Here is a 72,089-nt window from a genome sequence, read left to right on the forward strand (position 1 = left end):
TTGTTTTACTGTTTTGACATTTGTACGATGACGTCTGAGGTAAATTGGAGATAAAACTGTTAATGCCACCACTCATTGTATGTCACATGCTAGACAGTTATAACACATAACCTATACATCTTCTGTTTGGTTAATAGCGCTTATATAGTGGAACAGTGAGTAAGGCGTGGGTCGCGAACCAGCAGATCCAGGGTCGTATACAGGTCTTGTTCTAGAACGTTTCTTGGGCGGCCCGCCCGTAGCTAGCCCCAAAATGTTGGGATTGGGGGGGGGGGAGCTTCTGGGGCGCCTATGTAACTACACTTCACGGTCCACGGCGAACGGGTCTAGGGTGCTCTCCCCCTAGAAAGTTTTGGAAAATATGGTTTGCACCAGAGGAGAGGAACTATGAAAATGACGGAAAATTTCAATTTTGGGGTTGAATTTGCGATATTTGCGTTTTATGATAATTTGATATGAACCTTCTAAAAATATGAAGATATACGATTTTAGCGTACCTATGATAATTTATGAGATAAACGAAAAGTTCGGAATCGGGTTAGAGTGCGACTTGTTTGAATTTTGAAGATTATCACGCCTGGCGCGGGCTTGAATCAATCTCATCCCCGCAGAATTTGGCCTGGAAAATCTCCGGGATGAGACATCCCACCAATCGTGGGCGCCCAACCAATATCACTTGGCAGTATGCAATATGTGCGACCAGACAATCATATATCGTCATTATAAGACGCGTCCCATCGATCATGTCATTATGGGCGCCCCTCCTGGATAAGACAGTCAACAGAGCACGCTGTTTTGGGCGCCCCATCAGTCAAGTGTGATGTTAATCGTGTGATTCATCATGAGGAGCCTAACCATTTGGGAGCGGGGGTGGGGGCTGATATATAACATGATTGGCGAGGCACGTTGGTCGTTGGCTTCTTATTGAGTCAAATAGAAAGGGGGCCTTCTGCCCACTTCCGGTTCAAGTCCACCGCCATCTGATTGATTTTTGTCTCACATAACCGAGGTTTATCTTTTTTTTTTAAAGAATGGATTAGACAAGCAGAAATCAAACACTGAGCGAAGCTTTCCATAATTGATTATCACCTTTTTTTGGTGCAGCATGTAGAACTCTACCTAGGATGACCTACTGACATTACAACATGACATCTACACTAACGCAATAGTTTATATTTTTATATAATTGCTACTTATATGCATGTGTTACCTATATCAAGTAATTGTGTATTATTTACAGATTTTACGGCTCAACTTTAGAGCGCTAAAGAGACTTTAATAATGGGGGAAAATATAAACATTCTAAAATCTAAAATCCTATCTATGACCTACATTGGTCAATATGTCAATTATTACACTGCGGCGTTTCACCACGATTTTACAAGTCATGTTTGTTGGGTGTTTAAAATAACTGTGAACTGAATTGATGCACAAGAGTGGCGACATTATCATGACACTCATTTAGACCTAAGAAAATGAAATGGGGGGGGGGGGGGGGGTAATGTCCTACTTTTGTATACCAACCGTGTGATGTGTTAAGAGGGGAAATTTGCTCCGACGGCTGCGCTAAAGCTTATTTTTATTTCGAATTCCTACAGTAAATGTATCTTTTACTACCACGCCAACGTGTACACGGGACTTAGGCTTTTCGTCCCATCCGATGAACCGAAAATGACTAAGAAGGCTGCAGTTTTGGCCATCAATCATTTATTGCAAACAGTCTTTGTATTTCCCTTCTCATCTTGTAGTTTATACACGGTCTGGATATATACAGATTAGAGACTTTTGGCAAGCGTGAGTTCCTGGATCGTATCGCGTATGGAGTTTGCGTGTGACGTCATCAATGTGTGTGTATTTCTCATACGTGATACGGCACACGGATACGGCAGCACGTATCGAACAGCTTTCATACTGAAAAGATCCCTGTTGTAACACTTTTGTCTTTTTTACCATCTTTTTTGCTACTTTTAGACACTGAAATGTTGTATCTTCGCGTTTTTATGAAACTATGTACTATCCTGGAACACGAAGGTGAATATTTGATGTGATTTTAACCATGATAACGACAGGAATTTAATCATTATTTTTGGTTGGTTGTTCTCGGATTTTGATTACTTTTCCTGTCTGACTGTTTGCATGCTGGTTGATCTACGTACTAAATTTAGGGAGGTGGGACCTTGCAAATCTGTAAATGATTTTATTCTATGGTAAAGGGGTATAAACTTTCTCAAGTGATTCATTAGTGAAACCAAAAATTGCTGTCGAGTCGAAGTCGAAGATTTTTTAATTACATTCAACATTTTTTTTTTTTTAATAGCCAAGCGACTGTCGAGCGACTTCACTGCCTCCAGGAAATTGTAGGCTAGGCACTTGACTAGTACTGGTGGTAATGATGTAATAGAACTAGGCTCAGCTCAGCGACGCATACGACGCGACGCGAAAATCTGCCAAAACTTTAAAACTACATTGACGCAACGTATTACATATGCGGATACGTAATACGGATGGGAAAATTCTGCTTGCCAAAAGTCTCTAGTATCTTTAAGGTCAACGTTTGTTTTATGTGTTTATACATTTTGCATACTGCACTCTTGACTAGGTTCGAATCCAGACATGGGCTGAGATGAATATCGGTACTGGTTGGAATCGATAGTAGGCGATCGTGGGAGTGTTGTGTAGTCGTACGGATGGGACAAAGCACCGGGGTCCATCCATGCATTTGCTAACGTGTACGGTTGGAATTCTATTAAGAGGTGACGTATATGCCGCTGTCCAGGCCAAATTCTGTTCCGTAGCAGACATGACTATAGAAAATAACCCGATGTTAGTCTCAAAATCACACTGAGGAGACATTTAACTCTATTCCTCTCCTATCCCTTTGTATTTTTAAATGTAGGTTAATTTGTTTTTGCCATGTGGCAAACTCTATTCCGTATTGAAACACGTGTTACAAATATATATCAATAGACAACTAAGCATATTTGACTTAATCTTACATTAGTTATCACATAATATAACTCTAATTCATTATGTTTTCCAGTTCTGTGTCAAGTGTTTAGAAATGAAATGTAGTTTAACGTCCTACTTTTCTGCACCCAATTCCAATTATTGTTAAGGGTTCATTTACGTGACCAGCCCCCACCCCCGTCTTGTACCACTGATATGGGGAAACCGCGCCGGAAAATCACGAGGACCTTCCTCGGCCAACACTGAGAGTGACCTCTCAACTATCATTAATATGTGTCAAGTCCAAACTAAACGTGTAAAGGGTGGCACTTACATGATTGACGAGGAAAGTCTGGCTTATTCGTTTGGTTGAGACAATTGTATGCACGTCCGGGCAATGCAGACGTATTATAATAGAATTGTAAATCAACACTGCTTTATCGTGGAGTTATTGCCAGTATTTTGCAATATTGAAAAATGATCTTATCAGAATAGGTGTTTAGATTGTTTATGAGGATGTGTTGAGATTGTTTTGATTTAAACAATATTATATCACATAAAAATACATTATGTAATCTACTAAAACTGCGTATTGTAGGTCTTTATATTGGCTTCAAATATTATATAAATTATTATTTATACATCACATGACAAGCTTATAATCAACTCTCTAGACCATTGGGTGGCGATGAATTAAAATTTAATATGGAGAATCGAGGTCGAGCCTTGATTAACAAGTAACTTTGCTACGATAAGTAACATTGTTATATGTTACAACTTCAAAACATTTTTATAACGTCGCTCAGAATAAAGTAATTTGAATGCAATTTTCAAAATATTAATTTTGAATTATTCGAACTATTAAAGCAATAACAGTCAGCTCTTTATCTAAATCTTACATAATGTATCTTTAGTGGGGCAATAATATATATGGATACATACTAATATGGATACAATAAAAAGCATTGCTACTTATGTATAATCGCTTCCATATAGACATTGATAATTGAAAGGTTTGACGACTGGATATATTCAATTAATGTATTGTACAGGGTTCGAAAGGTAAAGATCTCTTGAAAAGAACATACGAATCAATGTTTTATGGGGTACATCAAAACTTCCCTTCACAAAGCAACTTGTATTTAATTTGTTTTGATTTTTCTCCACTGTTTCCTGAAGTTTTTAATATTAAGTATTTCTCACTATAAAAAAAATGATATTAAAGAAAAGATTCATATGTAGGCTACAACTTCTTCAATAGTGTATCAGTATTAAAGGGCGTATGGCTTTATTTTTTAGAGACTTAAAATAGACGACAGTGGATCTTAAAGCAGGATTCATGTACTGATTTAAAATTGTGTGAAATAGCTTTATTTAACGTCCGCTTCCACCGAGGTGATATCGCAGACAAGTGATTTAAAACGTTCATTGTGTCTTAAATAATCCATGTTAGGATCCCATATTTTCACGGTAATAGCCCCGTTGGACCGGGATGGCGTCCTTGTTGCGCTGCTGCGGCCGTACGGCGACCAGGTAATGTCCTAAAAAATTACAAACTTGAAGAGGCTGCGTTCTCGCAGCTTTCCAGGTCAGATCGCAGAATCTTGGCGTTTGTTTTGAACATGCGATCATTGGCGACCATGGAGACCACAGCACGATATTTGTGGTTTCTACCACGCTTAGGACGATCTTGACGCGCTGTGGGAAAATTTTCCGTTGCCTTAGCAGAGCAGTAGGACTAATATGGAATTCTACTTCGTGTTTTTGATTTTGAATATGGACAATATTGAGCTTGACGTATAGCTCCTTTAATATGTATTTACTGTGTAATATCATGGGCTTACTGTACTTAAGATAAGCTAAGATAAAAGATAAAATATATTTTATTAACGTGTCACCATCTAGATGTATACAAAAGTTTTAAAATATTAAACATACATTATGCAAGAGCTAAATCTGTCTATTGCAGGTCTTTCTTTAGGCCTGAAATGTTATCTAAATTATTAATTAGACATTAATTAACCTATCCAGACCATAATAAACTCTAGATGGCATCGCTAGCCTACAACCTTTAGTGGATTATAAGCCGATTTAATGCATAACTTTCCTTCACAATTTAACGATTAAATAGATAATACAGACTATGCTGTCTGCGATATCACCTCGGTGGAAGCGGACGTAAAATACAACTAACACTAACTTATGCTGTTTATTGTACTGACTTTAGTAATGATGATCGCGGCCAGGCGGAAATTTCAATCGCTTAGTTCTCGGTTCATAGTGAATCAATTTGAATGAAATTTTCAGCAAATTGCCTTTACATTATCTAGTGTTTAACTATTATAGTGAAAACTGCCAACTCGTTACCGAATCTCCCATAATGTATCTTTAATAAATATAGTTACATAAAAGTAAACAGTAGATGCCAGCCGATGACCACTTATGAGACACGGTTAAAATTTTCACATTAGTATATATATCAATAAATTACATAAATAGAATAAAACAAGAAAAATATATACCATAGTTATCACATCACTATCAAGCTCTTTATCAATTCATACATCTTAAAAATACAAGAGGCAAAAAAAACCGTAAAATCTGTTCATTTGTCATTAAAAATAAAAGCTTATGTTGGTTTGATGCAAGTGGTTTAGATAGCATGTGTATATTACATTAAATTTTTATTTTAGATTATAAAGAGGCGAGATTATTTTGTATATCTACGATTACACATGCAAATGGTATTCTGGACAGTTCATTATATAAATCAAATAGGATTAGAGCTTTGTTACCGTAATATACTTAGTGTAATATATCATCAATATAATATACATATTACATGCGATCCATCATATTCTATCTTGCAAATTATGTAAGCTTTTAGCTTGTTTTGTATCATATCCTTAAACTGGTTACGTTATATTAGGATATTTTATGGATGAATATTGTTTAAACCATATTTATCTAAATAAACAATATAAATACCCATTTGATCTTATCGGAGATTAGATTTTGTCTTTTCAATTATATTTGCCTGTTAGTGCCTATTCAACAATTCCGTGACTACATAATAATTATATTATCGAAGGTAGGTGGAGTGGGGGTCATTGGGTCGAGTGGTCTAACGCTGCGCTTTAGAACATAAGGTCTCTCATTGAGTCAAGTGGCGTGATTTTGATCCCAATTTTGTACTTGAAAAGGAGTAGGCTCACCTGACCTGCACAGCCTCGTCGATTTTCTCCAGGTCCTCCGGTTTATTACTCCGAGAGCTAAAGACCCATAGTAGCAGGTGCATGATTGAAATAAATTTGCTCTCTCCCACCCCACCTCAAAGTAATATTACAAATTATGATGGCTGTGGGACAGTACAAATAAACAAAGTAGGATATCCTTTCACGTGTTTGATTTATTGCACTTAATATGATATAACAGCGATATGCCTCAGTTAATATAAATAACAATCATATTGCTATGTATACTATACAAATATATACAGATTATAAGTAAACAATAATAGGTAATTGCTTTTCAAACAGGTGATGGATGCTTGTCATAGATCAAACAACACGCAGTGATATAGCGGCCATTGGTGGTCAATCAGGCATCAAGGATAAAACAAAGGTCCCGTTGTTTAACTGTCACGTTTAAATAGGAAGACTGTTTGCCTTCGCGCGAGTCTTTTTCTCGCGTTTGTATGTTTGTTTTACGTCAGCTACACGGTCAACCATAATTCAAAGCTTGGAGAAGATATATATCACCGAAGCGCATGCGTCACGGGCCGCTATACACAAGCAGACGTGTTCAAATGCCGTGTATAATATGTCAGATGTCATTTACCTTGCTAGACATAACTAACTTGTTTCAGTGTTTCCGTGGACACTATTAATGGTCAGATTGTAATTAGACACTGCAAAATGGCCACTCAATGTCTTTTGGATAATATGGAGACCGGGGATCTGCCGGATGATGCTCCTGCAGTAAGTATAGGCTTACACATTTCAAGTTTTCTTTAATAATACGTATATATCATATTACCTCTATGTACAGTACGTCTTTATATTATTTACGATACCGCATGCTATTGCATTGAGCCGAAGATTATGCTTATAATATTATAAAGTGAATATTAAAACGCATACGTATTTAAATAGCGTGACCGGGCGTTGAACTGGCCAGGTTTATTGTGATGATTCTGCTCTAATAAATATATAGGGGCTTATAGAACTTGTGATATTTGACAAAACAAGTTATATAATATATATGTTATATACATCGTAGATAAAGTGGAGCTATCAATTACCTATAATTACACCAGTTGTTGAAACATAAAAATCACTTTAGTCAAAACAAATTCAACAGGCTCCTACCAAATGTGATTTTGATTTCTCATCAATAGCCCAAAACATATATAGCGCCACTGTCTTGGTGTGTCAAAAAGGTAAATGATATAAATGAAATGAACTGGGGTGTAACGCCTTCTTGGACTGCATCGGCTGATCTAATGAAGGTGGGTGTGCTATGGGGGAAATTCTTCCCGGACTACTCTCATTCGAATTCCAAATATCAAAGTTATTTTACGTGCACGCCATTGTGTACACGGGGGCAAGCGTCTTACCCACTGAGCCATCGCCGCACCCGATTCATAATGATTCGTTAGCAAACTGTGTAAAGCCGCTCACCACCCTCTCGCCATCAACTGGTCGCAAACGTGAGGTTGGGGAGGTGTGTGTGGGGGGGGGGGGGGGGCGAAATACGTAGTGGAATGGTTTCAGAAAGTTTAAGAGTATGTAATATTCTACACTTTGAACAACGCCAAAGTAGGGATATTAATTATTTATATTTTGTAATAATTCAATAATTTATTCATAATCTTTATAAATATAAATAATCACGGTGACCTTAAATTTAAGGTGTATTATATGTTTCTGCGCTTGAACGTTTCATAGACATGTCACTATGTAATGGATAAAGCACGAGTCCGAGGTTATGCTGGCAAAAGAACACTGAAAAAACAGTGACCGATAGATCGAGTTTTGTTTATCGAGGGTGTCTTTCTGATCGCCAGTTGTTCCGGGCATAGAAAAACCTGGAAAGATCAAAGAGATTTACCGTTATAGGTTTATTAGTAAATTGAAACACAGTCGATTCGGTTAGACTTTAGCTCAAAGTGTATTTTAGGTAAACCCTGGTTTATGTAGGGCATTATGCAGTTTATAGAAATTTTTTATACAATCTTTTAATATTCTGTTACATTTCAAACATATTCAAACTTTAGAAAATATACACATGTGCAAATTGTGTATTAGTCTATATCTACATATCTCTTATATATATTTCAGTTTAAAGGATATATAGTTGTAAATATATATATATATATATATATATATATATATATATATATATATATATATTTATATATATAGTCATATATAGTAGTAGACGAGTTTATAAACGGCTTAGCAAGGACAGTTTCTAGTCGTTCGATTGATAAAAAAAACGAGGTCTCGGTTACACGTAGACGTGCACGTTAAAGATCCCTTGGCAGTTGGAATTCGATAAAAGAGTTGGCGATAGTGACACTATCCGGGCATAATTTCACACATAACACACTGCATGGCGTAGGCTCGCCTTCATTAGCACACAGCCGGTGCAGAACAACTGGGCGATATAGGCCACATTTCATTTCAGATTTATAAAATTGCACAGTAATAAAATTGCACAGACGAGTTGACACGTGAAGCCGCTAAGCATATACAATTCACAATATTAATTATAACGCTAACGAGGCAGATAATCTATTAATGATATCAAATAACGTGACAGGTTCATTACATCTGCTTATCGGTCGCCATCATAAGGAAAGATGTTGGGGCTCCAATACATTTATTTACCGATAATTGGACATTAGACATCCCTAGGCAAAAGATAGTTCAACTAAGCGGGATATATACCAATTTATTAAATTCCCTAGGCAATAGAAAATTGAAAGACTCGTTTATAATGATACTAGCTGGGAAAAACATGGTCTCCTGGTCAAATGATAGGCATTTATTTTCGGATTCTAGAGTAAAATACAAACAGTTTCATTAGCACACCGGTACATATGACGTACATTCGTTGTATAACGGTATCCTGATATAGTTTGCTATGTATCCATTTGTTTTACCTATATCATTATACAGGTGCTATAAACATCACCCTCAGTTACCCAGTGTACTCATTCCGTTCTGTAGTGGAGTAGAACGAAATGAGTACACTGGGTAACCGAGGATGTATTAACATTAATGGTTTCACAACATTAATGAATATAGATTAGAAATGTTTTATAATCACATATATTGTAAATACATTTTTATCATCTCTATGAAATTAATTTTACGAATTTAAATTCCGATAACGACAGTATAAGTAACATTAAATTAAAGATGGGTTCCCACAAAAGTATTTATCGGGTGGTTATTTCCAATAAAAGTATGACAATTTTGGTATATATGGAAAGTAGAGATATCCAATCTTACTAGAAAAATACTGGATTCCCCGAAAAACACTCATGGAGCGTATACAGGACAAAAATGTAAGGGTTCCCCTAATCAACAGCCCGACGATTAAGAATTTCTGCACGCGTGATGTCAAAGGTCACACGCGAACATTGAGCGCTTGATGTACAAGTTGATAAACGCTATGAAGAGTAAGACGTACAACACTTTCTGAGATAAAAATGACGGAAAAAGACGCGGGTAGTGGATAATCCAAGAATTTAATTAGGATTCGATATTTGTAATAAATAGTAAGCGATTAAAGACAACATCGTCTTATGTATGCAATGAATTCTCCTCTGACTTCCAAGACGTGACGTAAACAAGACCTGGTTTGATCGAATTTTAATAGCAGGGCATTCCTTCGAAATTACAATGTTTGAGAAGGATTTGAAGCATAATTATGACAAATTAATTAGTTTGAATATGTTTTTAGTCCATATATACCATTAAATCACCCAGTTTGTACCCGGGAACCCATCTTTAATAAAGAATGTCGAATGTAAAAACTGGATTTACAAATTCTCAAAAGTTCACTATTTCATCTTTTTTTTAAACGCTTCCCCTTTGTTATTTATAAACCTTTGTATTCATGGTCTTGTTCGTCTTCCAGTCTGTCTTTCCATTTTGTGGAACTGGGTAAGGGGGTTGCATGGCCGAATGGTTTCCACGTGCGCGCTGTATCATAAGGCCTGTCATTGAGTCAACTGGCGTGGTTTCGAATCCCCGGTTGTACCTGACAAGGAGTAGGGTCGCCTGTCCAACCTCGTGGCCTACGCGCAAGCGAATTATTGAAATAAAAAATTAAAACCATATGTTGGCCCCGAAATGACCTAGTTTGTGTCGAGTGGACATTAAACCCCACCTCTCTCTCTCTCTCTCTCTCTCTCTCTCTCTCTCTGTGGTTTCGTGCCATTGGTGCTGGACGGATGACTTGTCTAGCCATCCGAATGGTACAAATATCCGAAGTCACTTGTACACGTCGGTGTGCAAATAAAAGACCCCTTTGGGGTACGAAATACGAGTAGCCGTAGCGCGGCTGTCTGGGCAATTGATTCCTGGTAGCACAATGCATGAATGACGTATGCCCATCTTCGGTAACCTAGTAGGTACAGAAAAGGAATAGTTAAACACCATTCATTTCTGTATTCTTTACCGAGAACCCGATTTGTCATCTTGAAATTTAGCTTACCCAACATGTATATGGATTTCCAATGTGTGTTCACGGACATTTCATCGTCGATGTGTGTTCACGGTCATTTCGTCGTTGATGTGTGTTCACGGAAATTTCATCGTCGACGTGTGGTCATCGACATTTCATCGTCGAATACCTATCAGCTGTACCTTGCCTATAAATAAATATTCTGGTATGGAATGTCGACATTTGCATATTCTGTCGCACGATGGATATTTAAGACTGTCTACAAACTTAGAAAATGCAAATTGACTCTTATATCAATGAGGTGCACTTGTCGTTGTGGTGCACTTGTCATTCATTTGTGTTATCTTAACGCGTTTTTCTTGTTTGAAGAGAGAGAAAACGAGTTGTTTGGGTTTATAAATACGACATACTTATCGTAATGTATTTACTTGCATTTACAAAATATACAGATTCTATCCCAACACGAGTGAGTCACTGCATGTTATACGATGAGAGAGAGAGAATGGGGTTTAACGTCCACTCGACACATTTCGGGACTAACATATGGTTCAATTTTATTTCAATAATTCGGAAGGAAATCGGAGGACCCGGAGAAAAGCCACGAGGTTGAACAGGCGACCCTACTCCTTGTCACGGTGTTACGGTGTGTGTAAAAAAAGAAACATGTTATTGTTTATTTCTCATCATTATCTGACCGAAAAACTTCGTCCTCGAGATTTTCCGGTGTGGTTTCTCCTTGTCAGTGGTGCATGACGGGGATCCTGGCAAGGAACAATTATAGAGTTTTCATGTACACGTTGGCGTGTATGTAATATAACTATTGACAGTTGGAATTCGAGGAAGAGCAAGCGGAAACGCCAGTATCCGGGTAAAATTGCCCCCATACCACACTGCCTGACGTATGCCAGTCTTCATTAGTTCCCCCACTGATAAAGACCCCTACGCGCAAGCTAATTATTGAAATAATATTGAACCATATGTTAGTCCCGAAATGACCTAGTTGTGTCGAGTGTACGATAAACCCCCATTTCCCTCTCTCTCTCTTTCGATTCATTTACGCTGATGGTTCGAAAGTTGCTAACCATCAATCTAGGCTTGTGATAAAGTCAGACATTTTGGATTACAAAGTGCAAAGAAAGTATATGTCTGATTGTTGTACATAATATGTCGGAGTTGTCTGTAAAATGATTTATTAGTAATGTCCAAGTAACCTTAGGCGACAACTAATCCAACTTTTGTCAACCAGATTCTATTTTTATATGACCTATGGCAATGGGCCCGTCTTGTGTCAAGGTGTCATGGTCAAATATCGCTGAAAGGGGTTGTATTTTTATATTTGTTAAGCTTCATTGTACAGGAGACAGAGATGTTATTCTGGTCTGAATAATAAGTAACCGATAGATAGGGCAGTTCTCCAATTTTGTATACTTCTCATTTTAAGGTGTATTATGTAAGAGTTAAATACGCCTGTAACAGGTCTATTTCTGGTTTCAAATCTTATAAATTATTATTTAGATATTTATTAAATGACAATCCTATAATCAACTCGCTAGAGTCTAGTGACTAGAGGGGGTCACGGTGGCGAAGTGGATAAGACACTGGCCCGCTAGCCTGGAAGTCGGGTGTTCGATCCCTGTATTGGCCGAGAAAGTTCATCCAGATTTTCCAGCGTGTTTCCCCCCTTGTCAGTGATGCAGGACAGGGGGCCTGACAAGGACGGCTGCCTAGTAGTTCGGATGGGATGAAAACCCGAGGTCCCGTGTGCAAATTTACGTGCACGTAAAAGATCATTGACAGTTGGAATTCGATATAAGAGTAGGCCGTAGTGCCGCTGTCCCGGCAAAATTTCCCTCATAGCACACTGTATGGCGTTTTCCCGTCCTCATTAGCCCAGTTCGGAGCAGAACAGTAAGACGTTAAACCGCATTTCATTTCTAGCGGCTAGACCATCGGGTGACTGAAATATTCAATGGATTAGACAATGTTTGCCTTATCTTTGTTAAACATTAAAATGGAAAACCTTTCTTCGATTATCCTCGTAGCAATGGTACTTGAGACTATTTGCGTTATTTCATATCAAAACTTCAAACATTCATAACTTCTTTCAGTAATGTTCATTATCGTTAGCAAATACGACCAGCTCTTTATCTAAATCTTACATAATGCATCTTTAATGTTCAATAATTATTTTGAGTACATTTTTGCGTGTATTAAGCCTTGAAACATTAGATAATGGCGATCAATGGCCTTATTGTATGATAACCAATTATTAATTAATTTATAATCAAACCAACTCATATTTATAAAAAGACGCTAAAAATATATTCACAACATCTTGCGATTTCAAATATTTTATAAAAATACGCGTCATTTAGATCTTATTAATTATATGTCCGTTTAACCGTGGAAAAAGAAAATGGGCGTATATAAGAAATTCCAATTCCTTATCTTAACGACAGTTCTCAATAATATGTAACCCATATCTTGCGTACAACGCTCGCTAGGGGAGGGAAATATGAAAAAAAAATGTAGTCGTATTTTAAACAATAGTCCTTAAAGAGAAACCAACTCATATTTATAAAAAGACGCTAAAAATATATTCACAACATCTTGCGATTTCAAATATTTTATAAAAATACGCGTCATTTAGATCTTATTAATTATATGTCCGTTTAACCGTGGAAAAAGAAAATGGGCGTATATAAGAAATTCCAATTCCTTATCTTAACGACAGTTCTCAATAATATGTAACCCATATCTTGCGTACATCGCTCGTATTTTAAACAATAGTCCTTAAAGAGAAACCAACTCATATTTATAAAAAGACGCTAAAAATATATTCACAACATCTTGCGATTTCAAATATTTTATAAAAATACGCGTCATTTAGATCTTATTAATTATATGTCCGTTTAACCGTGGAAAAAGAAAATGGGCGTATATAAGAAATTCCAATTCCTTATCTTAACGACAGTTCTCAATAATATGTAACCCATATCTTGCGTACATCGCTCGCTAGGGGAGGGAAATATGAAAAAAAAATGTAGTCGTATTTTAAACAATAGTCCTTAAAGAGAAAACACACGTACGTTTTAAACTTTGTTTATTTTCTTACTACTGACATTTAGCCTACATGTGTCACAGTCTAAATATTTCAACTAACTAGCTTTGAAACGTGGTGAACGAACATTACATACACTGGCTATAGATGCCAAAAATATTTTTTGAAAAAGAATGTTTGTACCACTTTTATGTTGAAGTCTTTTAAACATGTAGGGAATTCAAATATCAGTTACATTGTAAGATGAGTTAAGATACCTTGGTACGTACAACCATCGCTCCTTCCCCGCGGTTCACATTATTTTGCTAAGTTTGTAAATGAGATTTATATTATCGTATAATAATGCATTATGAATGTATATAAACTGATTTACATTCAGTCGTTTCTGCTTTTACTGTAATTTCTGATCAGTTATGTTCGGCGAAATACGCGAAGAGTCCGAAGTGAATGGCAGTCTTTGTGTCCTGGTTATTCCAGTCTACACCGGTAGTGTTCTCCTGTGGGGCATGGTTAGCCTCGTTCATCGACGTTTCATTACAAATGGCGCTCGAAAGCGTTTTGGCGCGCGATTCACGTGACAATTTTAAAATTTTCATGTTGTCTTAAATATTGGATATCAGAAGCCCATCTTTTCACGGTAAGATAACAATATCAATATTGATTTAAGTGGACCAAGAAGTCGTGTTTGCAATTTATTCACTAATGGAAATGAACCAATTTTTGGGTCATGTCTACACCAAGATTGACGTCTACAAGCTAGCCACCAAAGACGTATAATTATATATAGACGTAACAAATAATTGATTATGACCCTATATATGCAGTTTTCTGGGGCCTGTTTCACGAAATTTTAACTAAGATAAAATCTAAATTTTAGTAATTTCATTGGATAACATTAGACTGACTTTAGATTTAGTTTAAACAATATTTTATTCAATTAACTGAACTGGATTGAACAACAGGCAAAGGCCTATATAAGTTATCTCCAATCAAAATTTAAGTATCTACTAAAATTTGGATTTTATCTTTAGTTAAGGTTTCGAGAAACAGGGCCCTGGTTCATAGGAAATATGCTTTTCGCTACTCTTAAACATACATTATGCAAGAGCTAAATCTGCCTATTGCAGGTCTTTCTTTATGCCTGAAATGTTTTCTAAATTATTAATTAGACATTTATTAACTTATCCAGACCATAATCAACTCTCGATGGCATCGCTAGCTTGCGATGTTTATTGGACTAGGTTCTGATTTGCTGATCAACTTTCATTCATAATTTAATCATGAAATGGATAATCGAGACTATGTTTTTTATCCTACCGACTTTAGTAATGATGATCGAGGCTAGGCCGAAAATTCAATCACTAAAATCTCGGTTCATAGGGGATCAATTTAACTGAAATTTTCAGCAAATTCCCATTACAGTATATAGTTTTTACTATTATAGTGAGAACGACTAGCTCTTTATCTAATCTCCCATAATGTATCTTTAAGTTTTGAGATTGCAACAGATGACCATATTTTAATTGCCCTTTATGACCATACTATGCACTACATACATAAACAAAATACCTCAATGGGTATCTATTATTATCTTTGGTGCCATTAAGAACATCTGGTTTATTTATATTGTCTTATTATAAACAGAATGTACGAACTTACGTGCCTATAAACCCCACAATTGTTTATTATTTTTGGTGTGGTTAATTACTTAAAGAACATTGACTTCGTTTATTGTCTCATGCAATAACAATAAAAACCACCACAGCATTACGTCTGCTCAAATTCACCAGTATCATGCAAGAAATAATAAAATAAAAATATTCTATTTCAAGACTAAACCCGGAAACTGGACTAGATTTATATTTAAAGAAAATAACAAACAGCAACTTGAACTCTTTATAAAAGCTGCTATTTTTGTATTTGTCTTGACCCGGGATGTGGTTATTTTATATAAAAGTACAACAAATTATTATCGTTAACTAGGTTACCTACTCGGGGTGGTATCAGGTGTTCCTAGGAAACTCGTGGCGGTGTTATGAGTATAACGCATTTGCCATGACGCATGCGGCCTTCTTTCAGACGCTTACGTTAAACTGGGTTTTTTTAATCGTTAAACTAGCCTAAGTTTGTCGTATGGACGCAAAGGTGGTGCAAATAAGGGCGGCGAGGGGGGGGGGGGCACATCACTGCCCAATTCTTCTTGTGTGGTTATGTCGACTTCGACAGCGTGATATCACACGCACGTGTCACATTAGTAGACTTGCTGAAAGAGCCAGTCGTGAATGAGGTGCTAGTCTAGCATAAGGTGAAAATGGAAGGGCGAGAAGCAAATTTTATCGCATCCTACTATCTAGGATATGAAGTTTAGTGGTGAGATGTATAATAAAGGATTGGTGGGGGGGGGGCAAGTGGGGATTAAACGTAATCCTTATCACATGTAGTCTGTTCTATAATAACAGCTTAAAATTCTTCAGAAACTTTATGACATTTGGCATATATATATATGGTTGATTTCGCATATTGTAAGTTTTGTCACTTCTTCCATATGCAACATCTGCGGCCCGATTTCGTCAAGTAACGTGTGTCTTGATGCCAGCCGTCAGTTTATCAGCCTTGCGCTATCGCCCTAAAGTCGTCAATATTTCCTTTTCTTCAGTGTTTTTAAACTAGCTTGTATACAGCCGTCTTAACGGCGTCTAAGACACACGTGATGAGTCTGACAGGTAGTGATGCTAATTAAGGTAATCAGATTGTATTATGTATACATCACGTATATTAACTTAAAATATGACCTTCATCACGACTTGTTTTGTTTTTTTTATCTCATACAACAACAATGAGTAATAATTGTGGTTTGTAATAAGAATCGTAGATACCTTTTGACGTACAATGTATGTAAAACTAATGTATAATATTCATATTACGTATAAAGAAAATAGAGTCGTGGATATCGATAACATATCAGATATACTGCACAGGTATAATGATATATACTATGTAATATATGTGAAATGATATATATATATATCCTCATATTACTGTCAAACAAGAATAGAGATCTATATATGTAAAAAAAAATGTATATATCTACTCACATTACGCGTTAAACGGTAATTATCTTTTCCTTGTGGGGGTTGAGGTTACGAGTTTAACACTGTTGTTAATTACAGGGTAATGACCTATTGGCAATAATATGTGGAGCGAGGGTGACATCTGTACGGCAATTACAAGCAAATTAACGAACGGCCATTTTGAAGATGTGGCCTGGGGCGTTGGGCTTCACGGGTCCCTGTAGGAGATGTTTTATTTAAACGTATATTATGCAAGAGCTAAATCTGCCTATTGTAGGACATTTATTAACAAAACAAGACCATAATCAACTCTCGGTGGCATCGGATACACGAGATTTTATTTAGATTAGAACGGTTTGCCATTTAAAAATTTAATTTTAAAATGGGTAAGCGAGGCCAAGTCTCGAATATACCAGTGCGCTGGTTACCACAATGCAAACATCTTGTAAAAACTACAAACAGTGATAACTTGGCTCAGAATGAAGTAATTTGAATAAAATTTTCAATATTTTCATTTTACATTATCTATTTTCGAGCTATTATAGCAAGAATGGTCAGCTCTTTATCTAAATCTTACATAATATATCTTTCAAAGAAAACGGAATACGCCATAGTAGTTGTGGCCTAGGGCCTTGCTTTTCACGTGTCCCTAAAGGGGGAAGTTTTTTTGAAAAGAAAATGGAATACTAGCTATTATTGCACACCTCCAGACTATATATAATAATTATTATAATATATATAGTCTATGCTATATAATAAACTATAACGTAACTAGGTTTGTTTACGGAAGTTAATGCTCTGTTTTATTATCTTCTTTATTTTAAATTAAAACTTCACATGGTGGTGTGTTATTTTCGACTGTTAAAATTAAGATTTAGGAGGAAAAGAAAAGACACGAATTAACATTTGTAAATGTATCCGTGATTACGTGGAGATTGCACAAAGAGAAATATTCTAGGGCAGTATAACTGTATTACGGTGTCATTTCCGCTGCCTGTCGCGCCTAATAGCCCAGACTAAGGCCTGGAAAATCTATGGTTCTTCTATATTTCCAAATATGGCGGTATACGCGGTGGAGCAGTCAAGGGTTAAAGCTTCTATAGTTCTAATTCTTTGGCGCTGCTCTTCGTTTTGTGATCCGCCCTGAGCTGCAGACGGCCAATTTGTAAGCATTGCAATTTAAAATTAACAGAAATAAGGATTAGACAATTAAATCAAAAACATGTTTGGCATCAAATTTGCATTTAAGTTCGTGGTGAGAATTGGGTTTATCGCTCAGATGTCAACCCTAATGGTTCGCGGGAATTCACCTCTTTCTTTCGTTTTAGGTAAAATTAAATCCACGATGGACACAAATAGTGCTTCTCTGAATATTATTTGTTGAGAGGAGAAAAAGATTTGTAAATTAATCCAGTTATATAATAAATAACAATATAGTTATAGACAGATCGAACTATATAGCAATTAATTTCTTAACACAATAATGGATTATAATTAATTAAAGTCTTGATACGTTATTTTAGCGCTATAGAATTACTTGTAAAGTACAGTATTGTGAAAGATGGATCTCTAATAGAATATCAGTCCAAATATGGTTCAGTTCCGTTCAGTGTTCAGAAAGATATGTGGAATTGAAATTCCATCAATCTATGCCGCTCACTATGTAATAAGGCTACCGCCATTTTGTTGTCCGCGAAAATTTATTAATAGGCCCTTTTCTTAAATTCCGATTGAATCCAAACCTAGTCATTATCTATCATCGATAATTTGATTTGCATATTAGACGTGAGAAATCTGATATTTATCGAAAAATGCCAATGGCGCATCGGGACTTTTAAGATAGACAGAAATAAACTTGAACTCCATGAACGTGCAGTAGACTGTAGACCAGTTTAAATCGATTAAGAACAAGAGTGTGCATATGTTGCCGTCTTTTTGTTTCAAAATAAAACGAAGCATGTTATTTTGTACGAGAAAATTTATCGATAATTTTAATGTCCACTTGAAACCTCGTTAAAGATAATAAATGATGACATTTATATATTTGAAGTGCAGTTTACTATCAATAAACTTAATAACCTCAACAAATTAATTAACATGCTAATCTCATGACGTCAATCGTTTCGCCAAGGGTGTATTAACTTAACGAACCCCAACATTCTCTATACAGAAACTAATCATGAGAAATAAAAGAATAGGGTTATTGATTTCTATTTTGCCGTGTAATCAGTTTGTAATAATCAAGAGATTAGTACCATGTGTGTATATGATTATTATGGTGAACAACAATAGTAGACAGATTCATTTCACAAATGAAAGTAGAGCTACCTTTTATAAGGCGCTTTTCATTGTGATTTAAACAATATTTTATTATTTAATAATTAATCACTGATATAGTAGACAGACTCATTTCACAAATCATAATATTATAACCTGCTGTTTATGTATAGAGAATAACAATATTTCGGAAATGGAAAGTAGAGCTACCTATTCTATGATATTATATTATTTATTATGGATACAATAACAAGCATTGGTTGTAATAATTCCAAATCTAGATTAATTTTGAATTCGGCTTCTGCCCTGTCTTTTCATTAGCCAAACTTTAAACATTTGTCAGTGCATGTGACTGGTGCTGATGTTTTTCAAATATCTGTTCTGAAATGTTCTTGGTTGAATCCAGCTACAGTATTATAACGCCAAGATCGAGCCGAATCACTTAAATTCAGACGTTTGAAAACAGAATGTTTATTGGTTGAGAGCCAAAATCAGAACACTCTCGGCCAATGAACCGGTGTAATCTAAAATAAGAATCCTTTTCAATAAAGTATGCCCTGACTTAGAAACAAAATAATATTAAATGGGTTGGGTAATATTAATCTAGTTTTTCCAGTTACCAAAAGCTGAATCATTACCCACCGGAAGTAAGAGTATGTGCTCTAACGCGTGCACTTGGGTATATTCCTTTCGATCCCAGTCCTGTAAGTAGAGTAACCCTGTCTAAACTCATGGGTTTTATCTGGATCTGGATCCTCACGCTCCACCCCACCCCAGCCACACACGATCAAAAACCCAAACTGTGTTAAGTAGACGCTAAACCGTTTTTTCTCTTATCTGGTTAGAATTAGAGAGCAAGACACGGATCATGCTCAAATAGATCCTGGGCTCGATCCCGGTGTGGGCCAAGAAAGTTCTCAGGATTATCCAGTCTAGTTTCGCCTTGTCCGTGGTACAGACGGGTGGCCTGGTAAGGAACAGTCTCTGGTCGATCAGGTGGGACGAAAAAAGGAAGCCCGTGTACAGGTTAAATAACCCTTGATATTTGGAATTCTGTGAACAGTAGGCGGAAACTGGCCAAATTTCCCCCATAACACGCGGCATGGCGTAAGCCCGTCTTCATTATCGCAGTTGGTGCAGAAAAGTAGGGCGTTAAACCCTACATTCCAGTACTTCATGGCATCTAAGCAGATGTGCTAACAAGTATGCTAAATGTTTCTAGAGTAATTTAATTAATATGAATTTAATATATATTACAGGTGTATGGATGTGATGGATGCAGTAGATTAGCCAAATCATCTAAGAGATCTCCATGTGGTCATAGTATATTTATATTCAAGTCGCTCTTATATAATAAAGGTAATATATATGTTTGAGAGGAGGTTAACGAGACACAGTAATTCAGTTGTGATTTATACCATTGTGCATATGTCAGACGACCAGTCTTTCAAGATTCATTATGTATGACGTAATCCACTCAACACTCAACCTGGGCTAATGAAGACGGGCATACGCCATACAGTGTGCTATGAGGGAAATTTTGCCCGGGCAGCGGCACTATCGCCTACTCTTATATCGAATTCCAACTGCCAAGGGATCTTTTACGTGCATTCCAATGTATACACGGGGCCTCGGTTTTTCGTCTCATCCGAAGGACTAGACAGCTGTCCTTGTCAGGCCCTCCGTCCTGCATCACTGACAAGGGGGAACCACGCCGGAAAATCTGGATGAACTTTCTCGTCCAATGCAGGGATCGAACACCCGACCTCCAGGCTAGCGAGCCAGCGTCTTACCCACTTAGACTATTAGACAGGCGCGGATAGAGCGAGATAGTGCATGGTTGCCCCCCCCCCCTCTTACTATCTATTAGTAATTTTATTTTCGTACGCCCACATTTTAATGTGATTTTCAGTGATAGTTTCCGTCGTTATGCCCTTTTAACTATGAAGTCTCCGTTAATACACAAGAAACTGCCATAATCAATGTATATATTGTTTTAATTGATATGGTTTGTCTCATTGAAACGCATGATCCCATTGAATTTCATCGTCTTTCAATAGTCACCTCATAAAGTATACCCATTTGAAGCAGGTTACAATTATTAGTCTGTCTTTCTTAAATTTAGTTTGATTGTCTATTTATTGCATAAAAGAGACCCATTGATTTCCAAAGGTTTTCGATAATAACTCCCCGAGTTGTTCCTCTTTGTTACAAAATCTTGTTAGCATCTAACTCATGGCCCTATAGTTATTGTATAGGGGTCCTTATGCTTTAGAATGTATTATGTAATGAAATACCCACTATACACTTTAAACGTGGTTATAAGCTGTCTCGCTGCGCGACAAATTAGATTCAGTTGGCCCTCAGATACCCGTGGCCCAATGGATTATGATGTATTTGGGAGAAAATGCCTTCCCTCGTATTATAGAGGGAGAGAGAGAAATGGGGTCTAACGTCCACTCGACACAAACTAAATCATTTCGGGATTAACGCATGGTTCAATTTTATTTCAATAATTCGCTTGCGCGCAGGGGTCTTTAGCCATGGGAGGAAACCGGAGGACATGGAGAAAACTCAGGAGATTGGACAGGCGACCCTACTCCTTGTCACGTACAACCGGGGAATCGAAACCACGCCAGTTGACTCAATGACAACAGACCTTATGATACAGCGCGCACATGCTAACCCTTCGGCCATCCAACCCCCGCCTCGTATTATAGCTATCTACTGTAGTAGGTTGTGGTGACATACAACATAACAGGAAAAACTCACCTGTTCAATTATTACCACAATTGTTATTTATGGTAACGGTCGCCATTGAATAGGCCTAAACACTTAATAGATAGCACACATCAACGAAAAATGTCACATTATCGTAGGTGTGAAGCCAAACATACTGCTCAACTCGACCGATTCTCAGCGATCGATGTGTCATACTGCTCGGCGTGCTCGCAATGTTTGATAAATTTACACCCATTAAAGGTGAATTATGTAAGATTTAGATAAAGACCTGACAGTTCTCGTTATAATAGTTTAAAGGCTCAATACCACTCTTGTTGTAACTGAATAATATGTCCCAATCTTTATTCTGGTCAACAAATTGTACTATTTTAGAATATTTCAATTAATTGATGATACAAATTTCATCTTAACACACCTTATTTAAAAATTTTGAAAAATTCAACATAATGGTTTGAAACGTCTAACGTAAACCTTTTCAAATGAAACTTCGATTTAAAAATATTTTCGAACCCTCTGGACAAGTAAAATAGGATGTAATGGATAATTTACACAACAGGTAGGACACTTAAACATCTAGTACTTAGATAGAGCTATTATTTATTTTCTGGAACTTTCAAGCCAGCAAGAGTGTTATTGTCCCTTTAAATAGATAACGAAAAAGGGGTATATATTACTTCATTATGAATGTCTGGAGAAAAGCGCATTGCTACGATAATGAACAAAGTCTTGATTATCCATTTTTATACGCCCACATTCTCATAACCCAAAGATCTCGGTTCCTTTCTATCTTCGCGCATATCGGACCGTAACTTCCTGAATTATGGCCCCTGATTGTACGAAAAATCGCGTTTTTAGCTTGTGAACCCTATAGAGGTCATGATTTTTATCCGATTTAAAAAACCGTATTATTATATCATAATTACACCCTAAGGACAGCTGAGTTCGAATTTCGTGAAAATCGGCCCAAAACTGACAGACAAAATGGCCGCCGTTCGTTCTCAAATAGCGTAAAAATATGGTATATCAAGGTTGTGGATCCTATGGAGGTCACAATTTTTATCCGATTTTGTTGAAACTTGAAATGCGCATATCGAATTGTAATTCCCCCCTCTCTCTCTCTCCCTCTCTCTTTCTCTCTCTCCCTCTCTCTTTCTCTCTCTATCTCTCTCTCTCTCTCTTTAATGCATAACTTTTTTTGTCTGACCAATACGCCGGTAGTCTAGCTATTAGCCACTCCAACAACTCTGTCTTGTTTGTATGCTGCCTACAATGGAGTGTTTATGTACAATACAATCGTATCTTATCATCGGGTAGTGTTCCTTACTTTCTATTTAAAAACAAAACCCAAGGTAACACACTGAAACTTTTTCTATATAAAAATAATCTCGTTTTAAATTGTTTACACCAATTGATTTGTTAAAAGTGTTTGTTAAACATACATCTGCCAATTGCGGGTCTTTCTTTATCGCTAGCTTGCGATATTTACTGGTTTAGAACCCGGTCTTCTGATTCTGATTAAATCCAAAAATGGATAGTCGAGACTGTTTTTTTATCGTCCGACTTTAGTAATGATAATCGAGGCTAGGCTCAAAATTCGATCGCTAAATACTCGGTTCAGGGTGGACCAATTTGACTGAAATTTTCAGCAAATTCTCTTTACATTATCTAGTTTTTAACTATTACAGTGAGAACTACCAGATCTTTATCTAATCTCCCATAATGTATCTTTAACCAGAGGGTGCCGTTCAGGCTAGCAATAGTGATGATACATTTCGGCTATGTCGATCTGATGAAAGTGAAAGGCCAAGATGTGAAGAAGTAGTCTTTAGGGGTTAAGTAGCTCTTCCAGGGCGCTTCCCTTTAATTTCTTCATAACGTGACCTAGTCTGTAACGATTGTAAACTTTGCTAAGAGGTGATTAAAAGGAACAAAATCTGCAATATTCTACCATTCGCTGGAAATGAAAATAAAAAAAACAGGAATGTATAGCGGGCATTTGCACCCGTCTGAGATGTAGGCAGTTCGATCCAGGCAAAAGATAATACTATTACGAAGCTCTTCTCAAACTCTTGGGGCCGACTCGATTTGTTTCCTTCCTCTACCGGAAGATCTCCATCACGCACTTGTTTTGGATTCCTCCGCTCTCAGAAGATATTTGGGCCTAGGGGAGACAGAATAACTGTATATTACATTTGTTTCAATCTGATTAAAACACAGATCCTATTTCGTTTTGTTTTTATAGTTCAAAATTTCGTTTTACTTGTCTTTACTACACTTGGATCTGGAAGAGTTGTTATTTAACTCGTGTTCTGAATGGTGTCAGGGATAAGCCAGAGAAACGGTCTGTTACGGCGAGCTTTAGGCTTGTTTTGCAAGGAACTGTGGGTAATCCACTAGTAACATCAATGCTGATTGGTTAATCAAATGTCTGACGTCATAGGGTCATAAGTCGGTCTTTTGACCCCTGATGTGACCTATCGCTATAACTTGTCAGATCTTCGTGTAGTGTAGGCCATCGAAAGTATAAAAAAAACGAAACGTAATATAGATCTGTATTTTAATCAGATTGACATTTGTTTCTGATGTTTACTCGATTCACAGAGTCTCCCGGAAGAGCTTATACTGCTTCTGGATTGGCAAATCGAGTCGGTCTCAGCTGACAACTGGATGTTGGCAGTTCTTCGAAAGCGTATCACGGGCATTCGGACAGTTGCTTGAAGCTAGACTAAAGTGTTCACGGCGCCTTCCATAAAGAATTAACCAGATGTATTCGCTATTATATATCCTTTATTTTTATGTGTAATTTCACTTTATTTTTTTCTAGTCACCAGAGAAGTGTGTAGAGCATGTGGGATAGCTTTAGGAATTGGTACATTTATAATAGGTATGTATACAAGAAAAACAACATTGCTGTTTGTTATAGGTCAATTATGATGGATTGTCCCCCTTTATTAATATGTCAATGATACCATTACAGATTTCCAACTGGATAAAAGTTGTACATGCTTCTCAAGTAAATATCAACGAATAAAACCACAAGAGAGGTGGGGACTAAAAACTGCGCATTTTGTTTTAGTTGCCGTCTGCGTGTACTCCGTGATCTAGCAATTGCAAGGCTAGAACCCCAAATCGATGCTGGCGTCCGCCCACATGGTCAAAACACAACCTTCTATCGAATAATCTAGTACAATTGTGAGGCACCTGCGAATACACCGACTGATTAGAAATCTACTTTTTTCCGATAGAGTTGTGCCGCTTTATAAGACAAGGAAAATTCGATGATAGGTCGAAAAATTTTGTTCCACCCGTGAAAAGTAGGCAGAAACACCGCTGTCGTACCCCGCCAATCACCACCGTCTCGGGTATTGCTTTTGTGACCATAAAACATATAATATATAGAAAACAATAGTATGTTCTGTTGATCTTAAAATGTTGGGTTCAATGGAATTCCTATCCGGCCTAGTACCTACCACAGATATAAACTCTCGGTCATTCAAATGACAGTACCCAAAAATTACTTTTTATTTTTTTCAGGTTTGCGATATAGAAACAGTTGTCATTTTGAACCAGCTATACCAATATTTTTAATGGTATTTGGAAGTGTACTCGCATTACAAACTGTATTTAGAACTATTTTATTATGTCGACCAAAGATAAAGATTGTAGAAGGAGAAGCTGAAGGATTAGATCCGTTAGCAATGTTGATAAAAATACAGACACTATTCTTAGTACTGTGGATTTTAGCAGGTATATTACTTTTTATCTTTTCTAGGGAATTTTATTTTCTAAAAAAAAAAACCCAAAAAACAGAATAATGAAATAGTAAGGATGCTACTACAAAATTATTTGTTGACCTTTGGGTCTAGTGTAATCTTAAAGCCGCTGGTCGTCATCAGCATTTTTCAGGCAATATCTAATCCATGCTGAAATGTAGTCTAATTGATTACAAAGCATTTAAATCAGAAAACAACCAAAATTACTTTTTATCTTTTCTAGGGAATTTTATTTTCTAAAAAAAAAACCCAAAAAAACAGAATAATGAAATAGTAAGGATGCTACTACAAAATTATTTGTTGACCTTTGGGTCTAGTGTAATCTTAAAGCCGCTGGTCGTCATCAGCATTTTTCAGGCAATATCTAATCCATGCTGAAATGTAGTCTAATTGATTACAAAGCATTTAAATCAGAAAACAACCAAAATATCAACACAATGTCAAAACTTTGTAAATACTGCACGGAATTAAACCATTATTGAACTGGTATTTCTTTTTGAGACGAGATTCAACTTTCACAATATTCTAATTTTTAAATAATTCAAAATTTCAAAAATGTCGATTAGCGGCTTTAACGCACCTCTTTAATTTAGTTTAAAATAAAAAATCTTGAATTTAGTTAATATTATTTAGATTATGGGTGGGGTAGGCTCTACATACATTTATATTTTCGTTTCGAAAGATTTAAGAGGAAATCGGTTTGTTTACTAAAGTTAATTTCGTGGAAAGTGAAACGCAGAATCAACATTAGATCTTTTCAAAACAATGTGTATGGGGTTTTATGACCAAACGAGCTTTGCCAAAAATGAAAAAAAAATATTGTGTACATTGGGTTTACCTTAAAAAGCAGATCATTTATGGGATATAATCCAACTATTGTTTTAAAAAAAATAAAATATTTATGTATTTTTCATCTGTCATAAAAAAGTAATTATTAACATTGTTATGTATCAAGTATAAAAAATATACTTATTATTATTATTATTACAGCATATTTATAGTGCGCCCTTTCATATAACATGTTCAGGGGCACTTTACAGAGTGACAATGTAATCACAAATAAACAACAAGATTATGGACACGTTAACAGTCAGTTAAAAACCTGATTAAATAAATGTGTTTTAAGTTGTTTTCCAAAGAATATAGAGATGTACAACATCTTAAACTAAATGGTAGATTATTCCATAAAACAGGTGCTTGAAAACTAAAAGAGCGCTGACCGTTAAAGACTAGTTGAACAATTTGGGGCATTAAAAGTAGTTTATCTGATGTATGTACTTGCTTTGATAAAACCAAACATTTTATTTTGTATTGATAATTCTGTAATTTCACACAATTGTTTTGTTTCAGGCTCAGTATGGATTTATAGTGCCAAGGGTATAGTGCAGTTTTGGCAACTCAATATTGCTAATTATTGTAACGTTACCGTGTTTTGGACGTCGTTTGGTGTAGTTACGTCAGCGTACTGTAGTGTGTTCTTAGTGATAGTGTATTTTGTGTTGACCTACACAGTATTAAAACTAAACACAGATCAAAAATTGCGAACAGCCAGCGTTTCGTCCACAGATAGTGATGAAAGTAATAGTTCTGACCTCACGCCTGTGGAGTTTATAGCACCCAAGAAGATCTGATACTTGACCCCATCAAATTAAAATTTGTGATCGAGGATAGATAAGCACTATGGGTTATGTGATGAATGGGCAGATTATTTGTGACTTGGAGATCAAGTTATGATCTTGATCTTTACTGAATCAAGTTTATCTGCCCGACATATCCAATCTGGGATGGGGGCTTTCCACAACATCATCAAGTTATATACGTGATCTATACTCAACCAAATTTATTTGTCCGAAATCTTTAACAAATAATCTGAAACCATCCAATTGGTGATGATCACCACAAGATCACCGTGCTATGGTTGAGATACATACTCAGTTCAGTGTTAAATTGTATAGTGTGGATTTACTGAATCGTGATTTACATGTAGATACACAATGCTTTAAATCAGTTGTAACTGCAGTATTGATAGATGTTGGGTTAAAACAGGGATCCCTGCTCTACCCTTACTCTTTCTAGTAAATCATTAACATTACCGTGATCAAATGTTGTATTGGTTAAATATATATATTGTTTATTCTTTGAGTGCATCTAGTCATAAATAATAAACTCAAATAATATATTCATAATGTATGTGATATATGTTAGCATCGAAGTCAGCAGACTGTTAGCAGAGGGGAAAATTTCTTCATGAAGGTGGTATAACTTACCATTCCAACAACCCAAACGTTTTCTGGAATGGCACATTACCCTGTGGGACGTACGCAGGGTGCTCGCCACCATTTCGGCGATCTACTTGCAATGGCATACCACTTTGTGCGGTTTAAGACGGAGGGTTGTTGACACCAAACGCATGTGGTGGTTATCAATAGTATAGTGTAACAATAGTCTCCACGGAGTACAGTAACACAGATAAAATGAAATTGGGTATATTGTTGACTCAAATATTAATATTGTTGTTTGTATTGATATACACGTACTCGTTAAATAAAGGATATAAAACCTCTTTATTAAATCAAATTATTCTCGTATAAATAAAATTGTTGTTTATTTCCGTACAACAAAAAATAAATTTAAAAAATGAAATGAAATGAAATGGGGTTTAACGCTCTACTCCAAACTGGGCTAATGAAGACGGGCATACGCCATACAGTGTGCTATGAGGGAAATTTTGTCCGGACAACGGCACTACGGCCTACTCTTATATCGAATTCCAACTGTCAAGGGATCTTTTACGTGCATACCAATGTGTACACGGGACCTCGGTTTTTCGTCCCATCCGAACGACTAGACAGGGATCGATCACCCGACCTCCAGGCTAGCGAGCCAACGTCTTACCCACTTAACTTAGCCAAAAAACATCCAAGATTCTATGGAATTTGTTAAATATTATTTAGGTACCCAGCGCCCATACTGATTTCATCATCTTCCTGCGCTCAACACCCCCAAGCCATCCTTGTTTTTGTTAAATTAATTTATCCAGAGCTACCTCACAATCAGACGGCGGGGATACTTTTATATTCCCATAGTCAACTTTTCATTTGTGTGCATTAACAAACCCTATTATCGACCAGTGGTGTTTACATTTCTCTGTTTGCTGTTATGCTAGGGCATACGTATTCATGCGTACTTTATAAACTGAGAGACAGGCTACTGGCGGAGCAAAGGGTATTCGTTAATTGCACAGATCTGCATAAGGGCATCGTTGATAGGTGTAGAACGTCTTTGTCTATGGTCAGTTGGAATTTGATATAAGAGTAGGCCATAGTGCCGCTTCCCGGGCAAAATTTCCCTTATAGCATATTGTTTGGCGTATGCCCATCTTCATTAGCCCAGTCGGAGCAGAACAGTAGGGCGTTAAATCCCATTTCATTTTCATTTGTCTGTGATCGCCGAAGGTCTAACTAATCAAAACCAAATTCCCACTGTTGGCCCATATCAGTGGTGTAGGACGGAGGGCCAGACAAGTCGTTCGTATGAGACAAAAATCCGAGGTCCTGGGTACATACTGGCGTGCATGTAAAAGAAACCTTGACAGTTGGGATTTGAAATAAGAGTAGGACGCCATGCTGCTGTATGGGCAAAATTTCCCATATAGCACATTGAAGAAAAGTAGGACGTTAAATCCCATTTCATTGATCACTACCTTATGCCAATATATATGGCCTTTTGTTATTAGGTCAACCTTATAACTCAAGGTATTTTATGGAGACAGACACCAAAAATTATCACATTGGCTTTAACATTTACTCTTGTAACTTTGCCAGATCTAAAATTTCCCAAAATTCTCGCGACGGGAAACCTTCCCAACAAACGGAGCAACATCTAGCAAGGTTTTGCTCGAAAGCATGTATGGAGTTAACCTTGGAAATTTGAGATGTAAATTTAAAGTAGCACCAGTGATCAGGTAAATATCCACCGAACTTTGTTATCCTTTCGCCTCAAAATCATGACTGCTCAGAAAGTATTATTTCAAACACATTTTCTTGAATCCAGACGGAGGCGAGAGAGAGAGAGAGAGAGAGAGAGAGAAGAGCGAGAGAGAGAGACTAACATACGGTTCAATTTTATTTCAATAATTCTCTTACGCGTAGGGTTCTTTAGCAGTGAGAGGAAACCGGAGGTTGGGCAGGAGACCCTACTCCTTGTCATGTACAACCGGGGAATCGAAACTACGCCAGTTGACTCAATGACAGACTTTATGATACAGCGCGCACGCGCTAACCATTCGGCCATCCAGCCCCCGGAGACGTTAAGATAAATCAGCATGCAGAAAGTTGACCAAAGAAATAATTAATGGTCATAAACTACATAGAGGAAGCAATTATTGTTCGGCTTTCATTCGTACGTTATGGAATACATAATTGTGTCCCTATTCTATTTAGAATTCTTGTCTGTTTATCTCAAAATAATGGATATTCACCAAACTCTGACAGAAAAACTTCAGACATCCCTGTCCATTCTCTGCAAAAAGTCAACAATTATCACCGGAGGAAGACAGATTTGCTATCTAATTTTATTATATACTATTCAAAAAAAGTAGGGGATATTTGATTTTTAAGTGTTATTAAAGTCACCTAATGAAACTGACGAAGAAACAAATGACAAAATGAAATGAAGTTCACATTCATCGATTTATTCCAAATGATCGTTAGACTAAGTAAGGCACAAACTGACCATTATAAGGGTAAAATGATACCCGGGGTCAAACAGCAAAGTTACCACAGCATCACAACCAAGTCAGTAACGGGTAAATCCTCCTCTGTTTGCCAAACAAGCATTGATCCGACGTGGCATACTCCTAATGAGACGTCTAAGGTCATTTTGGTCCAGATTGTCCCATTCCTGTTGCAACGCAGCAGCAAGTTCTTGGACATTGGCAGGACTCTGTTGACGTTGACGTAACCTCTGTCCAAGCATGTCCCAGACATGCTCGATGGGGGAGAGGTCGGGACTCAGTGCTGGCCAAGGTAATGTGGTGATGTTCTGTTGTTGGAGGTAACCTGTAACGATCCTGGCCCTGTGACATCTTGCGTTGTCATCCTGGAAGCGCTCGTTTCGACGACGCCACACCCTCCTACGTCTGTCCAAAAAATCAACAGTGAACCTTGACTCATCTGAAAACATCACATTGCTCCAGCGTCGATTATCCCAGTGTTGACGACCCCTACACCAACGACGTCTTGCCTGAATGTGATGATCTCTCAAACAAGGGATCACGCGAGGACGTCGGGCGCGAAGGTGACCCCTATGCAGTCGATTCCGAATCGTCTGGCCACTCACTCTCACACCAGTGTCTGTTTGAAGACGAGCGCTGATCTGATTTGCTGTGATGACACGATTTCTCAAGGCCAAGGTACGGATAAATCGATCCTGGGCTTGAGTTGTCGCCCTTGGTCGACCTGAGCGTGGTCTGTCCTGTACAGATTGTGTATCACGGTATCTGGACCATAGCCTGCTTATGACAGACTGAGAAACATTCATCGTCCGCGCCACAACCGCCTGTGTTGTGCCGATCTGTAGCATGCCAAGGGCACGTAACCTTTCATTTTGGGTAAGCCTACGCATATCAAAATTTGTTTTCTGGTCACTAAAACAATTAAACTGATGTTTCCACCCTGGAATTCAATGCCACAATGACTGTAACATTCAAAGTCAGAGTCGTGCAAATCTTGGGTTGGACCCCCATGATGATCCCAAGCATCACCTGCATTCCATGCGGTAGCTATTGGTGCGTTTGGGCGTCACATGTAACTGGAAATGTTTCTTCTGTTAGGTTCTATAGTGACTTTTTTCGTAGTCATTTGCATATTTTAGTATTATGCCCCCAAAATCAAATATCCCCTACTTTTTTTGAATAGTATATATATAATAACAGCGTTCATGAAATCAGGGGAAATAATTACTAGTCGTAGATTTTATGGGATTAGACCACATCAGTTATTGGGTACTTCTGACTTATTTTGATCAAGTTTAGGGCCGCTGTTGCTCGGTTAGTATGGCACTGGCTTACTTCAGTTCAGTTATTGGAGAAAAATACTACATAATCCGGATAAACTATAATTATAATATTGTCCACGGATTCTATGTATGCCAACCTAGTTTGCAGCAGTCACAATTTAAAGGACAGTCCGAGTTTTCACATGGTATATAGAAAATCAACGTGGATTTAATTATGAAAATCAAACTCAAAGATGCGACAGTATAGCCCTTTTACCTTGTTCGAAAAATTCTATTGATCCCCAGACTTGCTTATAGGGGCTATTCATTAAATACATCTAGACCTGTGCCTTTAAATACACAGTTGAATTATTATGGTTAATGTTTTTGAGGGTACTGTTTTGCCAGTGTATATAATTGCGTTTCAGTTCACTGCAACTTTATTAGTATTATTTTTCATATTTACAAAGTTACAAATATACAAAAAAAAACAAAACAGAAAACATTCATTTCACATACATTCACTATTAAAAATAATCATTTACTCCATTTTTATAAATACATACATGTTTAATACGTATTACTCTCTAATTTTGAAAACCAGATAAGGTCAGTGACCTGGGTTGTTGAGACTATTGCTAGTTTCAGTTTAGTTTTTCCAGTGACTATTACTAATAGCTTTATTACCATCCCTACACGTGCTTTCAAAAGTAGAAATCCCTTATATTGCGGATACCACTATACTATAAACTGGAGATATTTGGGTATACGAAACAACAGTCTGAGAATAGGCTAGACAAAATCTGGCTTATTAATAATATTAGCAGTGAGAAAAGGGGGGCTTTACTTTACTGGGATCAACTGCTGTAATATTCGCATCCGCTTTCCTACTGTCGCTGCCACTGCATACGTCTAAATTGCAGTTCAATCGAACACAGTAGGTTAACTGGGTTATGTAAAGTTAATAATATACTCAGCACTTTGTGGGTAGACAGGGGTTAGATCTATTTGATAAGGCCAACTTTAAGTTTGAAGTTTGGTCAAAAGTCACGAGACGTAAACAGGGCTAGCGCTAACCCCAACCCTAACCCTAAGCCTGGACCTAGCCCTAACGCTTATCCCAACCCTAACCTACAATGTCGCCAACAATCTCGTGCACTAACTTTATTTACATATCAGCGACCTTGACGAAAATTGAGTTTGCCTTAATAAATAGATATATCCCTTCACATGTATCATTTCGATATGGATACAGATCACCACATATTTCTCCATTGCCATTACTGTTAAATCTATTGTCTTTGGCCGGCTCATACTATTTCCCTAAGTTTCGTTGGGTTGATCATTGATCGAGTAACACGTCGTAACGCCATGCTCAAAAGCATGTATGTCGTTAATCCATGGCAAAGTGGAAGTAGTATACTAATAAACATGTAACTAACCACCGTACATTTCAATCCAACCAACCTCTTAACACCTCCGTTATCATTCTGCCTTAAACTCATGAATATCCACAAACACCAGCCACACAAAGCGGGAAATAGACGGCACTAAGAGAATAAGTGGTGGTCTGTCTCCAGATAGATGATTAAGGGGCGACAATCGGATAACAGAAATTTCGAAACCACTGGCAGATGTCATTTCCTTGTTACGAAGCCCATGATAAATAACATAAATATAGATACATGTGTACAAAATGAAATATATATTTCCTTTTGATTCAAAAGGTTTCCATATAAGACTCAAACTAGATCTCCTTGTCATTTTTTAACGCACCTGTTTCGGGACGTCCATTGTATAAAAAAAACGATGCGGAGAATTTAACATTCGATTAATAGATCTAGCTTTAAAATGAGAATACGTCGATGTCAATCAAAATCTGCCTTCTCTACTCGGTCCACTTCCTCCCGGCCCCGGCCCCCTCCCTTTATCCAAAGCCGATGGTTCCGCGGTACCATTATGCGGCGACACTCGACCTGTTGTTCTTGAAACTTTTTCTAGTACTAAACATGATGTAATCATACTGGCAATCTATAATATAAAATTAACAATGTCTAGGAATCGGGATCATTAATATTGCATGTTACTCTTACAAAGGTTGGGGTTCGGAGTATTGAAATCGCTCGAAATGCGAGTTAAAGAACACGCACATATTTTAAGAATGTGGTTTATTTTATTGGCCATAATTTTCACTCTTAGCAAACGAAAAAGTCACACACTTAAAATATTTTAGTTGATTTTTTTCCGAAATAAGCTCCCAGGAATTATAAAACTATATGAAAACCATTCTTGGGCGCACAAGACACAATTTATTGGGCGTAAGCTTCGGGACGGGTCAAAAACACTGAAGTTCGAGGGCATAGGCAATTGTATTAAGCAGAGCATTTCCTCAGACGAAACGGTTGTACTTTGGTATCGCAGTTAGTGTTCAGCAGACCATTTGCTCAGAAGAAACGGTTGCACGTTGGGTATCGCAGACTTTAGTGTTCTGCATAACATTTGCTCAAACAAAAATGGTTGCACATTGTCTATCGTAATCTCTGCTTCCAGCAGGTCATTTGAGGCGTATTGTTTTTGTTCCCAGAAAGCAGAAGCATCACTATAACGTTAGGTTTATAGGGATGAAAATCGATATTACCTGTACTAAAGAAACAATAGCTAATGTTGACGCCCAGATTGGTGTGTTACTGTTTATCCAGGCTTCTATTTTAGTCCAACAGCCATCCTAAAAAAAATAACATAATCAAAAATTAAGAAAAGTAATAATAGACTGTGTAGAAAGTATAAAGTTTGTTAAATGTCTAAAACACCGACTCAGACAAAATGGGTAACAAAGCTGCGACATACGAAAGTTACGCTGTCTGTCTACCTTATCTCATGAGAACAGACACGACACTGGTTGACCGACATTTTAATTCCTTAATCGACGATTTTAGTCGAAACACCAACTATGCTTTGACAATTTAAGCAATCCGATTTCTTAAAACGTACTATAATTTTTAACTCGAATCTTGAATGTGAATCTAGATTTGAATTCTTGCGATCAATTATCGGTTACAAAAACGACAACGGCAAGGACTGTAAAAGATGCCATCCCTCACTAGTGAATGCCAATCTTGAAAAATTTCACGCCGGGATTTGAACCCCAGGGCACAGCAATATTATACTATATTCAAAAATCTCCAGTCAGTTGCATGTTTGATATCGCTAGCTTTTTATATGCAACAAACATGACTATGGGATATGTTTTTGTTACCTCTATCGTTAGCGGTACCATGTCCCTAACTTAAGCCTTTTCTACCACGTTTATTGTGCAATCTTGCTAATGATCTTGCTTACGCCATGCATTGTGCTATGAGGGAAATTTTGCTCGGACAGCAAAAGAATCGCACGTGTTCTTTTACGTGAACGCCAAGGTGTATACGGGACCAAACTGTTCCTTGTCATGACCTCCGTCCAGCACTACTGACAAGGCGAAACCGCACTGGAAAATTCCTGAGAACTTTCTCGGCCAACATCGGGACCGAACCCCGGATCTTCTGGTGGGTGAAATAGCGCCTTATTCACCGTGCCACCGCGGTTCCCACTTGAGACTGGAAATGAAATGAAATGAAATGGGGTTTAACGTCCTACTGATCTGCTCCTAGGTACTGGGCTAATGAAGACGGACATACGCCATACAGTGTGCTATGAGGGAAATTTTGCCCGGACAGCGGCACTATCGCCTACTCTTATATCGAATTCCAACTGCCAAGGGATCTTTTACGTGCATTCCAATGTATACACGGGACCTCAGTTTTTCGTCTCATCCGAAGGACTAGACAGCTGTCCTTGTCAGGCCATCCGTTCTGCACCACTGACAAGGGGAAACCACGTCGGAAAATCCCGATGAACTTTCTCGGCCACTTGAGACAGGAAATGAGTATTATAATGTTTTTACCTTGAATACAGTTTGTTCTGATTTAGTTGTTATTGTACCGGGTATACTCGTCTGAAAACAACTGTCTGGTAATTGTTCTAATGTAACTGAATATTCATTTGAATCATTATAACCACAACACCGTAGCTGAAAAAAACAAATAATCATCTTTAGTTCTTACATCTTATAAATATGGGCCTCCACACAACACAATACAGACTATTTCGGCACATTTTATTTGCTTGCGAGTAGGGATATATACCAAATGGCTATTTTTATGGACCAATAAAGAACCGCCATTTTTACATGAAATCTAGTACGTTTATCTTTTAACCTTTATCGAAAATTCTGACTGACCAGTTGAAACATGAACGTCATAAATACGAGGGCCTACGATGGACGAAGCTAGAAAGAATTTAGTACTTTTAGTCAAACCTATACTGCCAATTTTACTGGTCATTCAAAACGACTCCTGACTTACTTAATCCCTGGCTAATCTACTCGATGATGCCATCTTGCAATCTATGTGAGTAACTACACAAGAATAATATGGTGTTTAAAAATGATCACGTTTTCGTCATTTGCGTTTGTGGATTGCCCAATCTGATCAAAATACAGATCTTTATTTCGTTTCGTTTTTTTATACTTTCGATGGCCTACACTACAAGTGTAGTAAAGACAAGTAAAACGAAATTTTGAACTATAAAAACGAAATGAAATAGGATCTTTGTTTTAACCAGATTGTTGATTGCATCCTTTGTTGTGAGTTTGTTTTCAAGGGACTGTACTGTGCAGTGGACGCCTACGTGGATCCATTTCCTTGCATGTTTATCAATCGCATTATCCATGTGTGATATGGTTTTTCATTTAGTTTGTCTTCTAGCGGTTTATTTTTCCATGTGTAGTGCGATTCTCCTTCACTTACTATTAGAAACACATTAAATAAAGTAATGTTATAATCTCTATATTGTGTGGCTAGTATCAGTGTTATAATCTCTATATTGTGCGTCAGTGTTATAATCTCTGTTGTGCGGCTAGTATCGGTGTTACAATCTCTATATTGTGCGGTTAGTATCAGCGTTGCCGTCCCTATATTGTGCTGTAAGTATCAGTGTTACAGTCTCCATATTGTGCGGTTAGTATAAGTGTTACAATCTCTATATTGTGTGGTTAGTACCAGTGTTACAATCTCTATATTGTGCGGTTAGTATCAGTGTTACAATCTCTATATTGTGCGGTTAGTATAAGTGTTACAATCTCTAAATTGTACGGTTAGTATCAGTGTTACAATTGCTATATTGTGCGGTAAATATCGGTGTTACAATCTCTAAATTGTGCGGTTAGTATCAGTGTCACAATCTGTATATTGTGTGGTTAGTGTCAGTGTTGTCATTTCTATATTGCGCGGTTAGTGTCGGTGTTACAATATCTATATTGTGCGGTTAGTATCAGTGTTTTCATTTCTATATTGTGCGGTTAGTATCGGTGTTACAATCTCTATATTGTGCGGTTAGCATCAGTGTTGCCATCTCTATATTGTGCGGTAAGTATCCGTGTTATAATTTCTATATTCTGCGGTAAGTATCAGTGTTACAGTCTCCATATTGTGCGGTTAGTATAAGTGTTACAATCTCTATATTGTGAGGTTAGTATAAGTGTTACAATCTCTATATTGTGCGGTTAGTATAAGTGTTACAATCTCTATATTGTGCGGTTAGTATAAGTGTTACAATCTCTATATTGTGCGGTTAGTATAAGTGTTACAATCTCTATATTGTGCGGTTAGTATAAGTGTTACAATCTCTATATTGTGTGGTTAGTATCAGTGTTACAATCTTCTCTATATTGTGTGGTTAGTATCCGTGTTGTCATTTCTATATTGTGCGGTTAGTATCGGTGATAGAATCTCTATATTGTGCGGTTAGTATCAGTGTTACAATCTTTATATTATGTGGTAGGTATCAGTATATCTCACTAACTTCTGTTTGTATTAATCCCCTGGTTTCCTGGTTAAATTCTCTCCACCCAGAAGCTGTATACTTTGGGATCTGAAAAGATTATCAAAAATGTGTTAAGTCGCGCTATTATCAAGTTTTTAGATTGTCAAACTATTTTGATAAAGTGGGTCCTCGGTCTCTAAAATCATATATCAAATCAATTTGATTATTCATTTGCCAACATTTGGTGGAGGATGCGAAATCGGGTTAGTTTTAGGAATCCTCATAACTCTCCATAACGACGTTATTCCCAGAAAATGGCACATATCAAAAACTGTAAATGTGGCTTTCTTATCCATTCATTGTGACAATGTGATTTTTTTGTGAAATTAACTAGAAAAGATTGAAGATCACAAAAAAAGTAGCCTAAGTTTGAAACTTGTTTATGTATTATAATGGAATTTGTACCTATTAAAGATGACATAAAATTAACAATCTACCTGATCTTTTTGAACATATGCAGCTAAAATAGTACAAACTTCTAGAAAAAACAAGGCTGTGATAAAACTAATATACTGAAAAAAAGGCACATATTAAACATAAACAAACATAAATTTCCTCTCTGTATTATGGTAGAAGTAGATATAAAAACTTCTTAAAGCGAGAATTTCAAATTTTCTAAGAAAGTCAAAACCTAATTATTTCTATGTCTTTTGCTCAATAGGTTATCAAATCACTATTATACGATTATGGGCATTATTTCCCACCCTTAAAAATCTATGACACAGGAAATAACAACACAATTACCTCCCCTGTTTTGCTATTGACAACATGGGGCAGCCATTTTCCAACGTTGGAATTTGAAGTTAAAAATGATATTTTTGCCAATTTCTCAGCTGGCAATAGCGAATTATAGGATTAATAGGATTATTCTTTAACAAGGTAGGACTGTTTATGGATACCATCTATTTTAAGACTTTATTTTAATACATTTTAAAAATATAACTTGAAAATTTGCAATTGCAACTTTAAATACCAAAGTAATACTTTTATATGCCAGTTTTAAAGTGGCATTTTAACTGTAGCCAAAAAAGTAAATGTTATTAATTTTGAATAGCGTCGTCACAATAAATTCAAGCAGTGGTCTTTTAGAGTAAGTCATATTTCACGTGGTAGCTAAACATCTTGAAAAGCACTTACCAATTTGTACGACTCGATGTTAACATAGGTTTCCGAATTTGTCTTAAATTTTGCATACAATCTAATTTAAATACATAGAACACAATTGTATGGAACACCATTACTGAGCGACGTTTCGTGCCGTCCAGTAACAAACAGTAATGGTATTCCATAGAATTGTGTCCTTGGTATTTTCAGTTCAATTAATAAATGTCATTAAAATAAATTAATTCAAAAATGTTTCGTGTTAACAGGTAAACTTTTTTATTTACCAAAGAATGATTGTCAGATTTTTTTTGCCTTTAAAATGATATAAACATACTAACTGTTTTTAAGAGACAGGGACTTTCAGTACAACCACCAATACAACCAAATAGACCTTTAACAAACATAGAAAAATCATGGTTTAATATTTCAAATAGATTAAAACTAACCAGATGTGCTTAGAATTTCTTGGCTACCACATCTCATGTGGATGCACTTTTATTGTTATACTATTATACAAACTGACTGTGGGCATTACTGCTCATACGAAACTTATGTTGTCAGGGGCGTACATAACGATTTTGTTTGGGGGGGGGGGGGGTGTTTAGCCAAAATACGACCGACTGATGCACATACCCCCAGTACGAGTGACGCAGTCAGGAGCCGCGCACCACAGGTACGAGTTTTCTAGAGGCCATGTGCAGAGCGGGTCTAGAAGCTGGGAAAAGGGGGTGAGGTAGGGGTAGTTCCAAATCTAGGGTGCCATCCACAAACCCACCCCACAATGAATATCAACAAAATACTGGCTATAACATTAAGCGTCCTAGTAGAACATAGACAGTATTGTATAATTATATAGTTGTTCGCCGATCGTTGTCTCGCCGGAAAGCAGTTTTATTTAAGTTGACATAAAGGTTATGTCATATATGATGATTGTGCCTATAACACTGAGTACCCTGAGAAAATTTTGGAAAATTTGAGACAATATCGTAGCACTTTAGGTCATTGCTGGGAGAAAGTCTTATGGGCGAGAGGACCAGAAATGTGAGCCATTGGGACATAATCTCGAGATCTGCCCGTCAATTCGCCTGTTTTGCAAGAGTTGACATAACATTTGTATAGTCTGACGCCCCACGACCCACACATCAGTATAATTGGGCAGTTCACTATAACCGTGAATATGATGGTGCTGAGACAGTATAAGAAAACAGGAATAGAAGAATAATGTTATAACGGAATCGAGCGCCGCAGGCGCGAAAAAATTTCAGATATGTAATCGAGCTTTTAATTTTTCGGGACTGGGCCTGGAAATTTTAGTCATTGTCATGGCAAATGAAACCAAATTCTCGCTAACGAGAGGATAAGAAATGAGACAGAATCTTGTGGCCTATCTGTCAATTTCGCCTGTTTTGTAATTGGTTGTTTACCTCATTAATTCATTTAGTCTTAGACCGACTGCGGTGAGTACTTTTTTTGAGACCGACTATTTTTTTGCCATTGGGGAAAAACATTTCATAGAACAACATACTCACAACAGAATATGAGTGACAAACATTTTTTCAAACATGACAAGCAGACATGGTTATTTTATACTATAGTTTTGTGTGACGTATGCAATTAGGCTCACGGATTCACACAAATACATAGTATTTGGGATCTATTCTGGCATTGTTTTTTTACCTCATTAATTCATTGAGTTGCATAATTTTGAGACCGACTGCAGTGACTGCACTTATTTTGAGACCGACTATTTTTCTCCCTGGGTAAAATTTTGTTCATAGACAAACATACTCACAACAGAATAAGAGTGAAACACAACATTTTTTCAAACATGATAAATTGACAAGGTTATTTTATACTAAGTTTTGCGTGAGTAGCGTGACGTATGCAGTGAGCACTTATTTTGATACCGACTGCTCTTATTTTGCGACCGACAGCACTGATTTTCCGACCGACTATTTTTCTTCCTGGGGGGGGGGGGGGGTGTACCACCCCCCCCCACACACACACACACACACATTTACGCCCCTGTATGTTGTCTACAATTAGCTCAGCTTCAGAACAGAGCCGACATTTTAATTCATACATTGACGATTTAGTATAAAACACCAAGCATGCTCGATAATTGAACATGTTTATTTAGTCTTCGTTTGTATGAAAAGTGTAAAATGGACTAGAATCGCATAACAAAATAGTCGCTAAATTTCCATCATGGCGGCCATTCAGGGCAGAGGTCTATTCTCAAAGTAAGTATTTTTCTGTGTGCAGAATATCTACTGCTGTGGTAATGTAATCTGGGTCCAAACCAGTGTTCCAAACATACCGTGCTGCAACTTTGGATTTTGTCTGTCCATCTCTCCGATTAATCGTGTAGTATGTACAGTGAACACCCAGGTTACCTCAGATAAGATCTGGAGCTTTAAAAAGTCGGTGGACAGATTCTATACCCCCCCCCCCCCGCCTCATTTGTTAGTATAAAAACTGTTGACATTACTTACCAATGATAAAAACAAGAATACCCAGGGATATTAGAGTGTATGTAAAAATCTAAAATATATAAGACATAAGATATTAAAATATATATCATATCACAAATGGGGGGGGGGGGCAGTGACATCAAATTTGACATTATTAATAGAGGAAATATGAAATATAATATTCTGTATATAATTAGATCAATGTATGCATCATGATTTAGTCAAGATAATCTGCTCAAGTTGGCAGTTGACTCTATTGGTAGCCATTGCACTGATATTATTTTTTGTCAAGTAGAGTCTACTTCTGATATCCAAATCGAAACTATCGTTCCAATAAGCTATGGGTGGTGGGATGTGTCATGCACGAAATATGATATGCTTCCAGTTTTTACAACATCTAATACCACTTCTCATTTATTCCGAAGTTAACATAGCTAACCATCACTCCTCGACGGTGGTCAGATCTAAATATTAAGGCCAACTGCAGATTTCGTCAATGTGTATTTAGGGTTAGGATAAGAATTGGGGGAGCGCTTGCCCTGTTGACATTCCGTGACCTTTCACCAAATCAGCAATTGGCCTTAATATTTAGACCTTATCCCTCAATCGGTATCTATACTTACGAAAGTTCCGGACAAAAAATTACTAACAGACGGATTGGTTGCCAACAGCCATGATACAAAGGCCACGACAGCTAAACCAATAGCCTGTAATAAAAGTTATTATTCAGTAAATAACGGTACAAATCATTGGGTTTATTTTAAGTAAACATTTTTAATTCTTTATGCAAAGGTCAACCGGAAGTATATAACCCGGTTTTATACACACACGACTGTATTTAAAATGATATCATTATTTGATTCTCTTCCTCATAAATAATGTGTATGTGTATGAAAAATCCAAAAGTATTTTTTAAATGTTGAACATTACGCAAGCTGTGCTTGATATGCATTGGGCGAACTGGTACATTTTTATCCCATCGTCATAAAAAATTGCTTTTAAAGTTTGCTTAAAGGAGCTAAATAGTTAATATTTGGGAGCTAGAAATTGCCACAAATGGGTCGTAATGCATATAATAATGTAATATGAATGTATATAAACTGATTTACATTCTATCGTTTCTGTTTTTACTGTAATTTCTAATCAGTTGTGTTCGACGAAATACACAAGAAGTCTCAATCGAATAGCAATCTCTAGCGTCTGGTTATTCCAGTCTACATCGATAGTATCATGTTCTCCAGATAAGAATATGGGTCACCGTTGACATGACTTGTTACAAATGGCCCTGAAACGCATTATGGTACACGATTCGTGTACCAATGGTAAAATATTTATTTTATCTTAGGTATTGGATATCAAAAGCCCATCTTTTCCCGGAAAGATCACAGCATCAATGTTGATTTAAATTGACAAATAATTTGTGTTTTCAATGTCGAAGACTTTGGATGATACAGAGTTAGAGACTTAGCTACTTTAAATTTGATGTGTAATGTCTAATCATCGCCATATTCCCGAAGCAGTGGTAACAAACATTTGCTCATTAATCACTGTAAATTAATAGTACAAAATAGAACAAAATACAAATTCTAACTGCAATATTTAAAAAGTAAGTCATATAAATTAGCATTTTTACACGTTTAAATAGCAAGTGTGGCATAGTAAGTAATGGCATTCACTGATGTAAGCATGGTTTAATAAAAGAGTTAGAATTATATTAGAATTATGTTCGTGCAAGAAACCAAGTCAAGCCGTTACCAAGTCAAACCGCGACATGTTCCACGAGAAAGTATGTTTTCAAGAGAAGATAACTAATCAGAAACGTAACTTAACCATAATAAATATAGCAATGATTAATGAGTTGATAATAAACATAACCATTGCTTCCGGAATATGTTTGTCATAAACTTGTCCATATATAGTTTGGCTATTTAACGGTTTATTAATATGATACCATAAATAATAATATGGCGTGTACACGATGTGGAGGCTATAATAATAGATATCTTACAAATGATTAGCTTTGTTAATGAATTATTAATTAGGTAAATTATCATTTATCCTATGATCCGGGTCAAAGGTATATTTTTGGTTAAGGCTTTGTGTTCATTCGTTAATATTCTGGAAAATAACAGTTCACAACTTAATAAATGTCCAAAAACGACTCAACTGTCAGATTAATACGGCGCTAACAAGTTAAATATCTTGTTTCGACGAGAAGAAAAACTGAAGAAGGGCTGTAGTGCTACAGAGCAAATATAAAAAAAAACTCTTCCACCTTTTGTCATATTTGTTAGTAATAAATACCGTATTCACGATTGCAACTCTAATACACACAAAATATTCTGAACCGATTGTATCAGACATTATATACAGATAAAACTTCAGATTCTGACCAGCGCTCAGATTAGTGGTATTGCAAGTACAGTGAACATCCGGTTTACCTTAGCCTGAGGGAAGGTATAATGTTGAACGCAGATGCAAAACGCGAGGTTCGAGATTTCAACCTCAACGATTACAGAACAATAAAAGTCGAACAGTGTATGTTAAACATGATTCTTGTATTTTTTGTCAACGTGAAAATTTGTCTAAAATTTAGGTATGGGCGATAATCTAGATATTTATAATTTTGAGAAATTGGGCGAGATGTGCCTGTTCCTGGTTTTTCACGGTATCGAAGTATTATAATATGTGGGCAATCCTCTGTATTGTCTTGTTTCTTAAATTCTGATACATCTTAAATCTTTAAGAACTTTTTTTCCGACCAATGTACACTAACACATTCGTGGTTTTCGTTGTGTCTTACAATATACTGACATTGTGAAGATTTATTTTCCTCATCGACCTACCCGTTGTAAGGCCCATATCGTTGATTGTTTTGAAAAACGATGTTTTTCCAAAACAACCAATCCATTGTCATTATTTATTACTCTGTCAGTTAACTTGAAGAGTAATGGTTTATAACATGGCAACAGATATATTTATCGTTGATTAAACAGCATCTGACTTATAGATGACAGAATCATTGATATATTATATCGCGTTTGTTTAGAGATTCTATGTGTTGTAAATTTAAAGAAGGTAAATTTGGCTGACCTCCAAGAGTAATTTTGTTTATATTGAATATTACGGATACTATGGCTGATATGTCTTGTGTGAACTGGGAGATTGAGAATTTCTCCATTACCGGAGATTATTGATATGTTGCACATTTTTTTCTGTGATGGAATTGATTATTTTCTTAATCAAACATTTTTCTTACGAGATTTTAATAAGCGATAATCCAAACGAAAAATCAAAACGTTAATCGAATAGTTCATCTTGAGGCTAGATTGAAATAAAGTGGGGTTTAATATCTTACTTTCCTGTACCAAACGATTAGTTCCCCCTTGTCAGTGGTGCAGTTCAGAGGGTCTAGCAAGGGACAACGTATAGTCGTCCTGTGTACACAATGGTTTGCACGTAAAAGATTCCTTGACAGCTGGGATTCCATATAAGAGTAGGCCGCTGTCCAGGTAAAATTTCCCTCAGAGCACACTGTATGGCGTATGTACGTCTCCATTAGCCCATTCGGGGTAAAACAGTAGGACGTTAAACACCATTTCATTTTCATTTTCGCCTAAAGATTAAACACTTGTCCTTGCCTTAACCCCCCCCCCCCCAATCTTGCACCACTGACAATGCGAAAGCAGACTGGAAAGCAACTTGCATCTTTTTTGATCAACTCCGGAATGGAACCAGGGGCTTCCTGGTTAGTGAGCTGTCATATCGATGTAGATTAAAATGAAAAGATGACAAAAGGTAATTTAAAACTTACTACAAGAAAACGTGTAATAATACAGACAAAATACTTACCCAAAACAGAAAATTAACGAAGATAAAAGAATAACGAACAATTCCTGTTAGTGCCATTGTTCCTGATGATAACGAGGAAGACTAACGTCAATATACATAAAATAACAAAAAATATCCACAAACATGTGACCTAGACGCATGCGCAAACAAAACACAATGTTTTAGAAAATTCCTTCATATCCGACATGTCACAACATTGCACGAACATGGCATCGATGAGATATTCCAATTAGGGGGATATAAATTAGGGAGTAGAAGCTCTAGTTATCTGCCTTGTTTTACCCCATACCCTGATTGATTTGAGACGTTCACAAAACTAATAAAGTCTGTTTTCGTATTCGAACCACACCAAGAAAAATATTGAACATATTAGACGTTCAGTTTCCTCTACGCTCTTCATTTGCCGTCTTGATTTATAACTATTTGTTCGTCTATATCATAACATTTGTACGTCTCTCGCTTTAATCCATGACATTGTTGAATAGACCCATATCTCTTCAAGGTTTTATCCAAGTCCAGATTAAATACTAACCTGAATATCGTTGATTTACTGTCAATCAACCAGTAGAAGAAAGGCGCTAACAACATTTAAATATAAGGCGGATATTATTCTAACTACGATCTCATTATGTCAAGTCACACAATGGCGGATTTGTTCTTTATAGTCAATATATTGTCAAATTTAATCAAATTACTTCATTTGTTAAAGTGAAAGATATTTTCTCGACGAAAATTACCAGTAAGCCATTAAAGGAGCTAAATCGCCAATATTTGGGACCTAGAAATTGACACAAGTGGGTCGCAACTCATATAATACTGTAACATCACCTCGGTGGAAGCGGACGTAAAACACAACTAACAACTAACTAACTAAGTATATAAACTGATTTACATTCAATCGTTTCCGTTTTTACTCTAATTTCAAATCAGTTATGTTCCGTGAAATAAGCCAGCAGTCTCAATCGAGTGCAAATTCCTAGCGTCTGGTTATTCCAGTCTACATACGCCGTTTGGTTTGCTGCAATATGTCTAGCCTCGTTCCTCTAGTCTCTTGTTAGAACTGGGGCTGAAACGCATTATGGTACACGATTCGTGTACCAATGGTAAAATATTTATTTTGTCTTAAATATTGGATATCTTTTTCCGGTAAGATCAAAGCATCAATGTTGTTTTAAATTGACAAATAATTCGTGTTTTAAATGTTGAAGATTTTGGATGATATTGAGTTAGAGACTTAGCTACTTTAAGACCAAGACCGATTCGGTTATTTGAAATAGTTGGAAGGGTGGAGATTTAGCTTGCTTTAATTCAAAGGCTCACATTTAGTTTAGTAATGTCAGCAACGTCAATTTTTTTATTAAAGATGCATTATGTAAGAGCTAAATCTGTCTAATGCAGATCTTTCGTTTGGCCTCAAATGTTATATAGGCTAAATCATTAATTAGACATTAAATAATTTATTCACATACCAAGACCATAATGAACTTTCTAGACCATCGGATGATTTTGAATTTGAATGGATTTAAACATGATTTAATTCAAATGCATAATCGAGATTTTGTTTATTATCGTAACAAAGATAGCAATGGTAATTATGGAGACTGCACCGTTCTTCAAACGACCACAACTCTGCTCAGAATGAAGTTATTTGACTGCAATTTTCAACATATTCCATTTTCGTTATCTTTTTTTAACTTTTAAAGAAAGAATGGCCAGCTCTACATCGAAATCTTTACATAATGCATCTTTAAAACCGCTTATCGTCACTTTGGCGATTTTGAACAATAATATGGGGAACTTTGAATCTATGTAAGATATTTATTAGTTCGCTCTTTTCAGCATTTGCTAAGATTTGGTAAATTGGAAATTTCGCAAAACGCGGCAACATAAACAAACAAAAGGTGTTAGGTAAAATATGATTGAATCCAAGTCGGATTCTTTTCACTGGGTAGAAAACTTAATACTTATTCTATATTCTGGCATGTGGAAGTTATAGTATTTATATTGACTTCCTGTTTCATGAGGAATATATTGAACAGAAATGAAATGAATGGGGTTTTAAATCAAACTTTTATGCATCCACTTTGCTAATGAAGACGGGCAATGTGATGTAGTGTGCTAGGAGGGAAATCTTGCCTGCACAGCGGCACTAACACCTACTCTTATTTTAATTCCAACCGTCAAGAGTTATTTTACATCCACGTCAACGTGTACACGGGGTCTTGGGTTTTTATACTATCCGAACCACTAGATACACCGTTTCTTGCCAGAACCCCCGTCCTGCATCACTCACAAAGGGGAAACCGAGTTGGAAAATCCCTGGGATCGAACCCCGGATCTTAAGGTTAGTGAGCCATTGCCTTAGTCACCATGGCTATATACACATAATTAAAAAATATATTAACGGATTAGACATCAAACTAATCTTATCTAATTAATAATTCCTGGTTCATATCGCTAAAATCTGGGTTTAATTTTAAATAGATTGAAAATTATAAATTAAATAAGGCACGTGTGAAGCTTTTAAAGTAGCAGTGAATCTATGTAATGTTTAAACTCCGGTACATTCATAGTGTCTATCGTTCGGACAAATATTGTGCGAAAATCCATTTGTATTGCTAGTTCAATATCCAACACTCTTAATTATTTTATTGTAAAATGTCTTTCTTCATGGACCATATCATTCTAATTCGTCGTCATGATTCATGTTTGTTTATAATAATGCTCGAATAATTATTGGATTTATTTCTTACTTGACTTGGCGAAATTTACTGGATAATCAACCACATAAAAAACGCATGGGCAAGGGAACTAGGAAGTTCTGGGTGACCGAGACTAATACGTTAAATATTGCCGAATAGCGTACAAGATCTCTCGATAACGGTTCTTACTATAAAAAACATTTATTTTGGTCGACAACTAATTATTGATGAATTTGTTTTTGAGAAATGTATAAGTTTGTAAGATTCAATAACTTATATATGGTTATAATATAGTATAACTCTATGAAAAGACTGGACGTTTTTTGTTTTCATGAATTATTAATAATATTGCTACTTTAAGGTCTCGCTTCTTAAGGTCTCGACTTAATGACTCTGATATTTGAGAAGTGAAAGGTATGAACGGCAAAGATAAGCCTTATTATCGTCCGAAAAATACCGTTACGTGGGTGACGGATGTTATATCTCAGGAAATGCCAATTTGTGTCTGTGTGTGTGTATGGGATGAAGGGGGTGGGGGTATTTTTTATAATCTAAAAAAAAAGATTATGCGAATTATTGAATTCAGAATGTCAATTTAACAGTGCATAAATAAAGACCAGCGGTACTAAAGAGAGCATGGAATAAACACATACAAGGACACACAAAGCCACCTTAAAACTATCAAATCAGCTTCGGCACAGTCTAGACTGGACACAGAGTATACCAATTTTCTCCATTTCCATAATCCTGCGAACACGTTCATCGTCCCTAATTAATCTTTTTATTATCAGATAATGCGGGCGGGGGGGGGGGGGGTCGAGCGGCCAGGGAACTAGACTTTCGAATCGTCCATTCGTGTCCACATTATCTGCACAGCCTGCACAGAAAAGAACCCTCTGGGAAATCAAAGAAGAGTAATCGTAAACGCCGCTGTCCAGTAAGACATTAAATCTCATTTCATTTCATAATATCCGTTAAATTGTACAAAAATAACGTAGTTTTCCTTTGGTCGGATCAAAGTTACAAACTTTCACTCTATTTTTACGATTTGTTATGATTTAGTAAGATTTAGCTAATCAGAACACATTGTTACGTCACACAGAATAAAACCGTGGGAAAATTATATGTTTATTTTTATAGTTATTGTCCTCATTCATTCATTTTTAGCGGGTCAAACACTACAAAGTATAATTCAGCGATTGTGATTCATCATGGTTAAAAGGGTGTATTTTACACCGTAGTCCATTTTCTAGAAGAAAATAAAGCTATATGCATATGATTACACAATCCTTTAAAGTAGCCATATTGTTATTCAATTTAAAAAAACAAAAAAACCTAAAAACTACGTCCAGTCTTTGCATGGTCATCCACAACTTATTGGTTCTTACAAAACTCTACATTTTCCAAATAAACATTCGAAAAAAACCTTCAAATTTTAGAATAGCAGTTGGTAACCAAAATAACGTTTGTTTAAAAAGATAAATAATTATCTTTACTCGGAAATATACCAAGGACCAGAGCTTAAAGTTGCAATTTCATATTTCTAAGTTATATTTTTAAAATTTATTAAAAGAAAGCCTTAAAATCGATGGTATCTATAAATAGTCCTACCTTGTTAAAGAATAATCCTATTAATCCTATAATTCACTAATGCCAGTTGAGAAATTGGCAAAAATATCATTTTCATCGACAAATTCAAACGTTTGAAGTTAGCTACTCCATGGTGGAGAATAGAAAATAAGGGAGGTAATTGTGTTATTATTTCCGGTGTAAATGAGTTTTAAGTGTGAGAATGACACCTATGATCGTATAATAGTGAGTTGACAACCTATTAAGCAAAAGACATAGAAATAATTATGTTTTGACTTTCTTAGAAAATATGAAATTGTAACTTTAAAATGTTAGAATTTCTAAATTGATATGCATATTTACCAATAAGTCTATGCAAGCAAAAAAAAAAAACTAAAACAACAAGCTTGTCATTAATTCACATTTAGGTAAGATTAGATAGCGGACCGACAGTCCTCGCTATAATAGTTGAAAAATTTCAGTCAAATTGCTTCACTCTGAACCGAGATAGTACCGATTCAATTTTAGGCTAGCCCCGAACGTCATTACTAACCGTGGCACGATAATAAACAAAGACTCGATTATCCAATTTTACATTAAATTATAAATCACAAAATGTATTCAAATCTATTAAATATCGTAGGCTAACGATGGCTTCGGGAGTTGATTATGACCTGGGTAAGTTAATGTCTAATTAATAGTTTAGATAACATTTCAGACCTACAGAAAGACCTGCAATAGACAGATTTAGCTCTTGCATAATGTATGTTTAATCGTACTAATTCCTAAAATGATATGCAATATTTACCAATTAGGTTTTTTTTTCGTTTTCGCTTGTATAGACATATTGGCACTTAAAAGGATTAGAATGACTATTAACATCTCGTCGACACTTTGCTTAAGTTATTTTAAGACTAACATGTGTTAACTGTTATCTATGATTGCGTGTGTAATCCAGACAGAGGGGATGCTGCTGGGAAATCAATCAAGTGAATACAGGACCTCGGTTTTACGTCCCATCGGAATGACTAGACACACTTTCCTTATCAACCCCAATGGTGCTATCCTTGACTTGTGACGAGTCATTCTGGTGGGAAAAACTGTCAAGTTCCCGTGTATACATATTGGCTGCAGATTCAAGATGCATTCCCACGAAATAATTTATAGGGCTGAAAAACACATGCGGCGCACAGGACAAACATGTAAGGCATCACTAACTGGCAACTTGTTGGCTTGTCGTCTTTCAGGTTGACGTAAGTCACAAAATCAGCGAAAGAGTTAAACTTACAGCAGAGTAAACAGAGAATAAACCAAGAATGTACATGGACAGCGAGAAACGACAAATACAAGCTATTATGGACACCCCCACCCCCTAATCAAGTCATTTGACTAACAAGAATGCTTAAAATGTTTTGAGAGGGATTTGGAGCAAACTATTGATAGATAAATTAGTTTGAATATGTTTTAGTTCAAATATGTCATCAAATCACACAGTTTGTATGGGCATGTATCTTTAAATCGTTAAACATCAAACAGTTGTCAATCGAAATATGAGCTGTTCTCCGGGAAAACTTTCCTCATATATAGCACGTCTTAAGAAAGGAAAGTCAAGACGTTGCGCCCCATTTGATTTCATTTTCAGAAAAGCTTTAGCCGAGGTAGTGCTGACAGTGAACGCCTTTTTTATTAATTATTTTATTGTATTTATCGAAAAATAAAGCGTTAAACTTCATTCCATTTCATTTCTATAGAAAATTAATCGTGTACCACAGCCGTATTACGAGAAGATTCTTTCGAATTTCAGTTCCCAGTTTTCATCCATGTATTGAAAATCTATACAATAAAACAAATAAATCAAAATAAAAGCAAAGTTCAGCTGGAAAGTGAAACTAGCATTATAATGTGTCTTATAATACATATTGAAAAAGAGCAGTCATAGCTTCCGTATTGGTGTTATTACCACCTTTCGGTTATTTCCGGAAGGGTATATCGGCTTTTTATACAAGGATCTCTCTTTACCACTCATCTACACAATCAGAAGTCAAGGTTACTAAATAGATTTTCCATAACCCTTTTTTCCCTCCCCCCTCACTCAATTTCATTTATTATTTGATTGGATATTTTATGAAAACAATTATCACCGATACTATATAAATGCTTAGATGTTAATATTTGTAATTTAGAAGTTAAAATGATTTTCTCTAGAGAAATCAGCTACTTCTTGTTATTATTTGGATTAATAGGTAGGATTCCACTCAATTATATCAATCAATTGTGGATTATTATATATTCTATTTTATTATAAATTATTTATTTATTTATTTATTTATTTATTTAGTTATATAAATGAGTTGTGAATTAGTATATGTTCTATTTTATTATAAATTATTTATTTATTTATTTAGTTATATAAATCAGTTGTGGATTATTATATATTCTATTTTATTATAATTTATTTATTTATTTATTTATTTATTTATTTATTTATTTATTTATTTATCTTTTTTATATATATATTTTTACTTTTTCATTTATTTATTCATTTATTTTACTCATAATATTTTTCTTATATTTTTTAATATTTTATTTAGCGAAATTTTATTCCAGAATAAGGAACATTTAATATTTTTATAACAGTATAATTTAAAAAGCTTTATCTTCGCCGTTACATAATAAAAAAAATAGCCTTGTCGTGATTTGACTAAAGAGTTTGATACAGACTGTTCTGATTTAGTGATTAGTCAAAAGCCGCAGGTCGTCATTTGCATTATCTAATTGTTCACAGCTTAATTCACCTTAAAAGAAAACTAAACCAAAATATCAATGGTAATTAATATCGGATTAAAAGAACCCGGTCAAAAGATGGCAATATATGGCTCGCTTATATCTATAGACTGCAGAATATGCAGAATCTTGTAAAAAATTTATTTCATCATATCTGTGTAAATATTGAAAGGAAATTGTAGATTAATATTATTTTAGATATGGAACTTTCACAATAATTTGTAAAACAGTAAAAATCCCTATGGTATTGTTATTGGCACTTACTTTTTGATAAAAGTAATAATGACCCAGGAATATGAATTATTAAATGATGACGAGTAGCTTTAGATATAATATATATTGGGGAAAATGATAGTGTCTCTAGAAAATGAATGAAATGGCCGTTTGAACAAAATTATTGATTAGGGTCGATACGATGTGCTGTTGCCTCAACCCATTAAATGTTTCACTTTTTTACTCGTGAAAGCGGAAATCGATTAGTTTCGTATTTTTATTTAATGACCAAACATGTCTTTCACATCTCGAAATTTAAAATATTACTATTTTTAAAGTTTGGTCCCAGAGGTCACAGGAAAGAAAAGCAGTTTCAGAAAGCCGAAACGGTATTCGATTTACCTTGTCTGCTCTATTCATAATATTGAACCGAATGAATATGATAAACAAAAGCGGTTTCAGCTAAAACTCATTTAAGTATTTCCTTCCTTCGTTTGTATGAGTAACTTGATAGCGACTATCTCTTACTACTTTACTTTCGGCAAGGTTATCTAGGTAACTACACTGTGTGGAGTTGTGGGGACTTCCGGTGAACTCAATACAGAAATTATATGTTAGTTCTTTCTGAAAAGGGTATAGCAGAGCTCGATGCGGGATTTACCTACAGGCTTGGCAGGCACAAGCCTAAAGCCTCGAGATCTATAAGGGGCCTTCAGTTAGATAGTACTTTTGACACTGTCATAAGCCTTTCTTATAGGTAGTCTTGGACACCAGTCACCATCCTCGGCTTTGTTCAATTGTGTTTAAAACATACTTTGATTCTCCTCTATTCGTAAGGTTCGGGATTGAGAGGAACCTGATAAGTGAAATATACTAGAGTTGCTCTTCATCTACATCCGACAGATAGTTGTACACGTCTTTCACCCCGAATTAATCAGTTTTATTCACAAATGTACTTGGGGTATATCCTTTAATTTAAACACAATTCTTTTGTATGCAATTAAGCACAGATATAGTTATTATTTCTTACTTAAAGTCACTGCCGTCGCCACTGTAAGCAATGCCGAGTATCGTGAATGAAGCACGTTATGCTTATTTTTTTTATTAAAACGCATAGTATCACTCTTCTTTGAAGCAAACCGGATTGTATTCTTTCTTAACTCTTAATTCGAGAATCACGACAATGTATGCTATCCCATTTAATCAGATTGAAAACATACTAATTCATTCATAAATTAAACGACTGTATTAAGGAAATGAAATGAAATTGAGTTTATCGTCCTACTTTAATAAGGAAGTTGTACCTAGTCCGGCATTCAAATGGGACAGAAGTATTGTGTTGATGAGACTTTAAACCCAATTGTAAGCGATGCAATTCGAGAATATCAGTTTAGAAATTATTTAAAACTTAAACAATGGCTTATACTCTGACAAGAACATCTGGTACACATTCTTATAATGTTTGAATTTGTATCTATTCTACACTTTAATAACATTTTTCAGCACTGGTTCATGTACACGATGTTAATGGCGATATAGATATAGATGAAATAGACAGGCAATTGAGTAATCCATGTGTACCGAATGGGAGGAGACGTAGAGATGTAGACCGAGAAATACTGGAAATATTAAATGCAACAAGCAAAGAAGTGTTTCTGGAGTTTAAAAGGGTGACAAATTATGTTCTATTGAATGTTAATGCACTAGCCCCCCCCCCCCCCCCATAAGCCTGATGTATGTCCACTCGTAAACTTTTGTATGATTTTGTACCAAAAACAACGAAATTGCTTTCTTGCTTTTTTTCATTTGGTTAACCGTTCATCCAATTCCTCTGTTTGATGACAGATGATGACAAGAAAACCACATGTTCCTGAAGCAACGACCGCGAGTTTTATAATATCTAGCAAAGATGTATAGGGTTTTCTATTGAAAATTGGGGAACCGTTTCCCATTTATCTGCACAAATAATTCAGACTAAAACAATATCTCCATTTTTACTTTTGCTAGGAAAATCATGGCTACTGCCGATTTGCAGAAAAATACACAGACTTAGCAGACATAGGTGTAAGGGAAGAATTACCAGTACGTACTGTAAGTAGATTTTTATTTTGTATACTATCCAAATAATTCTGGTTTATTGTGTTTCACATACTAGTATACGAAGAATCCAGAAATTGTAAATCCACTTGTACTGACTAGGATGTGTCCATTTTGGCATCGTGGGATTGTATGACTCTTTGTTTTATATTCCTGGTATAAAAGAGAAATGAAAGGAAATCGGGTTTAACGTCCTACTGTTCTGCTCCGAACTGGTCTAATGAAGACGGGCATACGCCATACAGTGTGCTATGAGGGAAAGTTTGCCCAGATAGCGGCGCTACAGCCAACTCTTATATCCAAAAGATCTTTTACGTGTACGCCAATGTGTATGCACGAGATCTTTCTCGACCAATGCAAGGATTCAACACGGGGACTCCAGGTTAGCGAACCAACGTCTTACTCACTAAGCCACTATGGCTCCGGTATAAAAGAGATATTCGGTAAAGCTAGTGGTTCATTGGACGGGGTATATGTAAAGGGATGTATACCCTAAACTTCAAAAGATGTCGGAGCCGTAGTATCTCATTGAGTATAAGACTGGCTCACTAGCTAGCCAAAAGGTCCCGGATTCAATCCCCGTATTGGCCGAGACAGGTATTTGGAATAGTCTATTCCCTTGTTAAGGAACGTGAAGAAAAGGCGTCTAGTAGTTCCGACGGTAAAAAAAAAGTCTGAGGTTTTACGTTGGTGTGCACGTAAAAGAACCTCTGAACGTTGGAATCCGATATAGAGTCGACAGAAACGCCGCTCTCCGGTTAAATTTACCTCTTGAAACACTTGGTGTCGTACGCCCGTCTTCATTATTCCGGCTGGTGCAGAAAAGTAGGACGTTAAACCCCATTTCATTTCAAAAGAATTCAATGTGTTTGTCTGTACTGTCCGAGAACACTGTATAATTTGAACCGTAATCTATAAACAAAACAAAAAAAATATATTTCTGTACTCCGGTATGTGTATACCATTACCATATCTTTCAAGAAATAAGTGGCTCATTAGTAAGGCGCCGACTATCTATATAAGACCAAGAAAATTCTTTGAGATTTTCCAGTGTGTGTCCTGTAGTCAGTGTTGCAGTGTGGGGGGCCTAGCAAGGAACAGTGTCTAGTCGTTCGGATCGTTCGTTCGTTTCTGAAGTTTTACGTCCACTTCCACCTGGGATGATATCGCAGACAAGTGCTTGGTCCAGCTTTTTTGGGTAAGACACAATGTCTTTGCGGGGAAGCGTTCAAGGTGAAATTCATCCAAAGGAGAAAGCTCCCGGTGTTAGAAATAAAAATGTCTGGCGCGCTCAGTCTGGCCCGCTTTGCCATACGTGTTACGATCTAATATAAGGCAGGTAGATTAGGTCTGACCGGGCTAAGCGTTGTCGTGCCGTTAGCCTTACGAACAAAATAAAAACGATCCCCACTGGGCACCCGACATCCCTGCGCGTAGGGACGTCCGACTAGCAGGAGCCCTCTGGATGATTACTTATGGATCCCGTCCGTTGGGTCTTGAGGTGTGTCGTTCGGATAGGGTGTGTACGTTAAAGAACCCTTGGCAATTGGAATTCGATGAAGATGTATGACACATGCCTGTCTTGATTAGTCCGGTTGGTACAATAAAGTAGGACGGTAAATTTTCATTTCTTTTCAAAATATACAGATTCATAACTAGCGTCTTTATTTTAGAGTTCATCCCAGCTCTGTGACGATTTGAAGTTTTACTATGCCTGGATGTTATGGATTAAGGAGGCTAAGCAGTTCATGGATACGGTGGAAGTCCCGTCGTTTAGCGTACCTGAATTTGATGATATGGTGAACTTTTTGCGCCAAGCTGTTTGCGAGTGTCCCCCTGGTGCATCGACACCACTGTTTCCCAACAGTACGTCATCAACCGATCCTGTCGATTATCTCGAACCCACGTGTTACGTTCTTGAAAAGTTTTCTCAATTTTCTACAAGTGCCTATGTATGTATAAGAAAGGGTCGGAAGGGAGATTCGAAACAAAAAACGACAATTGATAAACCAGACAATTCCGCATCAGTTGAAAGCCCACCCACAGGAACAGCCAATGGGAAAAGCGTAAAACGAGTGAATGGAAATAAAGGGAGGGGTCAAGGTCGAAAGAGAAACAAAAGAAAGAAGAATAGGAAAGTTGACCCAAACACCCCAGAGTCAACCAGGACAGATATTTCGAAAAGGCTACCCAAAGAATCAAATCCCGGAGAAGATATACATGTACATAGAGGAGAGGGAGAGAAACGGAGGGGTCATGGTCGAAAGAGAAACAGAAGAAAGAAGAATAAACCAGCCAGAAACTTAAGCCTTGACATCAACAACAATCCCATAGAAACCACAGAGTCAAAACAAATCATTAAGTCTGACAATACAGCACCCTGCGTAACCAAACCAGAAACTACGAAAGCAGAACGTCGTCAACGTAAGAAAGACGATGAAAATAGAAGAAATGATCAAAGGAGAAAGCGGAGAAGGAGAAAGAACAGGAAGGATAAACGGAATAAAAGGAAAAGAAAAAACAGGAGGAATAAACAGAGGAAGAATAAAAACAAGAATAGGGATCGGAGAAATAAAATAAAAAAAGATAGCAAGGAGGCGGAGAGACGGCTTTTTTTAGAAAGGAAGAGAAAAGAATCCAAATCGAGAATCGATTTTTTTTTCTTTTAAAACTTGTTTTCGTGACTCTTGTTTCATATAAAGTTGAAACCGGTTTCAGTATATGCTATGCATTATCGTCTATTAAATCATTTTTATCACGATATATTAATTTGATAGTGATATGATATCACTTCCTTTGAATTGTTTTGATGTGATAAAAATATTAAAGTAAATGCTATGCATAAATAATTTTAATTATAGCACTTTTTAAATTATATTTTTAAATGTCATTACGTATTATACGCACACATGTATATTGTCATCACCCCCTCACCGTCTCTCTGTCCGTCGGTACGCTAAACATCGTGACATTCAAGTGTAGATTACAGATTTATTTTTACTGGGAGAGCTAGTCAATGAAACACTCCTATCGAACTTGATACTCCAGCATCGATTTTTCGTAGTCAGTTACTGGCCTTTACAACTAAATGCCATAAAGAGACGTTCAGATTAGAGTTTTGGGCATCTGTTTTGACAAACTTGTAGGTATTGTTCGAGTTGTCTTTATATAAAAAATTTGAAATACTATTTGTTATCGGCGTCGAAACATTGTATGTTTATAAAAGCGTAACTGTTATTCCATAAATATTTTTAGTATGTTACTATTTGGCATATTTAGGACGGGATGAACGTACCCTTTCTGAAACACCGGATATTATGTTTCGCTGTATTTAATATTTATCTATTCAAAGCGTGACTGTCTTTATGATGAATTACCAACATATCGGTGGGCTTATCTCTTTCGTTTGCTGTCAACGGAAACTTATCTTTTTATATGTTAAGCACAAAATATATCAACAAATATTCCTTCCACATGAAGAAAGACAGCAAGTCACCCAAACATACATTTATATTATAGACATTTGAGAGCTAAGTAGTACATGTATAATTTATGTTGTAATTAAAAAGAAGATTAGAACAAGTTTGGACAGATGATCCCACGATGTCGATAAAAACGGGTAGAAATTAAAACATGAAAAACAAAATGATCGAGAATAATATGTTAAAATTACTGGATAATCGAATATTACTTATACCGTTGTATCTGTTGTCTCGGACACAATTACTCTGGGTTTAAAATGATACCTTGTTTTATACAGTTTTAAGTAATACGCTACCTGTATTGTGTTATTGTCCCTATAGGTGAATCGCGTTATCTCACACCTTAAAACTTCAGAATTCGTTTTTGAAGCCCCAAACCCTTGGGGATGAAAAATTACTGCAAAAGAACACATATGGTCGAGTTAACCAACCCAATAATTTTTTTTAATTTATATAAGGAATTCCATGGAACTGAACCAGCATATTTTCAGGTCAAGATAGCGAGATTCCACGGTATTGTTTGGTCTTGTGACCACCTTATAAATGTTTCATGTTTGTCTTTATTGCAACATATTTTAAGCTATCTGTAGAAGACATTAATTTTAAACATTTCCTGTAGTTTTTTTCATTTATTGTGTTAATTTTGTTTACTCTGCTACATTTAGTTTTATTTTCTTAAAAAAGAATTAAATTATTTATTTCATTTTTTAATAAAGCAATTTTTAAAATATATGAATGTATTATTCAATAAACTAAAACTTTAACTGTGTGGTATTGCTCAATTTGGGGAATATATTAATTCAATACTCCTCACAGTGATTCGTTTGATAAATCGACAGTCTTGTGGAGTCGTTTCATATAAAAAAGAAATTTTGCAGGATTTCGGTGAAGCTGTATATTTCCAGCTATAACTGTTTTTTGTTAGTGTGAACGTGTGTTGTTTAAAGAAACTACGAGAAAGGGGTGTTTTGTTTGGTGTGATGTATTGGAAGGAGGGGTATACTCTTTTACTCTATACAGTTGTTTGGAGACTTGACAATACTATGTCCCTTACCGTGGATCACAACCCTGATTCACAATTATCTTTTGGCCATTGCGATGATGTAAGTCGTTAAAACCTCAAAATGCCCAATGTGTCACCATCATCTGATACAAAAACTGAACGGGGCGGGGTGGTGGTGGAGGTAGTGGGGGGCTTATATAGTAAGACTAGTAATTATTCCCCCTGATTTTGTGATAAACAAGTACTTACGTTCGCCTGTGTTCCCGCAGTCTCAAATAATTGGTGGTCCTTATCCTGGTCAATTAACAAGTGTTATTTCCCTTTATATAACTATTCGTTATGTAGTCAACTTACGAGCAAACAAAAGCTATTAGCTATATTTGTCTGTAGCAATATTTATTGCTCAATATGGACGTCAACAGCTGTTATGTAACTATAAATAAACTAAATCAGACAGCTGGATCCTCAATCATGGTTGGATATTTTTTTTCCATGCACGTATAGGCCTGTTTATTGGATTGTAAATGCGGTGTTGCGTTGACAATAAATTGTGCACGTTATTAGTGTCAAGGTGACCTCTTCTTTATGATAAGATAGGCTATACATCACGTAGGTGTATAATATTGTGCTGCACTTTTATATGAAATTAATATTCGATTACGGGTCTCTGCACACCAGTAAGTGACAAGAAAATAGGGTAACACCCCAGACAGCGACATTAACCCTCTAACCTCAAACATGTATGGGTCTGTTTTTGACGTTGTAGGATTTTTAATTGATTTGCAATTTGTAGTCAAGCTTATTTTATTGGCGGTTTAAGAATTAATATTAGTTTTACGAATAAGTATTTAACATGAGGACTATCGATAATGCTAATATATGAGGTGGTATATGCTCACTTTTTATAGAACGAATGAATAAAATGTTGTTTAATGGCACGTCAACTCCAACATAGTTATAGTGCGCCCACTGACTCAGCTATGTAGTAGTAGTAGCAGTAGCATATTCCTGAAGCAATTTGCTTCCATTATAGCAGTGTTAAGTATGATTAGGTCTAATTAAACGAAACACTGCGAGGAGTATGTAGTAGTAGTAGTAGTAGTACTAGTAATAGTTGTACGGATTGTAGTGGTTCGGATGAGACGACAACCCGAGTTCCCTTGTGCATATTAATTGTGGGCATTTAAAAGAACTCTTGGCCGTTGTAATTCGACGAAGAGTAGCATACCTGTCTTAATAAGCCCGGTTCCGTGCAAGTGGCGGATTATCATGGCGTACCTGCGCCAGAGCCCCAAGGTTTATGGGCCCCTTAGAGTGTTGAATAAACAAAATTTATTTTAATAACTATTTAAATATGAACGGTGATCGAGTAAAAAAGAATTTCAACTAGACACGTAATAAACTAATTTACTGAACAACAATTTGATATTTGAAATACATAGCTAAACATTGGGCATACAGTGATTTGAGGGAAGCGGGGCTGGGCAAGCCCCCCCCCCCCCAAACACACACACCCTTCCCACCCCCATGCGTCTTAATCCGAAACTAGTTCGGGAAAAACAGTGGGACGTTAAACGTCATTCCCCTTTCATTGCATTTCAGTGTTTAGGCCCTTGGATTCATTGGAAATTGGAATGCTACTGGGACCCGAATTAATTTTTAATAAAACTACCTTCGTTTGTGTATCCCCTGAATTCTATATTTTACTTTTGTTCTTGCATCTTGGGTATCTGGGGCTTTATTTGTTTTGGGCAAACAGATAAAAGCGAGCGTGAAGCATACGAAAATATTAGAAACGTCGCTTATAAAAGATGCAATAAAATGTTTTCTTCTAGCAACCTTCACCAACTGTTACAATGGTAAATACGGACAGGACAAAGGACTCTCTGTGTTGAATATGGTTTGACGTAACTTGCATATAGTCTTAAATCGAAATATTTATGATCAATGGCACTTTATGATATCAATAAAAACACAATTGAGCAAGGGCGTGTATTAAACGAAGACCAAAGGTCTCTGTACTATATTTCTCACACACCTTAAAGATGTTGCTTATTCATCATCACTGTCCCCCTCGCTCTATGTGCTCACAAAAATATGTTGGGGAGAGGGGGGGGGGTAACGTCCACTCGACACAAACTAAGTCATTTCGGGTCTGTAAAGACATTAATAACGTATAAATAACAACTTTATGTATCATTAGTCTATGTTCACAAGAAATATATTTTTTAAAATATTGACATATACTTAAAGGGACAATAACACTCTTGCTGGCTTGACAGCTCCAGAAAATAAAAAAATAGCCTTATTCTAAGTACTAGATGTGTTAGTGCCCTACCTGTTGTGTAAATTATCCATTAAATCCTATTTTACTTGTCCAGAGGGTTCAAAGATATTTTTAAATCCAAGTCACATTCGAAAAGCTTTACGTCAGGCTTTTCAAATCATTAAGTTGAATTTTTCCAATTTTTTAAATTAGGTGTGTTAAGATGAAATATGTATCATCAATTAATTGGAATATTGTAAAATAGTACAATTTGTTGACCAGAATAAAGATTGGGACATATTATTCAGTTACAACAAGAGTGGTATTGAGCCTTTAATGAACTTAAAACGATAAGTAGAAAGAGGGGTCCAATAGGTTTGCTATTATTTGGTTGGTAAAGACGACGATAAGTTGCATCTTACTTTAATAAATTCACTGATTGTGTATCCATAAAATTGTGTTCATATTTCAATTACCACATGACTATCAATGAAGTTATAATTAAACTTCAAGTGCTGGATATAGTTTCATGTTATCAGTAATTTAAAACAAGAATAGACTAGAATTTTACACACATTTGATTGGTACAGAAGAACACGGGCCATAACACCGATAGCTCTTATTTATCTAATGCACTAAAGAAAATATATATTCGTGTTTATGTACATGGTAATATTTCAGAATAAGATAAAGAATCTTGATTTAACACGTCAATCTATTTTGCCAGCAATCTTTTCTGTTGGCCGCGATTATACTCAACACGGAAAGGGTTCGCCTACTTAACCTCCCGGTTCTTCTGTACCTCAGCCCCGCCCCACAGCTATAAAAAGCCCTTATTCCATAGAAATATAGCTATGTGTTAACCTCAAATTGACCTCGTAGTCGAGGGGTTAGGACACTGGACTTTTAACCAGAGTTCCTCAGTTCCCGCTAATCACCCACAAGAAAATCGTAGAAGTCATTCGGAAAGGACCAAAAAAACAATGTCCACTCGTGTACACGTAAAATAATCCGTCAAGGTGAATGGCTATTGCGGTTTTTTATTTTGTTTTTAAATGTTATATAACTATTATTTATAGACATTTAGTCGCATGTCAAACATATACTCAATTCTGTAGACTATTGGATGACCGAGATTCAAATGGATTTAAAAAAATTTAACGATCAAATGGATAGTTGAGACGATAATATTGTCAAACCTTCAAACACTCATATCATCACTCAGAATAAAGTAATTTGAATGAAATTTTCAATATATTCATTCATTTTTCGTTGTCGATTTTTGAACTATTATTTTTTATCTAAATATTACATAATGTACCTTTAAGAGCCCGAATTGGAACAATAGTAGGCGCCAGGCGGAAGGCTTGGTTTTAAAAACACTTCCTGCGAACTTGGAAAAAAAGGGTCCCATCACTGACAATGTCGGGCACAAATCAAGACTTTGACAGAGAAAATCTCTCCGGTGACTTACATTATGTCCGAAGCAGATTTGTCTTCTTTATGTGTTTCAAGAATTGCCAGTTTGTATATGACTTAGTTGTCAAGAATGAATTTTACACCAACCGTAGAAGGAAAATGCTCACCCTTCGTAATGGGCATTTTGACTACGGGAGTAAATAGCCCCGAGTTAGTCCCAATATGACCATAATATTGTGTTGTCTAGACATAATGTCCTTATTCCGTTGCTATGATTATCACAATATAACTACACATATCGTGACTTAGATTAAAACATTAATATTAAATGTAATGTCCAGGTCACAGACGTACAGTTTATCAGATTTTCACCTTGGTTTCTAAGGATATAGCATGTTTATCACGTTTAACGTCAGTCTAAAATATCTACGATATAAAACTATTTTAATTATTAAAGATATGAACGGGATTTCAGTACTTTTACCAATCAACGCAGTATGTCATCAGTTGATGTTCAAATATTGCCAAGGTACAATCAGGTGTCCTAGATCTGTTTCTCCTGTACTAGTTATACAAATATACATCATACATGTATTCAAATATACAAAAATTTAAATGAATTGGCGTTTTATGTCTTACCTTTCTGCACGAACTGGGCTGGTGAAGATGGCCATACGCCATACAGTATGCTATTGCGTGCTGGGGGGGGGGGGGGTAATTTTGCCCCAACATCTGCAGTGTTCTAAGAGGGAAATTATGCCCCCACATGGTCACTGCGGTCTACTCCTTGGATGGGACGAAAAATAGAGGCAAAATTCTCCTGTCTCATATTACAGACATAGGCTAACCACGAACACAAAAAATACCATATTTGGAGACATTAAACCACTTCATATTCTTAATTTCTAATCATTAGAAGATTATAATTTAAACAAGGATAGAAACTATTTTTAAAAGATAATGGGTCTTTTTGCACGATTGTTGTACGTGTGGGTCTAATTTCAGCTGCCAGTCTTTGCTTGCGTAGGTGTTAGTTAAAGTGTTGTACAAACGGCGTAAAAATAGACGATATAAGCTCCACCTAAAGAAAGAATGCCCTTTGTTAGTACACAAAATGACTCAAAATGGTTGGGTCATCGAATGCAATAATTGTACGTCAATAGGAAATTAATTTGTCTGTAAAATGTCAGTACTTGCCGAGTGTAGTGTTTAGTAGAACAGTGTATATAATAGGCTACATCAAAGTTAATAGTTAACTCTACCTACTTTATAGATAGGTCTAAACATTACATTAAAGCCACTGATTGTCATAATATACATTTTTCTGATAATATCTGATTCATAGCTTAACCTACGCTGAAATACACTCAAATTGATTATTTAAACAGGCATTATTATGCAAGAGATAAATCTGCCTATTGCAGGTCTTTATTTAGGCCTGAAATGTTATCTGAATTATTAATTAGACATTAATTAACTTATCCAGACCCTAATCAACCTTCGATGTCATCAATAGCCTGCGATGTTTATTGGATTAGGTTCCGATTTGCTGTCCGACTTCCATTCATGATTTAATCATGAAATGGATAATCGAGACTATGTTTTTATCGTACCGGCTTTAGTAATGATGATCGAGGCTAGGCCAAAAATTCAATCGCTAAAATCTCGATTCAGAGTGGATCAATTTGACTGAAATCTAGTTTTTAACTATTATAGGAGAACTGCCAGCTCTTTATCTAATCTCCTATAATGTATCTTTAACATTTAATTAAGAAACAAAACCATAATGTCAACGGTAGTTAATCTCTCGACTTAGATTCAATCAAATTAAAAAGAGACACATCAAAAGAATTTACCCAACATGGCGAATGTTGCAAAATTTTCAATTCATAATCTTTTGTAATATACTGATCAGAATTGGACAGTACATGCTCATTTGACACTACCTTACAGCGCGATCGCTGTAACCTGTTTTAAATTGATAATCAATCACCGAGTTCTCACTTTGTCAGGTTCTCCTTGGAGGTAGGAGATAAATGGAACTTTAAACCTCACATCGTTTGATTTCCTTATAGAGTTAGGTCAAGTCATATTTAGGAGTATATAATAAATTAGAAACGAAACGAAATATGAAGAATATTACATACACGAAGTTTTAACAATTGACCTTATCACGTTTAAATTAAGATTCAAGCGAAACATAGCACAAACTCGAACCTGTGACAAAGTGATATAACAACCCTCTTCATAAGCACGTATTCGCTGTGTTTTAATTACAGACTTCATAAATCCCACATATTGAACTGTGTTCATCCTGGCTGTTTGATAAATAAAATTGACAGTGGCTAAGTGGGTAAGAAGCTGGCTCGCTAGACTGAAGGTCGGGTGTTCGATCCCTGCATTGGCCGAGAGAGTTCATCCAGATTTTCCGGCGTGGTTCTCCCTTGTCAGTGATGCAGGACGTAGGGCCTGACAAGGACAGCTGTCTAGTCGTTCGGATGGGACGAAAAACCCAGGTCCCGTGTACACATTGGCGTGCACGTAAAAGATCCCTTGACAGTTGTAATTCGATATAAGAGTAGGCCGTAGTGCCGCTGTCCGGGGAAACTTTCCCCTCATAGTACACTGTATGGCGTATGCCCGTCTTCATTAGCCCAGTATAGGAGCAGAACAGTAGGACTTTAAATCCAATTTCATTTCATTTGTAAAGTCAGCTATATAATACGATAACTGGTATAAACTCCATATAATAATATGAAGATGACTTTGCGTGTGTTGACCAAGTTCCTTATAAGATGTCGGGATCCATTTTCTTACCTGTTTCATAGTGTATAAGACTTTGTGTTTTCTGTAGACTTGGTTAGGGACAGACGAGCGGAGACGAGCTGAGACGAGCTTATGGGGTCACCGTAGTCCAGTCGCTGCCTTGGCAAGGGGCGGAATTGTTGACTTAATATAGTCATGTTCCTGATATATTTGATTTGGATTGGGAAACAGTATTTATTTAACATAAAGTTACACACTATATACAAAACATAATAAATTATTTGGATTTGGAAAAAAGCTATAAAGCTTATATTAATCCGTCTCCAAAATGATAAAACAAAATAAAAATAAGAAATGGCATGTGTATATTGCATGAGAATTATAATATTATTACGTCAGAATAAGTATAATATCGTGACATCATCATCCCTGTTACTTCTGTCACCGTGGCATCATTATGTTCATCCTCATCCTCGGGATATCTTGCGGTTATGTATTAAATTCCTGTTTGATTTATGTTCATGTGTATTTATGTTCCTGTTCCCGATGTAATTCTGTGTTACAGATGCATATAAACGTATCTCTTAAAGTCAAGTTTTGCCTTTCGGTCTGTGGGGTTTATTATCAAGGCTACTGTAACTTAAGTAGGTTTAACCGTCCAAAAATATTGCTAGACAAAAATATTCAATTCTATATCGCATTTACATATTTAAACATCCATCGGAAGTCGCCGGTTAAATAGATTGCTCAGCCAGTTAATCGTTCTTCCGCCATTGGTATCTGTAGGTTAATCTATTAAGGTCAGATACAAACTGAATGAGGAGTAAACTATCATAAAGGTAGACCTGTCAAAATATAACAGGCAGCATCAGGTTTCGGCCTTATTTCAATCAAGATAAATCCTTGTTATCGAAACAGCAGGCTAAAACAAGTACATTTAAAAATAGTTATATTTTATACTTGCTACATTCGTACTGTTTGACATTAGCAATCCAATTTTTGTGAAAGCTTTTATTTGCTGCAAAACCTCATTTTTTTACAGAAAAAAAACCTACTTAATTCACTTATGGTGGTTTTTTGTTTGGAGGGTGGTGGGTGGGGGGGATTTTTGCGGATAAAACAAGTACAAATTACAAACAATAAATTTCAAACAAACTACATTAATTTTTTTATTCACATTGACATTGAAAACAATACAATTTTTATGTAAGCTTTTATTTGCAAAAAAAAAAGGGTTTTAAATGGGTTGAAACCCAGATATTCAATGAAGGATGGTTGGGGGTTATATGAGAAAATTAAATGAAGATTTTACGCTATGTTTACTATCAAGATGTTTTAAATGTTGGCTGTCAGGATGTATATGCATGTTAATGTAAATATATATATTGAATGAGATGGGGTTTAACGTCCTACTTTTCTGCTCTAACTTAAATATATACGACGTGTATAGTATTGGAAATTAACACAGGACAATCAAAATTTTAAAGAGAGGGAGAGAGAGAAATGGGGTTTAACGTCCACTCGACACAAACTAGGTCATTTCGGAACGAACATATGGTTCAACTTCATTTCCATAATTCGCTTGCGCGTAGGGGTCTTTAGCAGTGGGAGGAAAGCGGAGGACTCGGAGAAAACCCACGAGGTTGGACAGGCGACCCTACTCCTTGTCACGTACAACCGGGGATTCGAAACCACGCCAGTTGACACAATGACAGACTTAATGAATGATACAGCGCGCACGTGCTAACCACTCAGAAATCCACCCCCCCCCCCCAAAAAAAATAATTTTTTTTTAAAGAACACCGCTCTTGGTTTGATATTTGTTTTGGGGGTTTTTTTTTCAGGTTTTTAGGTTTTTGTTTGTTTGTAAATACCTCACAACTGTGTCGAAATTTGGTCGGTATAAGGTTCGCCTCGATCGATACCCTGTATCATTCTACTGATAGTTAAAGATAGAATTGCGAACAACTTATTTTAGCAGCAGAACGGGTTCAAAATCTCGGGGGAAATGCAACGCTTCTCAGACCACCGGCTTGTTTTCCCGCGATCTAGGGTCGTCCGCCCAAATGACCAAACTGGGGTGCTATCCGTCCGACCAGGCCTCTGTATCCTCTGAATTCTGATTGCTCATCGAGATAAGCTTTGCAAAGCCGTTTGATCTTAAAATTACTTTTCTGAAAGACTGATAATAAATTTAATATACACGTGCATTTTAAGAGTTTAATCTAGAATCAATTTAATCTAATCTATACCAGTAATTATATCGGCGAAAAAAATATTTTTAATCAAAAGTATTAATGGAGTTGATAAAAAAGTCTTACTGTGTTTTTGATGGGATGTGGGAATTATTATTGAGCAGAAATTCGCCCATGTATCTGTTTTCACCCGTCACTTCAGTCAGTTATATAGAGGGATAACTCGTGTTTTCCTTTTGCGTTCGTCACTTCCGATTGTTGAAACATTGATTACTCATCTATCCTAGCAATGATCTCTGTGATAAAATAATATTTCGAACGTGTTTAACCAGTTCTATCACATATGTGATAATGACTGACACCAATATTGTTCTTTAATTTCATTAATTCGCTTGCGCGTAGGTGTCTTTAGCAGTAGGAGGAAACCGGAGGACCAGGAGAAAACCCACGAGGTTGGATTGGGAGACACAGGCGACCCTATTCCTTGCCACGTACTAGCGGGGAATTGAAACCACGCCACGCGTTAACCATTCGGTTCGCCCCCACCCCTCCCGCCACCGCCAAACCTTTGTTCATCGATAATTGTGCGAATTTACGAAACGTTCAAACAAGTATCATAACTGTCAATTTTAAATATTTAGAAATCTGTAAGCTGCATTCAAGTATCCCTACATTCATAGATAATGTTCATTAAATCGTCCAAAATCATGGCTCACTGTAATTGGTTTATTTAGTTTGCTTTGTTGTTAAAATTATATAAATTTTAATCAAAAGGTTAGCTAGAATCGAGCTAATCCCTGTTTTAAGGATTCTAACTTTTTGGAATATTGGAAACCTTAATACAAGAATCAACAACAATGTTAATCCCAATATTGTCCGTATAAGTAATATCAGATGTTCCTAAAAGTATTCCCACTATAATAGCTTATAATAATATTCTTGCTAATGTTAGTTTCAGGATTTGACACCATCGTACGAAATTTCAGACGTGAATTTTGTCCATTCAAGATGGCTGTTTTAGTATGTGACACGTTTATAAAGTCATGTCCACGTTAGTTAAATAAATACCAATGACTTTAAGTTAAAGCTCTTTGTCTGTGTATAATACTGAAAGGGTGTGTCTAATCTGTCCTAGGGTATAAAATAAAGTTGAATAAAGCGAAAGTAAACTAAACTACACCAGCGCCTAATTTGTTATCTGTAGATATTCATAAATAAAGTTTTGATTTATGTTAAAAATAAGGCAATGATTTGGGTTGATACGATGTGATATTTCGATTACCATTTCTGTTTGCAAAGATTCAAGCGGTGGCTGGTTTGCTTACTAATTATGGTTTGGTTTCTGGCTTACTGTAACGGGAACACACACTCGACTGTATCTCAAACAATCGGCTTTATCTCAATATTGGCTTTATGTGACGTAAAAGTTTGAACACTGACAGATGAATATATAAAATCCAATCAAATCGACAATTTCATTTTTGGCCCAGATCAAAAAGGAGGGCGCCATTTTAAGTCACTATATCTGCTATTTACGGTTTAGAGAAGTCCTACTGTTAATTCTTGATTCGAAACCGGTACACGCTATAGTCGAGAATCAAGATCCCATACCGCAACTACCCGATCTGAGCTTAATGTAAGCCTATTAGTTGACCCGGGAAAAGCTATATATTTCTGTATAGAAACATCAGAAACCATTATAGAAATCATTGATTATAAACTCTGTATCCTGGTGACTATCCTCTCACTCCTTCATGTATTATAACAATTATATTAGGTTTATAACTTAGTTATTGTAAATGGCTTCGAGGAGATAGCATTCCCCCCTGGGTATTTTAATCTATAGATTTTTCCATTAAATTTTGGTTTATTACTTTCACTCTTTGACAGATTTTTAAAACAGATAACGATGAAATCTTTTTTCGTAGCTTTTTAAAAGTCGAAAAAAAGATATGGCCTCTTTCAGCCACACAGAAAACAGATGTTGACAATCCAGTTTCGCGCCTTTTTTCATACGTATAAATCGAATTTAGGGTTAGCTTATCTGTTCATGATAGAAGACATGTTTTGCTGTTTGATTAATTCCTATGATCAATAAAAACTGTCTAGAATCTAGATTGACTCGAAGACTACCATGTATAGAGTAAATTGTCGGGACACTTTGACTTTCAGGAAATATTCACACTTCAGTTCGCACATTTTCTCTATTCTAAAGGAGTTTTTTTTTTCTTACTCAGAATAGCGATAGACCAAATTAATTGGCTACTTGTTCAGTCATGTATTGGACAAGTACCCTATAGAATTAACGAAGTCTGCATGTTGTAAAACAGAAATTCTTGTTTCCAAGACGCGAAAACATTTTTTTCCTTAATACCTTGTTGAATTTTTACTTGACCTAGAATGTCTTAACTTTTTTTTTAAAAGTCTATACAAAAGAAAGACCAGAAAATAAATCCGCAGTATAAGGCAATATAGATCACAATAACTTTTTTTAATTTTAAGACGGGCCGAATTAACTAAAAAGTTATTGACTTCTTATTTCAGAAAGGCTTGATCGTTCACAAGCAAGCAGGCCTAGTGACGTTGGGGGTAGGGTTAATCGTTGCCAACAACAGAATAGAATAGGTCTGCCTACGTATTGTATTGAGGGTACTAATTAATCAAATATACTATAAAAAACATAAGCTCAAATTATCTTCTAGGATTTGGGACTCGAGTTATATTAATTTTATTTTATTTATTTATTTATTTATTTTTTTTTAGAAACACCACGTCTTAGGTACGCCCGGCAAACCTCGGGAGATTCCAGTACCCTACATCTAGCCTCGGCTGTATGACAAGTCCGCCATTGGAACTACTTTCAAGTTTCCGGGTTACCAACGGCGTTGCCCATGACGACACCTTTGAAGAATGCTTTAACATACAAATATTTCGGAGTCTGAAGCTGTTTTTTTTTCTTTCAAGTTAATCCGATTTTCTTCAAACAACGCGATTTTGATAACTTCTTTTTAAAAGCGGCAAGTTTTCCTAATAAGTAAACCGGTGCCGCATCGCGTAGGTACATATCACTTATCGTCATACAGCCGAGGCTAGATGTAGAGTAACGGAATCTGCCGAGGTTTACCGAGTGGTCTTAGGTATTTAACGGGTCCCACTGCTAAAGACCCATAAAACAATATAATGATATTCCTTTCGTTAGTCCCGAAAAGACTGGGTGTGCTGCGCTCTCGCTCTCTCTCTCTCTCTCTCTGGTGCAGGATGGGTTCCTTCCAAGGAACAGCGTCTATATAATTGGATTGGATGGCACGAACAACCCAGGTAGAGTTTCGCCCATTGCATGGTGTATGCCCGTCTTCATAAGCCCGGTTGTTTAAGCTTAAAAGTAGGACGCTAAACCCCATTTCATTCATGCACTGATTCTCTCTCGGGTAGGGAGAGAGAGGGCGAGAAATGGGGTTTAACGTCCACTCGACACAAACTAGGTCATTTCGGGACTAACATATGGTTTAATTTTATTTACATAATTCGCTTGCGCGTACGGGTCTTTAGCAGTGGGAGGAAACCGGAGGACCTGGAGAAAACCCACGAGGTTGGACAGGCGACCCTACTCCTTGTCACGTACAACCGGGGATTCGAAACCACGCCAGTTGACTCAATGACAGGCTTTATGATAAAGCACGCACGTGCTAACCACTCAGCCACCCAACCCCCCCTCTCGGGTAGGCCTATATGAAAAGTTCATATAGGTTATATAGACTCGCGTACCTTTGTTTAATTATGCTGAAAGTTCATCACATGTACAAACTGCAATATTATATATCATGGGAAAACTACTTTTTAAAAAACTGACAGAATAAATGACTCATGTAAGTAGTTGACCTTTAAATACTGAATTGAAAACCTCAATTGACCTTCGGGGTCATTGCTGAGCGATAGTTCAAATCTACAACTCTTCTACATATTTTAAAACGTGGTGTGATTATGCAAATCTATGTCCACCTTTCCGCTAGTTAAATTTTATAGCCCACGGCTAATGAATAAGCTATAAAGCATGGACGCTCGGATTAGGATTTTAATGTTTCGGTCTCTCGGGAATACCTTTTCGTCACCTATGTATCCAAATGTATATTTTTAAACCAGTTGAAGAAAATGTTAATCATTATAAAAATGAATGACACAGTTAAAAATCTTTAATTTTATGCATATCAATATACGAGTTTTCAAATCTTGGACGTGGAAGTGATTTTATAGCAAACAATGCAGGGTTTAATTTTTGTTTTTATGCTCTATTTATATTTTTATCTCCTACAAGAAAGTATTAAGGTTATATTCAGATAACACTGATCTATATTCTATTTAAAAATACCAATTCTCCTGGATTGGTTTAAAGACATCACATTATAAGGATGAAGACCATACATAATCATATACATCACGTAGGGAGGCCTTTTTCAAGTCAACACGACCAATCCTTTATATAGACCCTATTTTATTAAATTATAGATTCATAAACACGTGCGAATATATTATTTATTCGCTTGACTTTCATTTCACAACGTAAAATATAATGTAAAATTAAAGAGGCGTTATACAGGCCTTTTTTGTGGCTTCAAATGTTATACGAACTGTTGTTTAGATATTCATTCACATGAATGGGAAAAAGACACAGTGGTTAG

At 36.3% G+C, this 72,089-nt stretch overlaps 2 long non-coding RNA genes across 2 annotated transcripts; one reads left to right on the top strand and one right to left on the bottom strand.

Moving 5' to 3' along the window:
• The first annotated feature begins 6,699 nt into the window (after nt 1-6,699).
• LOC126818690 (uncharacterized) lies at nt 6,700-28,134 on the top strand. Its single transcript, XR_007679306.1, has 5 exons — nt 6,700-6,926; nt 20,316-20,415; nt 24,623-24,682; nt 25,333-25,545; nt 26,922-28,134. It is a non-coding gene; the product is annotated as an uncharacterized LOC126818690 (long non-coding RNA).
• Nucleotides 28,135-33,368: 5,234 nt separating this feature from the next.
• On the bottom strand, nt 33,369-59,247 carry LOC126818695 (uncharacterized). The gene is made up of 9 exons (XR_007679315.2): nt 59,017-59,247; nt 41,689-41,772; nt 41,087-41,135; nt 38,930-38,982; nt 37,925-37,999; nt 37,467-37,535; nt 35,509-35,634; nt 34,207-34,293; nt 33,369-33,599 (listed from the first exon to the last, which is right to left on the bottom strand). It is a non-coding gene; the product is annotated as an uncharacterized LOC126818695 (long non-coding RNA).
• Nucleotides 59,248-72,089: the final 12,842 nt, after the last annotated feature.

The sequence above is a fragment of the Patella vulgata genome, chromosome 4 (genome assembly GCF_932274485.2).
Source record: "Patella vulgata chromosome 4, xgPatVulg1.2, whole genome shotgun sequence".
Classification (NCBI taxonomy): domain Eukaryota; kingdom Metazoa; phylum Mollusca; class Gastropoda; family Patellidae; genus Patella; species Patella vulgata.